The 72,089-nt window shown below is 41.7% G+C and overlaps 1 long non-coding RNA gene and 1 pseudogene across 1 annotated transcript; one reads left to right on the top strand and one right to left on the bottom strand.

The window, feature by feature from the left end:
* Nucleotides 1-35,460: 35,460 nt before the first annotated feature.
* LOC118663647 lies at nt 35,461-47,581 on the bottom strand. The gene is made up of 3 exons (XR_004970104.1): nt 45,656-47,581; nt 38,014-38,156; nt 35,461-35,625 (listed from the first exon to the last, which is right to left on the bottom strand). It is a non-coding gene; the product is annotated as an uncharacterized LOC118663647 (long non-coding RNA).
* An 8,244-nt stretch (nt 47,582-55,825) lies between these two features.
* LOC118662478 lies at nt 55,826-62,871 on the top strand (annotated as a pseudogene).
* The last annotated feature ends 9,218 nt before the right edge of the window (nt 62,872-72,089 follow it).

The raw sequence follows: 72,089 nt of genomic DNA, 5'->3' as shown, positions 1-72,089 counted from the left end.
GCCCTGACTGGGATTCAAACCAGCGATCTTTTGGTGCACAGGGTGATATTCAACCAACTGAGCCACACCAGCCAGGGATACTCTTAGGTTTTATCCAAGAGAAATAAAAATATGCCCACAAAAGTCTTATACAAGAATATGTATAGCAGCTTTTTTCATACTAGCTGAAACTTGGAAGCAATCCAAACATCCATCAACAGGAGATCTGAGAAAGAAATTTTTATATATTCATACAATAGAGCACTATTCTGCAGTAAAAAGAAACAAATTTGATATATGCAACTACACAGATGAATCTTAAAAAAACAAACAATACTGGTGAAAGAAGCTAAAAACCAAAAGCACACCCTAAATGATTCTATTTATATAAAACTCAAGAACACGCAAACTTCCACAGTAATAGAAAGCAAGAGTGATTGAGGACTGGAGGAGCTGACTAGAAACAGGAGGAAGTGGAGGGCTTTTCTGGGGTGATGAAACTGTTCCATAGCCTTATCGGGATGTATGTTACCCTTATTGACCCATGCACTTAATACCTATGCATTACATTCTTTGTAAACTACGCCTCAATTATAAGAAAAATTTACTTAAAAATAGAATGTTGGCATATCTGGAAAATCTATTCTACAACCCAAATGGGATTTTATACACTTAATGTAAACTCAACTTTGTGTTGTTAAATAAGTTCCTCATTAACCCAGTCCTCTGAGTGTCCCTGTCACCTTCACTTAAGCTAGCATCTCAACATCTTGGCCATAGATTCTAAAATCCTGGACCCGAGAGAACTGTGGGTGGTACCTGAGGCCTTTCTATCTGTGAACACCAGCAGAAAATCCACCTAATGAAATCAACTGCGGGGAAGAGGAGAGGATTTGTGTGTGAGCTGCATTTCAGGACCTACCAAATACCTCCAGAGCCTGGAGTGCTTCTGAAACACCCCCCGAATCCACAGCTCAAAACTGAAAGAGAGAAAGAGCTGGAGTTGACAGCAGTCAATAAATCATTAAACACTATCAGCATAGTTGTCTGCTTGGGATGAGCGCTAAACCTTGATTGAAATTTCTCCGATAAATCAAATAGAGCAAGATGACTTTGTAATTACCTATAAATAACATTTCCACCCTTATATCTTAGACAGAAAAGTAGAAGTTGAGACCTGCTGGCAATAGGACAAGCCTCAGGTGACAACGCAGCAAGCATGCTATGGTGCCAGCCTTTATTATGTAAGAGAAGTCCAGATTTGAAGAAAATCCCAATTAAAAAAAAAAAAAAATACACACACACACACACACACACACACACACAGGGTGAGGCAAAAACACGTTTATAGTTGTTTGAATTGAAATAATACAATAATTAATAAATAATAATACAAGAATAAACTCTGTGTTTCGCACACTCATAATTGTTAACCTAATTTTGCCCCAACCAGTGTGTGTGTATATCTATCTATCTATCTATCTATCTATCTATTTTTTGAGTATTGTCATTGGCAGAGAATATTCTCCCACAAGGCAAAACAGGATTGGTTTTGATGCCGTGGTTCTTAGGTGTTGCTTCTGGAAAGGTGAAAAGCACAGAGGACAGCAATAGAGAAAACCTAGAGAAGCACACACTCTCGGGAGCATGTAAGTCCCATCAACCATATTTTGTGAACAGGATAACTATGGTGATTTTTAATACTTATGCAAATACACTGAATATTTTAATTTGTGTGTCTTTGTCCACTCTAATCGCTCCTCAGTTTGAAAGAGAATGTTTGTGGGAGCCTCATTTCCTGCCAATGAGATAATATAGGCTTAAAATATCCTAATTGGAGTGAACTGCATGGGTCTCTAACTTCTTGGTCAGGACCCAACCACTTTCCATATTTTCAGGTAATAGCAAAAAAGATTTAGAATCGTAATTAAAAATATTCTTTCCCTTCACATTAGAACTAAAACCAGAATTCTAATAATGAATGAATTTATGATATACACTTTGCTTAAGAATATAGGCTAAATTATCTTTATGGGTTCAAGTAAGAAGCCCTAACCTATTTATAAAAAAAGGTTGTTGAAAATTAAGATGTCAACTATCTTTCTAGAAGGTCATTCTGGCAGATGGTGTTGGTGCCCCAGTAATGGTGACCTGCAGCAAGCAGCTGCCAGCTCCTTGTCTGAGGGCCTTCTCCCTGCCCCACCACAAAGGGCTGGAGAGTTTAATGCCTGAGAAACTGGACTCAGCCAATTACTCCAGTTTCTCACCACTTAGCTGTGTTCAACACAGTCCCCTAGAGATTCCCTGTGGTATTGTTCCATGGTTGTGCATAGTGAACCTGTCATTAATAAATACTAACTGGGCTTCCTTCCTTTCCCTGTCTCAGTTCTTCACTCTCAGTAGGTACTTCCTGCAATCACAACAAATCTACTTTATTTACACCCCAATCCTACTCTCATGACTGCTTCTAGGGGAATCCAAGCTTAGCCATAAACATGATAGCAGCCCAGATCTTTATAAAAGCTCTCTGTGATTCAGGAGAAGTAAAAAGAAGACTTCCCCACTGACCTCTAAGAAGTATAAACTGCTTCTGTGATAGACCAAAAAGGAGAAGTCTGGATTGACATTCTAATTACAAACCACAAGGAACTCTCTGGTAGTTTGATATGAAGTTCATAAAGATTGGGGAAATTATTTTCCCTCACCTACCAGTATGTGTGAAAAAATAAATCCCCATAGTGTTAACCCTACTTAGGAACATGTGTGTGGCATGCCAGCATGAAGTCAGTTGTTTGCCCCATGTCTCTCAGAGTAATCTTTAAATACCAAACCTCTGTTAGGATATATTTATCCCTTCCTCTCCCTGTTAGCCAGCCTATGAGCTCCACGTGCCCATTTAATATGTCAGTGTAGTCAGTGGATTCCTCTCTAACACCCTTCATCAGTACTGGTAAAAGTGTTTGAAAATTTTTGTGATGCCTGTGGTATTCATACTGGAAAGAATCATAGTAGGGTGGATAACGGGGTTCTAGAACTTTCTGTCTCCAAAGAAGAAAACAATAACTATTCAAGGCCCCAAGAGACAAGAACAATAGGCCTTCAGGCATTCTGGAGGAAACCCAGTTCTCAGTTTTCAGGCCTGGCCATGCTTGTGGGAAGGAAACTGGACTGGGAGTTAGTAGGTGTAGCTATTGTCCCCACTCAGCAAGTCAGGTGTATGACATTGCTAAGTCAACTTGATCTTTCCTTGGTTTGGGTTCCATCTTTTCTAAAATAAACTAAAGAATTCTTCAACTCTTCAATTCTGTTCTCTAACAGTGATGCTAATTCAAGTAAGTCATGGTAATTGTATGAAAATAAAAAAGGGCTGTGATTATCTTCTAGACTTGAATGTGTCCTAATTTATTAATATTGGTTTGGGAAATTGTGGTTTTTGTGATTCAAAGTCACCTTAACCTAAATTCTTTAAGAACTCACATTTCTAAATAGCCTTACTGGTAGAATTTTTAAAATACCTTTCTTTCAGCAAGATAAGTCCAGAACCCAGAAACAAAAAATGTAAAGGAACAAATGTTCAAGACTTTACAGAGGATAAAGGATAAAGGTAGAAATGATCATTTTGAAAAAGTGTTCTAATCACCATGTCAGCTGAAAATAGAAATAACTAACGTTATTTTGAGCCCCCAATCACAATGTGGCTATAAGAAATGTTGGGGGTAGAGGTGCAGCTTTGGGCTCATCCTTAATCTCTGACTTCCTCATTCTCAGTGGCTACACACACTAGTAGGCTTCATAAATGTATGTAAATTGCTCTTCAAATCAACCTCAAGATACATAACCTAGCCTTTTTCCCCACCCCTTGCTTCTCCAGTTTTCTGTACCCACAACTCCTCAATATAAAAATTTCTGAACATATAATTACCTCAACCTACAGAGGTAGATGTTACACCCCTGTCACAGATGAAGAAAGCAAGGTTCAGAAATATTAAATAACTGTGGTAGCTGAGACTCTAATCCATGTTAAAGTGACTCCAAAATACTGGGAATATTTATATCCTTTGTTGTTATTCGTTTTACTTTTTTTTACATATTGATAGATCCTCCCTTCCCCCAACTGGTGGGCGGAGTATGATGTAACCTGCAGCCCGGAAATACCTGAGTGCCTAACCATGTACCTTATATGGACTATCCATTGAACCACCAATCAGCACCTGCCAAATACCCTAACTAGTGGTGGGCAAACTGAGGCTCTTCCACAAAATACCGACTTCTGCGCATGGGCCACGAAGTTTCAATCGCACTGTATGTGTGTGCCCGCACGTGGTATTTTGTGGAAGAGCCACACTCGAGGGGCCAAAGAGCCACATTGGCTCATGAGCCCTGGTTTGCCGACCATGACCCTAAGCCCTTGTCCCTAGTACCTGAGTGCCTAACTATGTGCCTTATATGGACCATACATTAATCCACCAATCATAGTGAGCCGAGTACCCTAAGCCCCCATTCCTCCCCTCAAAAGGTGTGCTCACTTCTGTATGGGTTGCTGCTCTCCCCTTGTGAGACAGCCAGGCAGGTCTTTCTCCTAATAAAGCCTATAATACCTGGTTTTCAGCTCCTACTGGTCTTTCACATATATTATAGTACACATTGTAACATAAAAATAGAAAGATGTATACACTATAATTGTTTAACTTTAGGCTCTTGGCCTTTTGAAAGACATTTAAAATCTTTTATTTTTATAGTGATATATGTCTGTTTCTTACTAGCCAAAGTTATATAGCTATTTCTCCAGAATTTCTACTGATTTTTCTTCTTCACATTTGTATATTTGATAAACTTGTGGCTAATTTTTGTATGGTAATGAGATATGAATCTAGTTATTTTTCTTTTGTCTATAACCAATTATCATATAAAACATCTTTCCCTAGTAAATTAAAATTCCACCTTTGCTATATATCTAGTTCCCATTTGTACATGGTTCTACTTCTTGATTATTCTCTCTATTCATCTATTTGCCTCTTCTACTAGCAATAAGTTTCAATTATAGTGGCAATGGTAGATTGAAGAATGGCCTTCCAAGAAATAACCACATACCTTAACCACTGGAACTTGTAAATGTTACCTTTTTTTGGAAAAACGACCTTTGCAAATATGAGTCAGTTAAGAACTTGGGAAAAAGGAGATTATCTTGGATTGTCAGAGTGGACCCTACATGCCATCACAGTGTCCTTATAGAGAAGCCAGAGAAGGAAATTACAAAGACTGAAGAAGAGAAGGCACTGTGACCAGAGGTACAGACAGGAGTGGAATGTCCCTTTCTGTACTGGATGCTGGGGATGGCGCCTTACGATTTATTGAAAAACGGACTTTTCTGAGACTCGCACAGGAGGATGCGTGATTTCTATTTTCATGAAATTACATCCCTGGGTTCCCAAAGTCGCATTCCAGTCATAGAAGATGTGTAGCTGGGAATGTTTCAGTAAGCTAAAAACAAAGCCAGTGTCCAGAGCTTCCATTCCATGTTGCAGCTGGGTCTGGTTAGGCATTAGGCTAATTATAGTCCATTAGTCCATTGTATGGGGGTCCACATGGCCCTGGGCAATGTGGGTGAATTCTGGGGAGCAAAGAGAACACACCTCTACAACAAGAGTCCCGAGAGAGCCAAGAGCACCAAGAGAGTGAGTTCCTTTGGTTAGGGGATTAATGTAGCAAATTTCACACCCTTGCGGTGCCACACCCATTCTGGCCAATGACCAATTCTCTTATGTGGCTGACAGACAAGTAGCTTCTGACATCTCCTCAACTTTACTGGGACTGTGTCTATTCTCTCCCCAGTCCAGTCCCTTCCCACAGTAATCTGTAATGAATAGACCAGTGGCCCCCTGGGGAGTGTAAAGCTTTAGCTTCCTGGTGAAGCTGCCCAAATGGCATGCCTATAATGGCTGGCCTCCCTTTTGTTCCTTTCCTGTTATTAATAACTAGGATAATGACAACTGTGTCACAGCCACAAGTCAAAGAATACTGGCAGCCACCAGAAGCTGGAAGAGGTAAGGCACAGGTTCTCCCCAGAGCCTCCGGGGGTGGGGGGCAGCCACCTGATGACACCTTGATTTCAGAGTGTCATCTGAATTGCAAGTGGCTTCCAGAATTGTGAGAGAGATATTTCTGTGGTTTCAAGCCACCAAGTTTGTAGTGATTTGCTACATACAGAACTAATAGGAAATGAGCACAGAAACTTTTTTCATTTTTTCTTTTTTAATCCTCACCCAAGGATATTTTTTTCATTGTTCTTTAGTCATAGGGGGAGGGAGGGATGAGGGGAGAGAGAGAGAAACATCGATAGGTTGGCTCCAAAATGCATCCCTACTGGGAACCAGGATCATACCCACAACTGAGGTGCGTGCTCTTGACAGGAATCAAACCTGTGATTCTTCAGTTCACTAGCCAGTGCTCTAACCACTGAGAAACTGGCCAGGCTTCATTTCTAATAAATGCTAAGTCAAGTCCCTAATTATTACTATTTTTCAATATTTTCTCAGCTTTCTTAAACATTTAGTCTTATAATGGAACGCAATTACTTTGAACAGGTCCAACTGAAATTGGAATTGCATTAAATTTATATGTTAAATTGGGATAAATTGACATTTTTATGATATTCATCCTTCCATCCAGGAGTACATATTTTCTCATTTATTTTTCTTTTGTCTTACATCCTTAAGTAAGATTTTATAGTTTACTTCAGTTCAGACCTATATTTTTCTCATTTTACTTATTTCTAAACTTTTTCTCTTTTGTTACCACTATGAGTAATAATTTCTTCCTCTTTCTAATGATATTTAAGTTATAGTGAAAGGCTATTAATTTTGTATATTTATCAAATCCCTGTAACCTCCAAATTCCATGTTCTCTTAGAGATATCAATAGTTGTTTTAGTGTGGTTTCTTACGTTTTGTAAGAATAGAATAATTTAGTCTCTTTCTGTGTTGTATTTATGTGGATTATTCCCTTTAGTAGTTTTATTGCATAAATTAGCACTTGTGAAATATTGTTCAATTTTAATAGGAAAGAATTTATCCTTAATTTCTCATATTTTAATGTATTTAACTTCAGGGTTTTACCATTTATTTTTGTGTTTTCCATTAAGTAAATAGTCTTTATCATGACTAATTATTACTTTGTATTCAAATTTTATTTAGAATTTTTAAGTGGAATAGATGCTGAATTTTATAAAGTATTCCTTCAATATCTAATGGTGTCGTCATATGGCTTTCCCTCTCTTTAATTTATTGAAGTAAAGAACTGGTTGACAAATTTCAAAATTTGAAATCTCTTAGAATTCTCTGGATTCATACCATTTAGAAACAGCCTTCTTATTCTTCTATTTAACTGAAATCTCTTTGTAACACTTTACTTCAGAAAACCTGAATCTACAGTAACTGTTCAGAGACTCAATTTCTTTGACATGACCCTTTCCCCCTTCTATCCATCAACCACTTTCCCTAATCATTAAAGCCCTAGGACATCAGATTCTGGTCAGTATCAAACTGTCTTAAGAACAAAGCCTCAGGTCCTTGATCATAGAAACAGAGTTTCAGTCAGCCTGCATATAACACCCTTACTTCAGTTGTGTTTCAGCACCAGCCCTGTGAAAGCTGAAGGACCCTACCAAGGATAACACCCTCCCAAAAGCAGGCAGAACAATGCCATGGCTGATCTCAGGACCTCATGCAAGGATCAACTACTCCCTACCTTGGCCCCAACCAATCAGCAGTGCAGACAACTCCAACTCCTTTAACCACAGTGATTAGTAATTTCCCCCTATATAACACATCCCCTGGACGCCATCAGGGAGCCAGGTCTTTCAGCACTAGCTCACCTGTGACTCTGGGCTTGGAACCATTTTTTCTATTAATAAACACATTCTTTACTACTGTTTGATTGGGCTTTGATGCACACAGGTGAATGAACCCCTTTATCTGGTAACACTATCTCCATGAGTAAATTTATTCAGAGCTTTAGTTTTTCTATGAACCTTACCAGATATTAATATTTAGATTATATCAATTTAATAGAATGAATTGTATAACTTGCCATTATTTTCCTATAGTCCCTAATCATCTAAATTACCGGGAAATTTTCATCTCTTTAAAAGTTATATCAAATTTGACTATAAAACTATCTGGACCTGGTGATTTTTAAAATAGTGTATATTTAATTGTTTTGCCATCAATCTAGTGGTTATTGGCCTAACCAAATATTTCAATTCTTATTGGTCCTATTTTATTTTATTATAATTTTCCAGGTAGTAAACTTTGTTGCAATATACTTATATATATTATTCTCCAATAAAGTTTTAAATCCCTCATGGATCTGCAGTCTCTCTCCTTCCTTATGCAACATATTGTACACTTTTGCCTTTTTTCACCAATTTGACAAAGTACAATTATAATACAGCTGCTGATAAGTACCTTTCTGAAATTCAAATACCACATAAACAAAAAATAACTCAACATATTGAAGAATATAATCACTAAACTTAATTTAGTAGTAACATATTAGGATATGGGCACTACAAACAATGAATATAGACCCTTCTCTTTGTCACCGATCCTGCTTATCAATTTTTCTTATTCATCTCTTCAGTAAAATTGCTTTAGTTAGATGTTCTCTTGCTATAATTTTTTTTTCTAATTCTATTTTCTTTTAGCATTTAAAATTGCATCTTTCTTCATTTTTTTGTTCACTTTATTTGTCTTCCTAATTTCTTTGAAAATGAAGTTTGCTTACTTCTCATCCTTTATAAATAATAAAAGTAATGAAGACATATTTATGCACAATATACCTTTAACTACATACCAGAGTTTTTTGTACAGCCTTCTTTCTTTCAGTATTTTTTAAATACTTTGAATGGTGTGTAATTTCAGTTTAATTTCCTTATTGATCCAGTAATTACTTAGAAGAATACTTTTAATGCCTATGTAGTTAATGTTCTTCCTGGCCTTTTTATTATTAATTTCTAGCTTAATTACATCTAATCAGTGACTATGGTTATGAAATCTCTATTTAGGATGTTTTATTAAGATTTTTTTGTGGCTAAATGCATGATCAATACTAGTAGTTGCTCCATCAAATAGAAAAGAATGCATATTTTCTGTTTCTTGTTTACAAAGAGAGAAGGGTCTGTATTCATTGTTTGTTGTGTCCATATCTTAACTAAATTAAGTTTAATGATTATATCCTTTAATATATTGATTCTTATTTCTTGTTTATATGATATTTGAATTTCAGAAAGGTACTTATCAGCAGCTATATTATAATTCTACTTTGTCAAATTTTCCTTATATTTCTGGTGTGCTTTTTGTTTTGTATTTGGCAGTTGTGATGTTAGATGCACAATTTTAGCAAATATTGTATTTTTTTAGTTGAATAAAAGTTTTGCTATTATTATTATTCTTTTCCCTGTTTAATGTTTTGTCCTTGTAGTTTATTTTGTCTGAGATTAATATTCTCACCTTTATTTTTATTTGATTTTCTGATATATTTTTGATAAACTCTTTATTATCCATATTTTATTGACATTTGGTTTTATGTGTGGTAATTCTAAACAGATGTAGTTGATTATTTCGATTTGCACAATTTGATAACTTATTTACTCTGAAAGGAGAATTCAGCTGATTTATATGAGTAACTAATATCTAGTTTATTTGTCCAAATTATTTTTGCTCTTTTGTATTATATTCTTCTCCTTTTCCTTGTAGTTATCTATATATATAAAAGGCTAATATGCAAAGTGTCCTTATGGGAGTTAGGCCGGGAGACCAGTTCTATCACTCGCTATGACGTGCACTGACCACCAGGGGGTAGTGTGGAACAAAGGAAGTCCCTGGCCAGCAGCCGGAAGGCCTAGGGACCCTACCATGCATGAATTTCATGCACTGGGCCTCTAGTAAATATATAAAAGCAGGGGCCATTGACGGTCTCAACTTTCTGTACTTCATACATTCACCTATCTTGAGATCCATGTTGTGAATCAAGTCTTATTTATTAGACTGTGTTCTTGTATATTTTCCTTGAGATTCATAAAGTTTCATTTTCTAGATACATTATCTCTACACTACTCTCTGGAACTTGACAACTCCAAAAATAGATGACTGTTGCTGTCCCTGGCATATGATATCTTAGCTGGGTATAAGATTACAGAGCCTTAGTCCTTTCATCTAAATTGCTTATTAATGAGCAGTCCAGTACTGACCTCTCCAGGTGCATGTGCTAATTTTTTCCCCACACAAGGTCCAGTAATAGCCTAGATCACTGGTGCATCTCTTCTAGGTTTACAGGGTCATAGCTCAGAGTTCCTTCAAGCTCACAGCCCCCAAGTGGTAAATGCACCCCCTTTCCCAACACCTCTGCTGGATGGACCTCTTCAGGTAGCAATAAAACATACAGACTTCAATCTGGACCTCCACAAGAAGCCAGCCACCTCTGCCTTAGTTCCTAAGCTCTCCTTTCTCCTGGTTTTCCTGGAAAGCTCAGGAGCATGTGTGGCCTCAGATGATTCCTTCTGGCTCTCAGCCTATTTTGTTTCTACAGAAAGGAAGCAGAAGGGGTGGCCATGGGTACATATAGGACTTCTAATACATAGCCCAGGCTACCATTTTTTTCAGTACACTTCATATTCACATGACTTTTGTATACATTTTCTCATTTTGTCCTCACAACAACCTACTAAGTAGAGAATTAGGAGTACAACCCCATTTTACACAGGTAGGCATAAAGGAACAGGAAGTGGTTGACTTATCCAGGGTCACATTGTTTTCATTGTAATTAGCTAGCTATTACTATTAATAATAGGAAGAAAGTAAAGGGGAGGTCAGACATTATAAGCATGGTCATCTGGGAAGCTTTACCAGAAAGCTGCAGTATCGCACTCCCCACAGGGAACCACTGGCCCATTCCTGCAAATCACTAGGAGAAGGAGTCCAACAAGGGAGAAATGGAACATACACAGTGAAGTCGGGGTGACTTAGGGAGGTGCTTGGCTATCTATCTAACATGGAAAAAAGATAATTGGCTAGAGAGGGTGGAGCCACTGCAAGCGCATAAAACCCTGAAGAACTCTCCCAGTTAAAATCCCCAGAGACAAAAAATTCTCTCTCTCTCTCTCTCTCTCTCTCTCTCTCTCTCTCTCTCTCTCTCTCTCTCTCTCTCTCTCTGTCTCTCTCTCCCCACTTGCGTTCTGTTTCTCATTTGCTCCCTGTCCCGCACACATCGTGTATCCCTATCGCACATGGCCTTAAGTAGTCCACACACAATGGACTGCAACTGGGAACACAAGCTAACCCAGCCAGATGCTAGATTGGACTGGACTATAATATGTAGCAAAAACTCTGGGCAGTGGATTTGATCTTAGCTCTGCTGAAGACAAAATGGGACTTTTTCCATGAAAAGACAGAGGGAGAGGCAACCTTGGAAGGGAACTCCCTTAATATTACCTCTTCAATAAAGCTTTCCATGATACCTCATCCTTCCATGGGGGCCTCAGGAAATTCTTATTCCTGTGGCACTCCAAGAGCTCCACGCCCAGCAGTAACAAATGGAGATGCAAAGGGGACCCCACCAATAACAACATCGCTAGTGAGTCACCAGGACAGAAGAGAACAAGGGTCCATGTGTTCTGATATGCACTCCAGTAATTTCATTACCCTAAGAATTTTTCAAAAGTGCAGTTTGCTTTATTCAATTCCAAAACACATCAAACAGAATATACCACCAGTAAGAGGGTGATGGTGTGTGTGTGTGTGTGTGTGTGTGTGTGTGTGTGTGTGTGTAAATCTCTTCTGTTATCTTAGTAGCAAAAGAAGTAAATGGAATTCTCAGATATTCAATAGCTGTTCCTCATTTTATATATCCTGTTTCTATGTTCTATGTTCTATATTCTATATTCTATATTCTATATTCTATATTCTATATTCTATATTCTATATTCTATATTCTATATTCTATATTCTATATTCTATATTCCTAATCAGACAGGTATTCTGTTCTATATGCAAACCTGTGAGGAATTTAAGACCCTGAATGATTCTCTTGAATTATGGCCAACTTCTTCTGGATCAAAGAGAGCTGTGGAAAATTATGTCCTGAATCATTCATAATTATTATCCCATATAGTAAAAACCTAATATGAAAATTGTCCCCTCGAACGGGAGTTCAACCAACCAGGAGTTCAACCGCTCACTGTGATGCGTGCTGACTACCAGGAGGTGGCGCGGAACATGGTGGGCGGCAGTGATGTAGTGCTGGCAGCGGGTGGCAGTGGAGGCTCTGCCGGTCCCAATGGGCCCTGACAAGAGCAGGACCACAGTGGGATGGTGACGGTGACCAGTGGCAGCAGTGGGGGGCAGGGCCGGCGAGCAGGTGGCACCAGGCCAAAGCAGGTGCAAGTGGGAGCCCTGATCGCCCTACCAGTCACACTGTAGAAGGTTACCAGCGGCAGCAGCAGGGGGTGGGGTGAGCAAGCAATGTCAGGCCAAGGCAGGGTGCCAGACAAGGCTGCAGGACTGTGAGGATGGGGGCGTGAGCTAGGGCCCAATCTCCGCAGGCCACCCTGAGGGACTTCACCCATGCATGAATTTTGTGCACCAGGCCTCTAGTTAATAATATTTGTATAATGAGTTGCTCTTCTGTAACACTGGGAACACTGGGGCACAGGGAGGGAGAACTAGCATCATTTCTCAATGTAAGTTTTCAGCACAAACATTAAAAGTGCATTGAGTAATGGGGTACATACTAACTAAAATCTCTGTATGTGTAATCCTATATAGTAAAAGGCTACTATGCAAATAGACTGAACAGCGGAACAAAAAGAACAACTGAACAACCAGAACAACCAAACAACCAGTCACTATGATGTGCACTAGCCACCAGGGGGTGTGTGTGGAACATGGTGGGTGTTGGTCACTGTGGTATTGTGGAACAGGTGAGAGGGGGCGCCAGACCAAGGTGGGTGCCGGGCACTGTCATGGGGCAAGCCTCTGGTGGTTACTGAAATTTCTTTGCTCCCACACACCGCGTCCCACCTGGTGCTCACACCTGGCTGCCAGCACTGGCCCCACTTACACCTGCTGCTGGTGCAGGAGCCACCGTTTGCACCCACTGCCAGCACCAGCCCTGTTCACACCAGCACCGGAACCACCACGTGCACCTGCTGCTGGTGCCCAGCACTGGTCCTGATCGCTCTGTGCCATCAGCAGGTGCCAGCAGCACTGCCAGCCCTGATCACCCCAGAGGGCTTTGCCACCTCCCCCTGCTCCTAAGGGGCAATCGGGGCAGCAGCCACCACTCGCACCCGCTGATGGCACCTGCCCCAGCCCCCTCTCACACCCACTGCTGGTGCCGGCTCCAATCGCTCAACGCCATCAGCAGGTGCAAGCAGGGCCAGCACCATCAGCACATGGGAGTGGCAGTGGCAGGAGTGGGATGCTGGCAGACAGAGGACCAGGGCCATGGCGGGAGGGGCTGGGCAGGGGCGTGGATGATGGACCGAGACCCACCCCTGTGCCTACCACAGCCTTGCTGCCCACAGTTCCTTTCAAGTTGCATTAATTCGTGTACTGGGCCCCTAGTATTTTATAAAACCATTAGTGACCCAGTGCACGGATTTGTGCACATTGAAAGGAAATTAATTAGAAGGTGGCCGGCAGGGCAGGACTATGTGAGATGGGCTGGACATGCCCTGTAGTCAACCTTCTGTGGTCCCTCCCTGGCATCTGCAAAGTGAGTGGGGTCCCTCCGGCAGGTGGGGTCTCTCGGCTCAGCCTATGAGGATCAGGCCGAAATCGGCTCTCCGACATCCCCTGTGGGGTTCCAGAGTACGAGAAGGCACTTTGCAAAGTTGCTGTCATACAGGGTGTGGAACACAAATGCAAGTGTGCAGTAAATCAGATTCGGGGCCGACAGTGCCCCAGCAACAACATAACCCATGGCCGAAGGTGGAATCATGTGGCCCTGCGAGGAATCGGGCTCCCTTCTCTCTGGTTTTGGGGTGTGTCACCCAAGAACCACTGCTGCCAAGTCACTGCAGCTCAGCAGCTCATGTGTTGAGCGTCTGCCCCCTGTGGCCAGTGCACATCATAGCAACCGGTCAGATGGTTGGACACTTAGCATATTAGCCTTTTACATGTATAGATACTGTTGCTCCTTCTGCAGAAATATTGAGGAAATGGGTCTGAATCAGTGATTAGAGCAGTGCTTCTCAAACTGGGGGCTGATGAAACAGATTTCTGGAGCCCGCTCCCAGATTCTGATTCAGCAGCTCTGGGGCGGCCTGCGATTCCTATGAATTTCTATGAAATTCCCAGGTGGTGTCCATTGAGGCTGCTGCTAGGCTGACCATACCTGAAGGACCACTGGCTCCAAGAAGGTGCAGCTGGCCAGCCTGGAGTAAAATGGATAGCTGAGGATTGTCGGTCAAGGACCTTTCTATTCTTTTCTAGTCCCTCTCTCCCACCTCCAAGCCCTGAAATCTTTCTACTTTTTACTCTCCCTTAACAATTCCTGGCTGAATTGAGAATTGCTGACCGTTGCACCATTTTCCAGAATGCTTTTATTTTTAAAAAGGATTCACTTGAATACCAAAAGCCTCAAAAACTAAAACAAAATATCCTGGAGAAACTTTTGCATAAATGAAGAGTCTACCTGCTTTGCACCTTCTAAACTGTTCTATGAAGGTACCTGTATACCTCATGTGCAATCCAAGCTGTGTCATTTGTATTAGGAGGTTTGGCATACTGGAGACAGGCAAGAAAGGATGACCAGCACTTAATTATTTTCTTTATAGTTGGATCTTCCCGGACGTGTGCTCTCAGCTGTAGCATTAATAATGCATATTTTATAAAAGTAGAAAAGAGACTATCTTGGGTTAGGGATGGGAGTAAAGGTTGGGGAGGAAAGAAGAAAGTATTAATATGTGAAAGAATATTAAATACATTGCCTTCAAAATGGCCAAACTCAAAGAGACTCCACAAAGACCTGTGCAAACCTCAGCAGGAGATCTCTTTCGTTTTGTAGAGGGAAGGTTCTGGAACAGTTTAGATACATGGCATAATTTAGAGATGCCTCCATCTGAAAATAATCACAATTTTAAAAACCATGAGGAGTTAGACCTTGCCTTTATTTCTTTAGCTGGCAGAGATATCAAACATTAAGGTTAAAAGTTCCGTAATATGTGGCTGCATCATTTACTTTCAACTTACTCAGAGAAAAGCCAGGGGACCGCTCACTTACCTTGGAAGTGCACCTGGATTTGATTTTGAAAGCCAAGAGCTCTCAAAAAAAATCACGGGACAGAGTTCTGGGAGTTGATTGACCTCATTTATTCAAAGTCAATAGTCAAAATATTTTTCTTAGAGTATCATCCTAAGTGACAAGTATCACATGATCTCGCTCATACATGGAATCTAAGTAACAAAATAAACTGATGAATGGAGTGGATCCAGAGACATTGAAGCATGGAACAGAGAGGGGGATCTCAGAGGGAAGGCAGGGGAGGGTGGGTGGGTGGGTGGGAAGTAATCAACCAAGAACCTTGTAAGCATATGTGCATAGCCCATGGCCACAGATAATGGGGTGGTGAGGGCTTGGGGTGTGGGGTGGGAGGTGGGCTAGAGGGGGTCAATGGGGAAAAAGGGGACATGGACATATGTAATACTTTCAACAATAAAGAATTATTTTTAAAAAAAATATTTCTCTTTGTCAAATTCTCTTTCAAATTCTGTTGTTGGTTGCAAACCAACAACTGGGTAGATTTCACTCACCCACTGATCTCTGAACTCCTTGAAGGTGGTGGGTGTGGCTGACTAATGTCTTTCACCCCAGTCTCTGGCATAGCCCCTGGAACCTCAGGTGAATTTACACTTCTTGTGCTTCCTAGAGTCTAGATAGTATCCACATATTAAGTTATTTCTGACAAATGCGACCAAGAAGGAACGTACTTCCATTTTACCCAGAAATGAGAAAATGGAAATGCATTATATTAACAACCCTTATCTTTAGAGTGCCTGCCATGGGCCAGTCACTTTGCACGCATCATCTCATTCCGTTTTGACAATTCTGTGAAGCAGAAGTGTTGCTGCCACGTTACTGATACAGAAACTGAGGCTTGAGACCTGACTTGTCCTGAGTCACACAGTTAGAAAATGGGAGACCTAGAGTTTGTCAACAGAGCTTTCTGCTTTCGAGCTGTTTACTCTATCAACCTCCCCCTCTTGGTCCATGATGATGAAATAGCAGAAATAGCAGAAAAGCACTAAAGGGACATTATCAGGTACTCAAGAGTTTTAATACTATGCCTGTAATTAACAGCAACATAAGCCAATAGCATGGGGCAAGTTGCCCCCCCACCTAAACCTGAACCAGTTTATCCTACCAGCTCAGCCTTTATTCAACCCACATTTAGCAAGTACCTTCTCAATACATTGTATTGAAACTAGAGAAACCCCTACATCAAGCAGACACTTTGGCCCACCTTTCAGGAGCCCCCAGTTATCAAAGAAAAAACTCATAGGCAATTTATAAGCCCGAATGGTGTTTTTAAGTGCAATAGAGTGAAAGAACCCAGGTTTCAGAGCAACTGGCTTTGCAAATAAAAACAGAAAATGGCATATGTTCCAAACCCTTCAGAGTTCTCAAGTGATATTCACAGGAGGTCAATGAGCTCTGGACAAGTCAGAAGGAGCCACACCCCCTCTCCCTGCATCTCCAGCCCGCACACATTTTGGCTCATTCATACAAGCGTCATGCAGGCAAAGCTCTCTGACAAGGCAGAGATTTCTGCTCTTGGTGGTTTTTAATTCTCCAAACCTTTGTACACATTTACTCCTTTTGATGGCCATTCTGATTGATTTAAGCAGCCTTGCATTGCTCACAGATGACACATTGCTTTAGTCTGAATATTCGAGTGTTTACAGTCCCTCCCATGTGGGCCAGACATACAAAGGGGTAACCATTAGGAACAGACCACTCATCCTCAAGGGTAACTATATTTTCTCAGTTAAAAGGGAGGCCAGTAGTGTGCTGGAGTCAGCTTCTACAAGCTCATGAGAGCCAATTGTTCAATTTTCAGGAATTCTGTGAGTCAGTAGTTAAACACAGCCACATTAAAAATTAATTATATAGCCGAAACCGGTTTGGCTCAGTGGATAGAGCGTCGGCCTGCGGACTGAAGGGTCCCAGGTTCGATTCCGGTCAAGGGCATGTACCTGGGTTGCGGGCACATCCCCAGTGGGATATGTGCAGGAGGCAGCTGATCGATGTTTCTCTCTCATCGATGTTTCTAACTCTCTATCTCTCTCCCTTTCTCTCTGTAAAAAATCAATAAAATATATTTTTAAAAAATTAATTATATAAACTTAAAGTTAAATAAATAACAATAACAAAGACTCAAAACTCATCCCTCTCTAATTAGCTTATCACCTTTCACTATCATGCACCTGAAGTGACTTGCAGCAATTGTATCTGGCTAGTGGGAAACTTCCCAGCTCTGTGCACCTTAACATTAGGCTGATGACTTGAAATCGGCCACAGTGGGAGTATTTACACCATGATAGTCAGCAAATAATACGAACCAGGTCTTTTTGAACCCGGAGAGCTAGATGCTAAACGTTTACCAGCACGAAACTGGAGAAGAGGTTTCCCTCCCAGAGAATTGTAAGCAGTATACCTTTAACCACAGGTTAAACCAAAGCAAACACAGGCACACACACAGCTGTGAAAAGCCTGCGGGGAAGGCCAATGCACACAGACACCTTGAGGATGCCTGTGGGGTGGGATATAAGTCAGAGTAACCTTCTCAACCAGGCTGCCCAGAATGGCCTGCAGGCCCTATGGTTGGGTCCCCGTGAAGGAGAAGCAACTTGGTTCTCTGAGCTTTCCCAGATTGACAAAGACATACAACCCAGAACGGCTGGTGGCAGCCCCTCAACATTTGCCACCAGTAAAGTCCAGATGATCTTCAGGACAGAAATAAACTAGACTGTCCCTGAGCAGAAATAATCAGACACAGACTCAGTAAGTGTAAGACTTCCATCATCATAGAGTCACCTTGGAGCTGAGAAAGGTGGGCCTGGGTGCTAGGGTGCATGAGGTCAACTTTACTTTTTCGAATCACATGTAGACAATTAGATTTTAAGTGTTTGAGGGAATCACCTCCAGCACTGTTGTCCAACAGGTCCTTCTGCAAAGATGGAATAGTTCCACTGCCTTCAACAGCAGCCATTTACCGGGCTGTGGAACACTTGAAAGGTGATGAATCAAATTTAGGTACTGGATTCTAAGTGGGGCTTACCCTCAACTACTATAGATTTAACTTTACATGACCGTGTGCAGCTAGCGGCTCTCACATTGGACAATGCAGCTCTAGTGAATTTCAAGCTTGGAAACAGCCAGCATTTAGTCATGGTGAATATAAGTCATGAAGTTTGGATGCTAATTAACAGAGCATAGTACAGTTTCTTGGTGAGGCTGGGTTCATAAAAGTTATATTTGGCTCACTTGGCTATCCATCTATGACTAAGAATTCCAGAAGGGTCCACCTTCAATACTACATTTTTGTTAGATTTCTGAAAAATCCAGTCTTGTTACTTAAACATGTCACCTCAATCAACATCCCAGGAAATGGCCCTCCTGAGGTAGGCCAGCCACCTGGTAGGCTTGTCTCTCCTTGCTCTTGTCCCTTTGGATGCAATCTAGTCCCATTCCTGAGTCCATCTTGACCAAGACAGGCAGAAAATTACATTCTCCAACTTGTCAAATCACAGGATCCAACAGGTACTTACTCAATTCTGGCCTCCATCTGATCCCTGCTGTGTTTACACTAAGTGTGGGGCTAAGTGCTACCTAAGTCCGTGGGTTCTCCTGTCTTTTCTCTGCTGGGTGTGGAGCTTTAAGCAGCCACCTGTATTTTATGACCATGATGAGGCCTCACACTCAGCTTCTGACAGGGTCCTCCATCAACACAACACCTGGAGAATCGCAGCAGCATGGCCCACTCACCAGACCTAAACTCTCCAGGTACAGTGGGGCCTTGACTTACGAGTGTCCCAACTAATGAGTTTTTTGAGATACCAGCTGTCTCTCAGCCGATTTTTTTTGCATTGAGTTGATAGAGTAATTTGAGTTAACGAGCTCCTTAACGAGCTCAGTCTTGGAACCTCGTAAGTCAAGGCCCCACTGTACTCAGGCCACCCAACTTGTGTTTGGCATGCCCATTTGTGCAAAGTGTAACTGGGCTTGGGCCACCCCTCTGGAAGGAAAGAGGGGGCCCGTGTGGTGCCCTTCTGGCCAGTGTGATAGAGTTGGCTCCAGGGAGAGAATCCTCATGCTTATCTTGGAGAGACTTCCATGTTAACTTTCAAAATAACTCGGATAATTTTTGAGACTAAGTCAAGTTTTTTATTTCTAACAATGCATAATAACTGGGTTTGCAGAATAAAGAATGCTATATGTGTTTTCCTTTGGTTATTAAATGAGTGTTTGCAATTTTGTAACTTCTTTTTTTTTTAGAGATGGTATCTTCGTATCCTTGTTTATTTCTTTGTAGTCATATTTATTGAGGCATAAATTACAAATGATAAAATTCACCTTGTTTGGCATACAGTTCTATGAGCATTGATAAACACGTACAATCTTGTAACTACCACCACAATCAAAATATAAAACTGTTCCATCACAACAAAACACTCCCTCTGTAGTCAATCCCCCTATCCCCAGCATCCATCAACCTGCTTTCTGTTCCTGTTGCCCTGCCTTTTCCAGAATATCATCTAAATGGAAGCATACAGTATTCAGCTTTTTAGTCTGATGCCTTTCACTTAGAATAATACATTTAAGAGTGAAATTTTCAATTTTGCTTTGTCATAGTGTAGCTGACAGTTGCTACACTAGCAACTGTGACGAGTGTTATACTAGGGATGTCCAGAGAGCAATAAAGCATCCACCAATATTGGGAACAGGTCAGAGAAGTCTCCTCAGAGGAAGAAAAATTTGACTCAGGTCAAAAAGAAGTCAAGCACCCATCGCCAAGGTAGAGAGACAACCTTACAGGTAGAGAAGTCAATACCCAAAGATGAGGAGACATTGAAACAAGCAAACGAGCTTCTTACCTGAAGCAAAAGCTACTAAACAGCAAAGGTTCCTATACTTTAGTCAAGAGACCAAGGCAAACCTAACCTTGTAACTCTAAGACTCAAGTAAAAAGAATGCATGCGTCTAAAACCTGGCAACTCTGGCCCCAAGTGACAACAATGCTTCTAACTAGCTAAGCTTCTAACTTCATCCCACATCCCTCCATTTGATTCAACAGTGATAAAGAGGCAGACATCTTTCAAGTTGGAAATTCATCAGTTGAACAAACAAATTCTACAGCAAACTTCACTGTGGGTTGAGGATTTGGGGATTGAGAGAAGGGACTAGAGAAGCGTTCTGAGCTCCAGCTCTAAAAGCTTCCCCAAGACATAAATGGGAGAACATTATTTCTCATTGAAAGGGATTATATGTCCATTAGCTTTCCCATGGGAATAATAACATGATGAATTTGCAAAAAAACAAACAAACAAAAAATCTACAGAGTTTTGGCCAAGTGCTTCTAGATTTGGGAGCAGCTTTGTAGCCAACCAATTACTATATCTTAGACAAGTCTCCTGACTTTTCTGGTCCTATCGCCTTGTCTATTAAAAAGAAAAAAAAGCGGGGGGGACAGAATGAAGTTGGATCATGCCATTTCAGGAACTCCTTCTGGCTCTTCTATTTTATAAGTTGACGTCAAAACCATTGCACTTAGGGAAACTTGCAGCACACTCAGAAATGTGGCTGGGATAAAGGCTCCATTCACGGTACCAGGGTTCAGCGAGCACAATGAGGCTTTTTGTTGGGGTGGTGGGTGGAAGGGTAGAGAATCTGGGAGGTCTGGTGTTCACTCTCCCCACCACAGATCCCCAGTGAGTCACTAAAATGATGGTAGCCATGGTGAGAGTGAAAAGAAATAATAGAGCACCTATCAACTAATAATTTTCTTGTACCTCTACTGAGGCCATCAGAAGCAATTCTGGAGATGCCTGGAAAAATTCTCTCTTTATTAAAAGTCAAACTCAGGCACATCCATTCTCATCAGCTCAAATTTTGTTCTAGTCTGTTTACCAGTGGACTTCAGAAACACTGTTATACATGAGGCTAGAATCATGTGTCTCAGGCTCTAGAAGATACAGAGCTGTTCCCACAGAGGAGATCATTCTCCAGTTCTGCACTTTCTCCACTGCCTCTCTTCTGCCCCCTCCCTTGTCTCTCTTTGCGTCTGTCCCCTGCCCTACAGATACACCAGCACCAGGAGCAGTTCCTGGAGCACCACCCTCTCCTCTGGGGGGTAGGACAGGACCTCTTTCTTCCCGGCTCCTGTGGCACATGGTACTCTGGTGTGTCAGCAGATCTCCGGGAGGGTGGAGGCTAAATGTCCTAGCATGAGCCACAGATTCCAGGAATGTAAGAGCTAGAGGGGACTCCAGAGAAACTCAGTTCACTGGTGTTCAAATCTGTTTTTAAAGTAGAACGAAGTCTCTTCTCAAGTAAATCTTGCATGGAACAACAAAATAAAAAAGTGATTAAAGCTGTGGAAATGAGACACAGAGGTGGAAGGACAGGGGAGGAGTATGGGAATCTTAACATGCTAAGTCTCTCACAGGCACATTCAAACAAGCGTGTACACACACACACACACACACACACACACACGGGAAAATATAATTTAAAAAAATCTTCCCCAAACCTAGAAATCCTCTCCACAAAATCAGTAAAAAAAAGTAGAGAGAGCAGGCAGTTTCATCCCAGGCATCTTCTAAGACTGCGAAGACAGAAAGAAATCACACTCGCCCTTTTCTATAGCCAACCAGACAACCAAGCACAAGCTCTTACTCAAGATAAACAATAACCAGTCATCGGGTAAGAGGACCTGACAGCACTGCTGGTCACACATAGTCAGTCCCAACCTCCCTGGGTAGTCGGGTGACCCTCTGTGTCAGCTGGTTGACTTTTCCCAGAGGGAAAATAGTAACTCCTATCTTCAAGGCGGGAGCCCAGAGCCGTGCCCTCAGAAGTCAGACTCCTCCCCTCCCACAGAGCCTGCATCCCAAAGAAATGGTTTCCAGGTCCTTAAGAAAGACATTCTGCATCATAAAACTGACAAAGGCTTATTTAGTTTCTAAAGGTAAATGTCCTGACATTTTCTAAAGTAAATGTTCTGACAAAAACGGAGAGAAGGGAAATGTCTTCCCTTATTTTCAACAGAAGAATAAAGCCTACTTTTAATTCCTATCTGTCCCTATAACCCACATACCCACACTCACACACACAGCACTTATTTAAATCGTCAATAACCTTGAACTGAACTGAACTGCCTGACTCCTGCTCTTCTGAGACAACCCAGACTCATTCCCAGGGAGGACTTTATAGGCAGTCATAAGGTCAGGGTCGAGGCCCTGTTACAAACCCAGCCTGTCTAGCAGCTCTGCACCCAGCACTGGTTAAGAACTGGAGCAGTGATTCCCACACTGGTTATGCAATGGAACAATGTGATGCTAGGGCCCCACCCAGATCAGGAAATGGCCCCTGACCCATAGTATGGTTTAAAGAGGAAACAGGTGACTCTAATTTGCATCCAGGGTTCAGAACCACTTAGCTACAGAGTTGACCAGATGGTGGCCCTCGGTCCTGGTTTCACACTAGAATCTCTGGAGAGCTTATAAAATCCTCAGGCTTGTACTCCACACCTAACATATCACGGTGTCTGGGACTCAAGTACCCATATTTCTTAAAGTTTCCTGGATGAGTCCAGAATGTAGCCAAGGCCAGAAAATGACTGGGATGTAAGTTTGCCTGTTCGGAGCCTGGTTCCAGGGCTATGGATGCATGGGCAAGCCTCACCCCATGACTTACTTGGGGATCTCCACAGTACCTACTGACTAGTGTTGCACTTAACAAATGACATAAGTTTGAATCATGATTAGTGCAGTGCAAGTCATCCTATATAATAAAAGGGTAATATGCAAATTGACCCTAATGGCAGAACAACCAGAATGACCACTGGACCAGTCACTGACCACTTCTCAGTCCCTTCCCCTGGTTGTCAGGCACCGATCACCCGATGGCGAATGTGGAACCGGGGTTGGGTGGCAGCAGCGGGTGGGGCTGGCTTCGGGCATCTGGGGAAGAGGGCCCTGATCGCAGGCCAGGCCTAGGGACCATGCCCACATGAATTTCATGTGCCAGGCCTCTAGTTTGTTAATAATAAATAGTAGCCATTATTATTACAGGTCCATGTAACATTTTAATAAAATATGTAAACTCTAAATCAGTTAATTTTTGCTCCAAATATAAACTTTACTATCTAACTGGAACTTTCCTTTCTGTGTGCCACTGGGCTTTGTATGTTTCACTTCTGTGTTCTCCTTCTGTCCTTCCCTATCTTGGTCCCTTTTTGTCATCCAACTAAAGAAAATTATATTCCAGGTGGAAAGATCCCCTTCTCCCACATCTGGGCACCCACACACCCCAAGATGGTGGTGCTTGGCAACAGAGATCATGTTTTCTTAGTGAGGGTGAGAGTTACCCTGTCCTTTAGCACATACCGAATCACCTGACACACTCATGTAAACAAAGATTTGCTGGACTCCCTTTTATTGTCTGAGTTAGAAGGGCTGGAATGTGACCTGAGACTCTGCATTCTAATGTCAACATAAAAAATGTCCAAACCTATAGAGAATTTTTATGAGTTTATTTGAACAAATTGACAACAATGGCCAAGAAGCAAAAATCTCAACAGATTGAGAAAATGCTCCAGAGATGGGTAGTTTTGCTGCTTATTTTATATATTAGAATCAAAGCAGGAGGCATGAGGAAGGTTACGTGAAATTCATTCGTGGTAGATAGAGGGGGTGGGAGAAAATAAAGTGGAGAAATCTCTGGGATCAGATAAAAAGTAAAATGGAGAGATACAAACTTCTTTGACTTGGTGGGTACGGGAGAGTCGGTAGTTAACATTTACAGCACATAGAAATGGTCCGTAGGGAACAAGATAACAAGGAGGGATTCTGTGATCTCATGCTCTGGTGTCTGTGCTTTGTGTCTTGAGGAATCTGAAAAAGACGATTACTCTAACATTTCAAAAGTATGTTATCCTAGATGCTAAGAGACAATAGGCAGGCTCGCTTAAGATAAAAATTGACCTTTGTCTGGAAGCTACAGGCCTATGACATGACCCGCTTTTAGTTAAGAATTTTTAGGTTCAGACCATCCTATGTGGTTGCTCTAGGTCTCTGGCTGTGTAAGGCCCATCATGCAGGCCTCCCCTGAGCTTTTCTGGTTCAGTCTGTGGCCCCCTTTTTCATCCACACGAGTAAGTTCTCAGGTGGTGCTGATGCTGCTGGTCTACAGATCCCACTTTGAGGACCTCTAATCTATCCCATTCCTCTCTCTGTCATGCAAGCAAGAAAAGAACACTCGGAGCTCTTGAGAAGCACTTCATGGGGCTCCACTTCAGGCAGTTTTGAAAAGAAAACAATCCTCCAATATATTAAAAGAATAATATGCAAATTGTCCCCTCAACAGAGAGTTCAACTGGGAGTTCGACCAGGGGGCACAGCCCCTCCCCCTGCTGGCCTGCCCCCGATCGACCCACCCCCCACCTGGATCGGGGCGGGCTGGCAGGACCCCACCCATGCACAAATTCGGGCACTGGGCCTCTCATGTCTACGTAAACAGACTTGGTGGTTTGGAGAGAGGTCCTCGTCTGTGCACCACCCCCTCTGAAAAGGCTCTTTGTAGTCAGCTCAGGGAGAGAGGGCTGCTGGTGGGGGCTGGTTTCAGATAAAACTCTTGTTTTCATTTTGCTGTTGGTTTTCATCTCCACCCCCACATGTTTCTCACCACACCCTGAGCCGACTCTGTTTATTGCCCCCAAGAAATTGTCTATCACAAAACAGAGAAGAATGGGAGCACTTTAAAAATGTAAATTTATGGACGTATTTCCAATTCTGTGGTGCACTAGAAGATGGTAAATAAATAAGAGTCATTCCAAAAATACCAACAAATTTGAATTAACGTTAAGAATAAGAGTTTGCCTTTTATGAGAACTGGAGATCCCTGAGAAAACAACAAACACCAAGTCAAGGAAAAGTTCACTTTAAAAAATAAACAAAGGGAAGGCAAAGGCCAATGGGGGAGGGGAAAGTGGGGAAACCTAAGAGAATTGGAAAATGAAGAATGAAGAAAAAGTAGTTCTGATTCAAACCAAATGTAAGTAAGAAGCCTCCGTTATTTTTTTTATTATTTCAGAGAGAGGAAGGGAGAGGGAGATAGAGATAGAAACATCAGTGATGAGAGAGAATCATTGATCTGCTGCCTCCTGCACGCCCCTTACAAGGGATTGAGCCTGCAACCCAGGCATATGCCCTAACCAGAATTGAACCATGACCTCCTGGTTCACGGGTCACTGCTCAACCACTGAGCCACACCAGCCAGGCACCTCAGTTAATTTTATATACAACTAGATGCCCAGTGCACAAAATTCATGCACTGGGGGAGGGGGGTCCCTCAGCCTGGCCTACGCCCTCTCACAGTCCAGGAGCCTTCGGGGGGATGTCCCACTGCCATGGAATTGGGAGAGGCTCTGGCCACCATCACTGTGCTCTCCAGCTGTGAGCCCAGCTTCTGGCTGAGCAGTGTTCCCTCTATGGGAGTGCACTGACCACCAGGGGGCAATTCCTGCATTAAGCGTCTGCCCCCTGGTGGTCAGTGCATGTCATAGCGACTGGTTCTTCTGCCATAGGGCTGAAATTGGGTCTCTGACATCCCCCGAGAGGTCCCGGATTGTGAGAGGGCACAGGCCAGGCCAAGGGACCCCATTGGTGCATTATTGGGGCCAGGGAGGGACGCTTGAGGTTGGTCAACCAGGGAGAAACTGAAGGAGGGCTCCAGGGCATGTCCAGCCCATCTCACTCAGTCCTGATCGGCCAGACCCCAGCAGCAAGCTAACCTACTGGTCGAAGTGTCTTCCCCATGGTAGTCAGTGCACTTCATAGCATCTGGTCATCCAGTCAACTGTCTGCTCCCTGGTGGTCAATGCACATCATAGCATATCATTAGCATATTATGCTTTGATTGGCTGACCAGACAACCAGACACTTAGCATATTAGGGTTTTATTATATAGGATGTCTTTGGCATGATTTTTGCCAGGTCAACACTACCTTCTTTTATGATGGCGTCAGACCTCAGCTTCTGCTTCTCATGAACCACTTTAAGGCTCATCATAAAGTTGCTGGCTTAAGTAAATAAAAGTACAGGGTAACCAGTTAAATTTAAATTTCAGAGTGTTCAAATATCATAGAGTACATACTTACACTAAAAATGTTTTCATTGTTTATATAAATTAAAATTTAATCAAGCACTTGTATTTTATCTGGCAATCTACATCAACACCCGCTTTTAGTATACATTTTCTACTTAAACTCAGGCTTTGGGTTCAACCCTTATGTTTATTTGTGCCATGTAATAAGCCAACCACCTGTCATCTTTACTATAGTTTTGAGAAGATAGAAACTTTTATAATACAGAAGCCCATGTAACTTCACCTTCAACATGCAGTCTAGCTTTCCCCCAAATGCCCCTCGGCCATTCCCACAATTGAGATTCCACTTGACTCAACTTTCTCTGCCATCATTCTTTGTTTCTACTCCTCTCACATGTGAACTCCAATTCATTTCAAATGCCAAATATTTCTAAGACTTTTGCAATTTGGCTCTTCCTGGCCTTTCTCTGGGTCTCACTTTGCACCCCCAAATAGTATATCAAAGTATCATCTAGGGGCTTTAAAAATACAGTTGATCCTTGAACAATATGGGGTTAGGGCACTGACCCCCGTGCAGTCAAAACATATAACATTTAACTTTGACTCCCCCAAAACAACTAATAGTCTACTGTTGACTGGAAGCCTTACTGATAACATAAGCAGCTGATTAACACACATTTTGTTTGATATATATATATATATATATATATATATATATATATATACTCATACTGTATTCTTACAATAAAGTAAGGTAGAGAAAAGAAAATGTTATTAAGAAAGTCATAGGAAGAGAAAATACATTAATAGTACAATACATTTATTTTTAAAAAATCATGTTTAAGTGGACCTGTGCAGTTCAAACCATGTTGTTCAAGGGCCAACAATGTACAGATGCCTGCAGTCTCTCCCAAAGATTCTAATTTAATTGGCTTAGGGTGGGATCTACGCTTTGGTATTTTTAAAGTCCTCCAATGAATTCTAATGAGCAACAAGATTGAGAAATACTCACTTAGATCAGTGCTTCTCAAACATTATTTGCACAAGAACGGAGAAAATCGTATCAAAATGCGGGTTCTGGTTCAGAAGATTGGAGCTCAGGCGGGAGGACTTGCTTTGCCAACAAGCCCCAGGGAGATGCTGAGACTGCTGGTCAGAGGACATTTCCAGCAACAAAATCTTAGGGAATCAAGTGCCAGGTGTTAAGAGTCTCTTTTGAAGTGAGGGGTCATCACTGACAGATGGAGCAGACTTACAGATGCCATAATTTGCTAGAATGCCAGCTACCCGGGGTGAGAGGTTAGGTATTACAGCATGAAGATAGGACAGCATTTCTTAACCTCATTAGTTTCCTTGTTGGTTAGGACTTGTACTTAGCCCAGATGTTTAGATCCAAGCACTTCCTTAATAAAAAACCAGACCCAACACACACACACACACACATACACACACACATATGTATATATATTTGTGTATATATATATATATTCATTTGATCCAGAGCACTTCGTTATACCTACAGCTTAATTGCCTCACTTTCTTTGAAAAGCCTACGAGTTATGAGTCCTAGTCAATAGATGCAAACAGTGAAGCTTGAAGGTGATAATAGATCCAGGGAGGTTATTAAAGTGGTCTATGAATAACTTGTAATATCAATGTTTCTATTAAATCCAGAGGGTCTACTATGGTATTGTATATTTGAAAGTTCCTGAGAGCAGATCTTAAGCATTCTATACACACACACACACACACACACACACACACACACACACACACAGTAAACTATGTGAGGTGATGGATGGGTTCATTATAAAAAAACCCCACAAATCCAGATGTAGCCTCTAATTTATAACATAATTAATTATAAACCAGTGCTTCTCAAATGTTAATGTGCATACAAATCTCTGGGGTCATGATAAAATGCAGACTGATTCAACAGGTCCAGGTGGAATGAAGGTTGGGTGGAGTCCAGCTCCTGGGTGCTGCCTCTGCAGGGACCACACTTTGGGCACCCAGGGACTCAGTCTCCCCTCAGTGGACTCAGCTCTGACATTTAGTGGAGTCGGCTTTCTCAGCTGTAGAATTCTTCTCATTATTTTTATGTGTTACTAAGCACTGAGAAAAATGTAGTGGCTGTAAGAACAGACTGAAAGTACTGTGCTTTGGCCTTGTTTATGTTCATTAAAAAATTGGCAACAATGCTTTAGGAAAATATGAGGTGTTTTTTTCCCCTCATTGTACTCTAAGTTCTCTTCTTTTTTTGTAAATATATTTTTTATTTATTTCAGAGAGGAAGGGAGAGGGAGAGTGAAACATCAATGATGAGAGAGAATCATTGATTGGCTGCCTCCTGCACGCCCTGCACTGGAGATGAAGCATGCATACAACACAGGCATGTGCCCTGACTTGGAATTAACGGTGATCTTCTGGTTCATAGGTCAGTGCTCAACCACTGAGCCACACTGGCCAGGCACTCTCAGTTCTCTTCTGAAAAAATAGATGGAAGTGATATAAAGTCTCCACATTTCAGCCTTCTCTTTCATCTCAGATGCTTACCCACAGGACTTAAATGGCAACATTTGCATGCAAAGGAAAAGATTTACAAAATCAGTATTGATTCATGTCTATTGCTATGTTCACTTGAACACTAGTCTGTGGAAAACTCAGTTTTTACTTTGCAAAAATGGCCAATCCGTGTTTTGGTGGTGGTGATGGTGTGCTTTGTTCTTTTTCAAATTTTCTGTTGCTGCTATTCATTCTCACCTTTAAAATAAACACTTTTTTTTCTTGGCTTGTGTCTAGAAAATATGGCCAATTGTCCAAAGATGAACTCCAAGCTAAGGATGCAGACAGCTCTTAAAGTCAAAATCGAGATGCTTGGAAAAAGATTGGCTAGTTGATAGTGTCCTTAATATCATCCTCTTACAGTTCCCAAGAGGACTGACAGACATTTTCAAATGTCTCCACATGTCTCTTTGCTCTTGGTTTAAAGAAAAAAGAAAAGAATAAGAAACATCACCCTTCCACACACACATACACTCAATCATACCCGCACTCACTGCTATCTGAGCAGGTTGCCATTCTATGCTCTTTGAAAGTTACCCTACTTTTCAGCAATGACAAAGAGAATAATGGTACCGCCATTACCCTCATACAAACCACCACTTTAATATTTGTGCCAGATTTATTACATTAAGACCCCCAATTTTCCACTCCACTCTGTGCCTTTAGAAGTGATCTCCCACACAGATTCTGGACTAGACCAGGTGACTTATTTTGGTAAGAAGGAGAGTACAGGCTTGATACAAGCAAAAGCTTGTAAAAGCGTGGTATCTGCTTTCTCACTTGCTTCTCTGAGTACATGCGTTAATTGTCCTGCTAGAGGCTTATGAGAAACACATGGAGGACGTTAGAGTTATCTCAGCTGAGGCTGACTTACCCCAGCCATTCCCAGCTGATAACTGTTGACCTTAAAAATAAAAGTTACTTTACCAGCAAATATTGGTTCATTCGGGAATAGCAGAGAATTGTAAGGATTAGCAGGGGATTGCAATTTAGGACATGCAGGCTATGCAATACTGTAGGCAATTCTGGAGAACAAAGGAAGGAAATGTTCTTTTACAGAGGAAAGTGAAAGTTGAGAGGAGCTGTTATAAACAAAGAGTCCATTGGAAGGAACAGGCCTATTGATACGTAATGGCTTTTCATTGGCTGGGTTGTAACAACCTCTCATTGGCTGGGCTGTTGCTGGGGCAGCAGAAAATCTTCCTTCCTCCTGCTGGGGTAACAGAGTAGAAAACATCTTCCCGTTGGATATGCTAGTGACAGGTGAATCAAAAGTATACAATATCTCTAAAAGCATTTCCTACTCAGGGTTACAAAAGCCTTTCAAACACTGTGTGAGCCAAAAACAAGCAAACAAACAAACAAACAAAAAACACAACAACCAACCAAACAAACAAAAGCACACCACCCATCAGCTACCTGAAAGCAGCCTGTGGGTCCCAGCATTTAAAGTCTGATTTCTAGTCTAGTGCCTAGATTCAGTGACGTAAATCCTTGGTCAGGTTCCCACAAGTAGTTAAGGATCATTCCAGGACTTGAACCAGACCTCTTCCTGGCACAGCTAAAAGGTGGTGATTTTATTACCATTTTACTGCTGCAATCACAGAGTTTCAGTAACTACTCCAAGGTCACAAAGCTAGTTACTGGACAATGTAGGATTCACACTCAGACCTGTCTGGTGATCACACTTACTATGCTGCCCCTCTGTAAACTAATCATGAACATTCCAAATGTCCTAGACCGGAGGCCAGCAAACTACGGCCCACAGGCCAAATCCATCCTGGCCACCTGCTTCGGTAAATAAAGTTTTAGTGAAACACAGCCACACTCATATTGCCTATGGCTGCTTTCACACTACAGTCGCAGAGCTGAGTAATTGTGACACAGACCAACAACAAAGCTAAGGGTATTTACTGTTGCTGCCATTTATGGAAAAAGCTTGCCAACCCCTGGCCTGGAGGCTTCCTTCTTCTACTACTAATCACAAGGTCTTCAAGATAGACAGGGTCTCCATGGATGCTACCTCTAGTTCAGGCTCACAATAGCTCTAGGAACATGACCGGCTCAAGGTCCAAAGTGGGCAAAGATGAGAAGAACAGTAGAAGATCCTAAAGTTTCACAATCATGAAGTCTGCAGTGTGAAGAAACCCATTCTCTAACAGCAAAATAAACAGCAGCTATAGATAGCATCGATGTAAACACACCTGCCTACTCCTTGGCACTTGGAGCCTTTGTTTTGCATCTCATTCAAACACGGGCAGAATCCATCAGCAGGAATCCTAAAAGTTTCCAGTCTTTAGTCAAACAAATGATGAGGAAACCTGTCAGTCTTACTGAACAGTGAAGCCCCAGTTTTTATTAGAAAAGGAGACAAAATATTGTGATGTGAGCTTGTATTAGTGGAGAGGAAAAAGGCTTTTAAGTAAGATGGTGACGTGTAAAAGCCATATTCCACAGTAAGACAAAGAGCAAAATCACAGTACTGCTCATTCCTGACAGAAATTAGAGGAGCTGGAAGACTGCTTACCAGGCTCCACATCCTTCTCCACCCAAAGTGGCAAACTCCTGGGAAGGTGTGGATTCCATTGGTTCATTTGCAAGCATCTTCCAACCAGGACAGAAAATGAATTTCATCTGCAAGGAAGAAGTAATCTGAATCCTTATGTAAATTTCCTATTTTCTCTTCCACTTTGTATTCCCTCCACGTCCCAGATTGCCCGAGGGTTTGTCACACCCTGAGCCCAACATTTGGCTGCCTTGAGGATTACCTAGGTAGCAATTTAAAATGACTGCGCCCTACGCCCCACCCCAAAGCTGCTGACTCAGAACTTGCAAAGGGTGAAACGTGACACTTGGTAGTTTGCAAACATCCTTCAGGTAATCTTAGTCCATAGTCAGGTTTTATAATCACTCTGAAAATGATTCCCCAAGCTCACAAATGACTTTAGTGCAAACCCCCCTACTTTGCCTACTTGAAATTAAGAAATAAAGGGGAGCATGCAATGAGAATGTGGTTCTCCCTTGAATTAATAAACAGAAAACTTTTGAGATCCTACCTAATGCAGTAGTAAATGATCCTTATCCATTACTTGTTAGCTGATAGACTTTAGAAAACATTTAATCTCTCTAGGCTTTATCCCTCAGCTGTTAATGGGCAAGTTTAGTTCAAGTGGGTCAAAAACTCTTGAGTTTTATATATATTGTCATACACCCATTCATGGAATAAATTCTGCACTATTTTTTATTTCTCTCCCAGCTCTTCCCCAAAGCCCCACCACTTTAAAATATTCCTTTAAAGATGGATGAGTTATCTCTTTGACTCTCATCCCTATAACTCACCTAGTACCTAACGCAGGCACCAAGAAGGTAAAAGAGGGAAGAGAGGCGAGTAGGTAGGAGGCAGAAAAATGGTCACTTCTGATTCCAGTGATTTCCTCCAGATCCTCTGTCCACATGGGTCAGCAACTCAGAGTTCTATGTTTTACGCCGCACAGGTACAAAGCACACAAAAGGTATGCAGAGAAGACTTGTAGATAATGTTCATTTAGCTACAACTAGTGAGCAACTGTATTCAACTATGTCAGAGAATAGCCAAAACCTAAAAATGGTCTCTGTGGAGGCTAACCTTAGCATATTGGACAAGGAGAGCTGGATCCTTCTGGGGGAGTTCATCTGGCCTCCTAGGGAACGCGAGAGCCAGACAGAAGGCAAGTGTAGGGGGACGGGAGTTCTTTCCAAATTACAGAGGATCCAAAAGGCACTTTGTGATTGGCACAGAGGGGGATTGAAAAGTCACCCATTGGTATTGGTCGTTATCCCTGTACAATGTCAGATACATGACACCATCTGCATCTCCCATTTAATACTGGAGTGTAGTTCTCAGCCTGGTTCAGTGTGAGGTATTGAAGCCTCAGGCAGGCTTTAGATTATGCAGGGGTCAAGCCTTTCTCCGTGTGGGCAAGGTTTGAGCAGAAATTTCCTTTATTCACTACAAAACTGAAATAAATAAGATCTATATTTATTGCTTTATTACCTGCTTTTTGCACCTGATAATGGACTAGAAACAGCTTCTATCAAAATATATTACTCTTTAACATTATTTTTAATGACTCCAAAGTATTCCATTATATGAGTGTGCTATCACTTTCACATATTCTGTTGTTGATATCTAGGTTGTTTTCATTTTTCTGATATTATAAATGGAGCTCCAGTGCAAAGTCTCAGAGCCAAACACTGCACAGAATCTCATTTGTTTTCTTTTGGTGCATTTCTAGAAATGCAAGCACTAAACCAAAAATTATCGGCATCTTCAAAACTATATATATACTGCCAAAATTGTCCTCTAGTAACAGATTACCATTTGATACTTCCACCAAAAAAAGGCATGTGCTACATCTTTCATGTGTAAGATCACAGGCAAGGATAAGCAGAGAGTTGAGGACTCACTAAGCTTCTGATTCTTCTCCAGCAGGGAATAGCTGACTACTGGACAGCCTGCTTCTGTTTTAGGCAGACTTGCTTACTGTCTCAACTGGGACTCCTGGAGAAGCGGACCTTGAGACAAGGATTTAATTATAAGTGGCTCATTTGGGAGGTGATCCCAGGAAATACTAATTGCAGGTTGGTGATTAAGGGGAGAGGAGAGAATATGTAAGACAGGGTATGGAAAGGAGTAAATTAAGGGTATGCTGTTGAGCAAGTTACCCCTGTGAGCAGCTGGAGATTGATCTTACTGGGTTAATCTGGAAACAGTGTAGGAGACACTCATCAGTTAGCTTCTTGAAGGATGAGAGAACTGGAGTGGCTCTCCACCAACTCTCACCAGTCATTGGTTGAAAGCTGCTCTGGGGGCAGAGGAGGAAAGATGATTCTTCATCACCTCTAGCCTGCAGTGAGCATGGCCAGGCAATGGGGTGAAGAGCTAGCTAACTCTGCAATAGTAAGAGCCATCAGGGCTGCAGTACATTATGGGAGATGCATGCATGGGAGGGCCAAATGGGGCAATGATATACTGCTCATTTCCCTGTCACTTTTCAGCCCCTACACAACATGGCAAAGGTGTTTTAGAAAGCTACCATGAGTGTCCAGACTATAGTGCAATGTCATGGATGAGAAGCCATCATGCCATCTATTGGAGTACTAGAGGCCCGGTGCATGAAAATTCATGCAGTGTGTGTGGGGGGAGGCGAGGGTCCCCTCAACCCAGCCTGCCCTCTATCACAGGCCAGGAACCCTCAGGGGATGTCCTACTGGCAGCAGTCTGGCCTCCCTCTGCAGGAGACAACCAGGCAGATCAGGTGAAGGCGCTGCCCCCATCACCCTGCTGCTGCTGCCACTGCCAGCCCCCACAGCTGCTGGCCCCTGCAGCTGCCAGCCCCCAGCCCTCCCAGCCCTAGACCCTCGCTTCTTAGCACTGGCCCTGCCCCTTGCCCAATGGTGGATGGGTGGGATCTGGGGCCAGGCCGGCTCGGGGAGGTGCTGTGGGAGGTTGAGGCACAACAGGTCGCACCCAGTCCAGCCTCGGCAGAGGCGTGGCTCCAGGACCAGGATTGAACTGCTGCCTCTGTGGCTGCCTCTGTGGAAGGGGCAGCAACTGGGAGCGGGACTGTGCCACCGGCCCTCGGCCCTCGTCCAGAAGATATCTGGTCTATCTGGTCTAATTAGCATATAACCCTTTTATTAGTATAGATAATATGCATAAAATGTACAAGTTTAGGATTTTCCCTTCTAGCTGTGATAGAGTAACAAGGACCAGCTATGCATACACCCCCAACCATAACTAAAAAAACTGGACCAAATATGTGAAACAATGGTTTTCAAAGATTGGACAACAAAAAGAGCAGGACAGTGGTCCCTAATAGAAGGAAAACAGACTAGTTGAACCTATGATTTCCCCAGATTACTATTTGGAGAGAATTTTCAGGCTTCAGCACAGGGAGAGGGACCTGCAGAGTCAGTGGGGGAGGGGAAGCCAAGGAAGATAGAGTTTACAGGGCAGAATTCCAGAGAAGTGGAGGGAAAGGGAAGGGGAGGGAAGAGGAGGGGAGGGGAAGGGAGGGGAGGGGAGGGGAGGGGAGGGGAAGGGAGGGAGGGAGGGGAGGGGAGGGGAGGGGAGGGGAGGTAAAGAGAGGCAGAAGTGAAGGGAGCTTCAGAGTTCTCCACAGAATTCTCACTGTGTCTTTCGCTAAATACTGATCAACCTACTCCTGTGAAGAAACCATCCAAAGCCAGAGAAAGAACCCCTGCAAAGGAGCAGGTGAAATACTACTCAAAGCTTATTAAGAATTGAAAATAATTACTATTTCCAACAGCAAAATGGAGACACCTCACAATATATATTTGGTTGAGTGCTGAGTTCTCAATCTAAATATTTCCGTTGCTTCGCTTAGAAGTCATCCCCCCGAACCTCTGGTTTTAGGCATTTCTTGATCTGTGTCCTGCCAGTACATATTAGACCCATCTTTCCTTATGTTTCACATAAATGAAATCATGCACTAAGAACTCCTTTTATTTAAGTGCATCCCACTTTATTGCTGAGTAGTATTCAGTTGTATGGATGTGTCGTTATTAGTTTATCCATCACCAGTTGATAAACACCCAGGTTGTTCCAAGTTTTGAGTAAATATGAAGATACTCTGAACATTCACATACAGTCTTTGGTCTCAACGAGTTTCACTTTTCTTGGGTAGATACCTAGGAATGAAATGGGTGAGTCATCTGGTAAGTGCATATTTAACATTATAAGAAATTGTCAAGCTGTTTTCAAAGTGGCTGTCTCATTTTACATCCCACCAGCACATATGAGAGTTCCAGTGGTTCCACATCATTGCCAGCACTTGGCATTGTCAGTCTTTCATCTCTACTTTTTTAAATTTATACATTCTGATCATTATGTAATACTATCTCATGGATTTAATTTGCATTTTCGTGGTGATTAATGGTGTTGAGCATTTTTGTATTCTTATTGGCCATTTATATATATTTGTAGTGTCTCTTCAAATATGTTACCCATTTCTAACTTACATTCTTTCATCTTATTGAGCTGGGAGAATTTTTTATATATTCTAGATACAAGTCCTTTGTTAGGGATGCTTAACAAATAGTTTCTTTTCTTTTGTGACTTGACTTTTCATTTTCTTAATGGTATCTTTCAAATAACAGACATTTTGTTTTGCTTTGATATTTACAATTTCTTTTCACTCTCAAAACAGTTACCTAGATGAGCCTGGTATTGTTTGAACACCTTAGAGATAAGAAACCTTATAGGTTCATTACCTTGCTCAAAGTCCCATAGCTGGTCAGAGATGACATCAATAGCAGACCATCAGTTTCACGATTCCAGATCAGTACAGAATCTCAGTGGGCTGGCTTAGGAGCAATTCAGGGGTTTACCCTCTTGCACAACATCTGAGAGAGACCTGCTCTATGTGGAGAGTCTGCTCCCCTGGCAGATGGAGGATTTCAAGGCTTTAGTTTAAATTTGTATTCCAGATGTGGCTGTGTCTTCCACCCATGAAGGGACACGTGGAGAAAGAGCAGGAGCTACCAGCAGCTTCAGACTCCTTCAAGCCGAAAGCTATTTATTAAACCTGACAGATGAAGGGAGAGCAAGATCGCATGCCCTCTTGTCGCCTCTGACCTCCCATCAACTTCTGTTCCTTCTTGGACTTTTAAAAAATCACTTTTTAATGATGCCCATAATTCATGAAAGGAAACAATAAAATCAAAACAGATTACCACTGGCTTATAAACGCCAGTGCCATTAATTATTAACGGACCAAGAGGGAAGTCAGGCATGATCCCAAAGGTGAGAGAGATAAAGGCCACAGTGGTGGTGAGGAGGGCTGATTGGAAACCTTTGTGCCCAAGATTTCTAATTTGTACCTTGCATACTAAATTGAATCTCATTCCTTTTCTCAAAGAGCAAGCAGAAGTTTAGCTAAAATGGGGGCCTTGGCAAACAGGGAAGGAAAAGCCCCATACTGCAGAGAGAAAAATCCTGAAGCCCAAAGCAGGGCCTGCCTTTGTTACAGGAGAGCGATGCACAACCTGTTCCTTTCTACTCCCAGTCCTGCTCCCTAACTGTGCCTCTTCCTTATGTGACACTTGACATCAAGGGAGATGACGTTTTCCAATATAAAGGGAGTTGTTACTTGCAAAGCCTAAGAATTCCTCCCCACGTTTACTGTTCCTAAATTCATCACCACTTCTCCAATGCAGACTCACCCCCTGCTCCACTAGGAGGAGCCTGTGAGGGTGGGGCCCTGGAACAGTGATTTACCTACAGAACTTCAGTGTCCTCAGTCCCTCCCAGCACCTGGAACTTCTCTAAGAAGAGATATATTCCTGAGGGTCATAGAGGCGGCTCCACATTCAGAAAATTCCAACTGTATCTGAGCTCGTGGGAACTTGGGACAGTGACTTCTCTAAGGCTCTTTCTTTATCTGTAAAATGGGGCAAATGATATTATCTGCCTCATCAGGTGGTTCTGAGAATTAAATGATGATGCACTAAAGAGCTGAACACAAGTAGAGAGTTGTTAGTTGAGGGTGGCAGGGAACCCGATGAGAGGCTGGGAAGGAAGACAGACATCCGAAAAGCTTGGTGAGGTCTGTGACTAAAGCACGATCCACTACAGCCTCCTATGCAATGTTGCGTGGAACTGTGGTCTTGGAGCAGAGAATAAAACCTGGGTTAAACAGACCATCCTCCCACGGAGAGAACTGGACCTGTTGCTCACGTAAACGGGCGAAGGGAGGGCTGTGAGGCGGCGCTGAGCTCACATTGCCAACTGGAGGGAAAGGAGTTGACTCAGGCAGGGAGCTCTAAGCTACACAGGAGACACCGATCAGTTTCTTCACCGGAACCCCCGGTTCAGCCAAATCCTGCAATTTATCGTCTTATTTTAAACAAAGGGACTTATTTGAATGGTGTTTCTATTATTTTCCCTTTCAGCATTTGATTTACACCATAATTCTGGAGAAGAACATGCTATTGAACTTAAGGCAGAAATTTCAGAGAAGTAAGACATGAGTAGCCCTTTTAGTCAGAGAGCAAGGAAAGGTCTTTTGGAGAAAATACCTGTTTGCCTCAGAGGCTAATGTTCTTCCCCATCAGCTTCTCGGTCCCTCTCCAGCAACATCAGATTCCTCCTCACCACCTCATATGTCTCCTGCTGCGGCGGTGAGCACGAGATGCTGGCATTCTGCTTAGATGTGTTTCAACTGTATAAAGAATTTAGAAGGTTGGTCTGTAACCCAGACATGATTTACCACTCTCCTGTTCTTCACTTCCAGCCCAAAGGCAAGATAAACCCCAGGACTTTCCAACAGGGTCTAGCTCTCAGGGGCAGAACATTGAGATGTCCGAAGGCCTTCCTGGCAGCGTGGAACCAGGCTTTCACTTCCACTTCCATTTAAAAGTCAAAATGTATTAGATTTCTTGGCGTGGGCTCTATTTTTATTTTTAAAAGTACACAAATATTCAATCGCACTTTTTTTTCCTTATTCCTTTCATGCAGAGTTTATATTTCAAGAATAGAAGACAATTGCAACTAATCGATAATAAATAGACACAAGTGTCAATTTGGGGCCAGACATTCCCCACCCTGACTGAGCTTTGGTGGGAGGTCTGGCATCAGTGTGAAAAATGCTTACTTTCTGGGGGGAGGGCGGGGAGGTCTGTGCTGGGCTTTGGATCTCAGTGATTTCCACAGTAACTCCAAGATGCATTGTGCCTTCTATTTTTGGATTCACACTGGGAAGCCAATTAAATTAAAAGGCTATTCATTTCACTCTATTTGTCTCCAGGCTGCACAAATAGAAATGCAAACAACTTCTATTGAGTGAGTTTTCTGCCTCAAAGAGAATGAGATTGTAGCACCAAGCCCTGTGTAGTTCAGACTCCATTCTGCACTAAGGGCAATAAACACAAACCCCAACCCATGACTCCACTCTGAGGCTTCTTTTACAAACTGGATTTGAAGTTGTCCTAAATGAGGGCATAGTCAGCTTCCATGGACGCTCAGAAGTCTTAGTGCAGTTGTTGAAAATGGGCCTGTGTTTACTGAAGTGCACACAACTGAAAGAAGAAACTTTTTTCCAGCTTCCCTCCAAAGAGTGGAGAAAGGACGGAGCCTAAATGTGGGCACACTGCTTCCTTGGTGTTGCTTCTAGTCAGAGCAGGTCATGGCTCGCAGAGAAGAGAGCTGCCAGCAACTCCTGTGCTCCAACATCTAGTTCCAAATCCTACCAAATGGAGACAGTGTGCCGTTCCAATAGCTCAAACCAAAAGTCCAGAAATGAGCTGTGCTGGATGGACTCTTTGGCCTGACTTTTATCATGTGGCCAATGGTGATCAGATCAGAGGCTAAAGCACAGTTGACTTACCCCACCTGGGGCCCCTGTGAAGTGGTGAGTGACGATCAGCCTGATGGGTCATTAAGAGTTCTTGAGAAAGGATAAATGGGGCCCTGGCTGCTGCACTCAGTAGTTAGAGCATTGGTCAGCTGACTGAAGGGCCATGGGTTCGATTCCTGGTCAAGGGCACATATCTGGGTTGCGGGTTTCAGCCCCTACCCCTCAGTCAGGTCCCATGCAGGAGGCAACCAAACAACGTGTCTCTCTCACATCATTTCCCTCTCTCTCTCCTTCCCTTTCTCCACTCTCCCTAGAAATCAATGGGAAAGTATCCTCAGGTGAGGATTAACAACAACAAAAAAGGGTAAATGGGGACTGGACACTGGAGAACTGACCCCACATGTGTACTACATGAGTAGAAAGGACCTTTAAAAAGTAGGTTAACTGGTAGCTTGCCCAAGAAAAGAACTAGAAGCAACTTAAATTTGCAAAAATTTTCCTTTGAAACACATGTGGCTTTTGGGACATAGGAAGACTGTCCTCCAGTCTCCTTCTATAAAATGGATTTCAATTTTGGACAAATGATCTTCCTTAGAAGGAATAGGACTTTAAAACTAGCCTATGGTCTATAAAATGACAGCCTGCAACCTGCCATTTGTAGATCATTTCACAGCCTGGCCAGTCCAAATTGAAATTTGTCCATGAACAATGGCAGATGGAATGTTAGGCTGCCTCTAATGGCGGGGCTACCAGCGTCTTAGTGATAGAGAGCATGTGGGTGATGATGGCTATCGTGGCCTTCACTACTGCTTATTGAGACCTGTCAGGAAGGATGTAATAAGCAGACAAAATTTGAGACAACAAATATGTCTCAATGTTTATGAAAGCCCCAAACTATTTCCCAGAAAAAGTAGCCATTTAGAGCAAATTGAAAAAATCATGACTTTATCTTCACTATCAAAAAAAAAAAATCCCAATCTGAGAATAAGTCAGTCTTTGAAATTCATATTCATTTTTAAATGATTGGAAGGGAGGAAGGGAAAAAGGGGCAGAAGACAAAAAAAAAAGGAAGGAGAAAGGGAGGGAGAGAGAGAGGGGAGAAGGAAAGGTTGATACACAGAGCTCAGATGTAAAGAACAGTTTGACCATCTCAGTAACCTGCCTCTCAAATTTTAAACTACACTATTTTCTTTTCTTTCCCCATAAAATAGAACAAGTACAAAACTGAGACCTAATTTTCTATCAGGTAAAATCTCCTCTGAAAACTCTTGTTGTTCAGCCCCAAATAGTTAATGGAATCAAAATGAGTGGCCAGTTATTTTATTCTATTGTATTTATACTGTTCCCTATAAAAAGCAAAGCCATAAAACAAATGCAAGCAAACATGGACCAGAATGTTCATAGCAGGTCTGTTCATGAAAGCCCCAAACTGGAAAGAACCCAAATCTTCAGCAAGAATAGAATAGATAAATAAAAAGTGGCATATTCATACAATAGGAGTATTAATAATGAGAATAAACAAACTACAACTAGATGCAACAATATGCAAAAATCTCACAAGCATGATGTTTAACAAAAGAAACCAGATGTGATGGGATACTTGTTATATGGCTCCATTTATACTTACATTCAAAAACAGACAACTAATTGATGGTGATGAAAGCCACATTAGTGGTTAACACTGGGGAGAAGGGACATGTGGGAACCCCTAGGGTTCTATTTCTTGATTTGAACTATGGAAACACTTTGTGAAAATTCAAGTATGGCTTGTGCTTTTTCTGCATGTATGTTTTAATAAAAGATTCATATGATATGGGCAAATTTGGCGGGGGTGATGGAAATTTGCTATATTTCAACTGTGACAGTCATTACACAGTCATACTCATCAAACTGTAAACTTAAAATTGCTAAATTTTATTATATGCAAACTATACTTAATAAAACCAATTTTTAAATAAGTTTAAAGAGTTTAGAAAAAATCATTCTCTCTACACACCAAAAAAGTGAGACTAATTCAGAACAGAAAACAACTGTATGTATTTATTTCTGAGCTTTATTTTGCAGAAGAAACAAATAAATCAATGACTTAAATGTTTAAATATGTATAAATTATTAGACTTTAAATCCTCAAAGGCAGAGATTCTTATTATACATGAATCTTAGTACTAGCCAATTAGAAAACTGAGGCTAGGGATTATCGTTGCAATTCTAATTGAGAATCCTCTAAATTTCTCCCAGTGTCACTAACATGCCTGTATCAGCACATGATGGTGGCTGTGCACAATAATGTTGCCAAACAAGAAACCACAAAAACTCACATATTGCTCACACATCTGGAGTCAGCTGTGGGAGTGGAGTGGGGGTGACTGGGGGTCTCTGCTGATCTTCCATGGCCTGCTACCATGCCTGGGGTTACGCTAGCTACTGGGTGACATAAGTTGGTCTTAACTGGAATGACTGGGTCAACTGTGGTTGGGATCCTACAAGATGGTCCCCAGTGATACTCGCTTCCTGGTATCCATGCCCTTGTACAGTCCCCTCTATGTTAAATAGAGTTGTCCTGTGTAACCAATAGGATATTCCAAAGACTACACAGTCATTCCAAAGCTTGGTCACAAAAGACATTGGAGCTTCTGCCTTGCTCCATTTGGACCGCCCAGCTAAGTGGAAGCCAGACATCACATAGTGAAGATGCATAATCAGCTCTGTGGAGAGATTCACATGGTGAAGAACCAAGGCCTCAACATCCAGCAGCAACTTGCCAGACACACACAGGAGCCATCCTGAAAGTAGGCTCTCTAGCCCCAGCCAAATGACCAGAACCCTGAGCCAGAACCCTGAGCCAGAACCAGCTAGCTAAGCCACTCTTGAACTCCTAAATCACAGACACTCAGTAAAGTAACAAATGCTTATTGTCTTACGCTGCTAAGTTTTGGGATGATTTGTCATGCATTGATAGGTAACTAATACACTTGACTCTATACCATTTAGCTCTCATCAGGGTGACAGCAGAGACACAGGAGAGCAAGTGAAGGCATGCAAGCACTTTTCCAATCTCTTCCTTGCAGCATGTCTCCTCAGATCCCTTTGACCAAATTAATTCAAATTTCTCAGCTCAGACAGGTAGACCAGGGCAGCTCACCTACTGTGAGATGGCACTGGATATTTATATGGTAAAGAACATGGCTTGTGGTTTTAAAATGTGTCCCCAAATTATTTGATACTATCCCATTTAAAAAGAAGGACTTATTTCCCCTCCTCTGAATGTGGGCTTGACTTAGTAACTCACTCCTAATGAATAGAACTTGATAGAAGTGATGGTATGTGACTGTCTGGGTTGTCATAACAAGAATAGCGCTCTCTCTCTCTCTCTCTCTCTCTCTCTTTCTCTCTCTCCCTCTCCCTACTTCTCGCTCTCTCACTGATTTATGGCTCTGGGGGAAGCCACCCAATTAGGAGGACAGTCCAGCAGGCATGTAGGGAAATCCACATGGTAAAGAACTGAGGCCAACTACCAACAATCAGCACCAACTTGTCACCATGTTGGAGGTGGATTGTCCAGCTTCAGTCAAACCTTCAGATGACTGATACCCCAGCCCAGATCTCAAGGGCAACTGAGACCCTAAGCTAAGCTCCTCCTGAATATTCCTGACCCACAGAAACTGTGAGAGATATTGAAGTATTATTGTTGTTGTAAGCCACTAGGTTATGATATAGTCAAGATCCTTAGTTACACACAATAGCACCCTCTCTAGCTAGTTTAACTAGAAAAGAAACCTATTAACACTAGATTGCCCAAGGAAGTCATTTTGACTGCTTTTTAATTTCAATTAGAAAAACAATTATGTATATAAGGACACAATGTCTTAGAATTTTGTGACTTTTTGTACAACATATAAATGCGTTTATTAATAATTGTAGTTACCTCCCCCTCCTTCATTTCCAGTATATATATAAGTGTTATACCTATATTGCCCAAAAGCAGTCATTTTGACTGCTTGGGGAAATTTTAAATAATCAAATGACTCTTATTATTGAATTGAGTAAATTTCCTATATGACCAGTTCGGCTCTGTATTGAAATAACAGTTTTCATTTTTTTTCGATTACCGTCACATGATAACATACAAGTACATGATAAATTGTCGATACTTGATAAGTTGCAGTTGCTCAATAAGGTAAACTAGTACTTGGTATTCGAATCTTTATGCAATGATACTTGTTCTAATAGGCTGTTTATTGTATTTCTTTTGCTCCCTAAATTCATGAAAGAAATGTCAAAGAGAAGGGAGTTACTGGAAAAGCTAACGAACATAAGTGAAGAGTGCTCCGATATAGAATCAGATGCAGCAAATTCTGAAGTATCACCTGAAAATGAAGCGGATTATATTCAAAGTGAAACATCTGACACTGAAGATAGCGATGAAGAGCCGATCACCAATGATGAAAAGGAAAGTGCCATCAATATGCCCAGGAAAAGGTGTAGGGTGCTAAGTAGTTCAGACTCTGATGAAGAAACTGAACACACCGTTCAGGAGACCGAAACAGCTGCCGATGGTACTGTGTGGTCAAAATTTGACGAAGGTGGTATTCCTGGAAGGTTACCATGTACTTGTATTTTCAAGGGTGTGAAAGGGCCAACAGGCTACGCAAAAAGGAACATTATGGCAGATAATCTTATCAGTGCATTCTCGTTGATAATAGATAACTATATTATCAAACATATAAAGAAGTGCACAGAAGAAGAAGGCCGCCGAATTTTGAGGAACGATTGGACAACAACATTACCGGAAATACGTGCATTTATTGGGATTTTATATGCTCGTGGAGCCTACGAGGCAAAAAATTTAAAACTCAGTTATTTATGGTCAGCAAAGTGGGGTCCCGAATTCTTCAGGAAAACTATGGCCAGAGAAAAGTTCAAGCAAATCCTACGATTTATTCCTTTTAACAGAAGAACCGAAAGAAGTAGGCACCTACAACAAATAAGTTTGCCTTGGTTTCGGAAGTATGGGACAAGTTCATTGAAAAGAGTCAAGCTTGCTATCAACCAGGGCAAAATATAACAGTTGACGAGCAATTATTTCCGTCAAAAGCCAGGTGCAGGTTTACACAGTATATGCCTAATAAACCCAACAAATTTGGCATCAAATTCTGGCTTGCATCAGATGTTAGTAGCAAATATGTTTTGAATGGTTTTCCTTATTTGGGGAAAGATGAACAGCAACCATCGTCAATGCTTCTCAGTGAACACATTGTTCTGAAACTTGTCGAGCCATACACAGGCTGTGGAAGAAATGTCACGACCGATAACTTTTTCACCAGCATGTCACTCGCGACAAAATTATTGGCCAAACAAACACCTCTAGTTGGAACTATTAGAGGAAACAAAAGAGAACTGCCCAAAGCAGCCAAACAAACGAAGGACAACATGCCTCGTTTTTCCACGCTGCTATATAAATCAGAGAATTGCGTTCTTACAGTGTATAAAAGCAAACCAAATAAAAGAGTAGCTGTTCTAAGTTCTAGGCATAAATTTGTGAAAATTGATAAGAATAATAAAAAAATGTTACCGGAATCTATTCAATTTTATAACAGCACAAAATTTGGAGTTGATATGGCGGATCAAATGGCCAGAAAATACACAGTAAAAGCTAGTTCTCGTAGATGGCCCCTCCAAATATTTTTCAATATTTTAGATTTGGCTGCTATAAATGCTTGGATCCTTTACAAAGAAACGACAGGAATACAACTACAACGAAAAGAGTTCTTGTTTCAATTAGCAGAACAGCTTTCCACCGAATACAGAGCTGCAAGACAGAAAAATTCATCAGAACATGAAGACCCACAAAGATCAACTACAACATCATCAAATGCAACCCATTCTAAGAAACGCAAAATTTGTCAAGTACGACTTTGCCACAACAACAAAACAAATAATATATGTGAAAAATGTCAAAAGTATATTTGCGGAAGATGTACACATAAAAAGATTTCCACTTTCATTTGCATGAAATGTACAAATAATAATGCATAAATTATTTTTTTTCCAAGTGAGGTACATTTTTTTGTTAATATTTACTAATACCTTGTTATATAACTGTAAATACTATACAAAATATTAAAAATTAATTTTAAACAAATTTCTTTACACATTAGTTATTCTTTCACAATGCAGTCATTTTGACTGCTTTTGGGCAATATAGGTATATACTAAATTTCAGTCTTTCTAGTGTTAAAGAGTTTGAAGAATCTCCAAGAGATCCAGAACATCAGGCCTAGAGGCTACAAAGGCAACAGCAATGTCCAAAACACAGGGAAATTCTGCTCCAGGCCCCAATTCCTGCTGAAGCTGGATTAAGATACCTCAGCTTGCATCACTGAAGTTGGTAGCCAGATGCCTGTATATCCACCATTAATATCCTAGAAAGCTTCACCACTCCCTGGAATCTGTGAAGTGCCAGCTTCATCTGGCTGCTCTCTTCCAATCAGAAGTCTTGCACAGGTGCAGATGATTGGTGGACTCTATCTGCAAGGGAGGATGGGAAAAATGAAATATGGGTTGTATATATGGGGAAGTATTATTCACTAGATAGATAATATTCTAGTAATTGGAAAGGTGTTCAAATGGTGTGAGGAGCTAGGAAAATTGACAAATGCTCACTTCTTCCCATATAAAATCAGTGTTACATTACTAAAATACAGATAATTAGAGAAATTGACATCTTCTTTTTACTTGGAACTTAAATTGGTAAATTAATTTAATCTCCAGTATCACTTCTAATCAATTGCTAATGACTGCCTAGATTTATGTGCTACAATGAACTCTAGGCTCAGTTGGAAAAAGATCTGGGATCAAGTTACAATGATGATATGTGTGCTGCATATTTGGGTTAAATAATAGGTACCTACAAAAATAAATGGCCTCAATCTTTGTGTTTTCTCTCTTTTCCTGAAAGAAGGGTATGAAGCTCCCCCCATGACATTTTATAATTTAGGTTAAACTGTTCCCACTGACCAAATCCTCTTTTAGTCATCTATCTGAAATGGCACACAAGCCATCCATGTCCCCAGTGCACCACTCCGTACTTGGTAGAACCCAGATATATAAAACAATTCTCTGGCCGAACATGGTTTCCTGTTCTGTCTCTTCCTCAATTCACTCACCTTCATATCATCCCCTGAGGGACCCCTCAAATAACCCCAAATTCCACAACACACACTTTGAATATCATGGACCTATGCCATTGGCATATCCTCCAGCTTCCCTCCCATTGCTCTTTTGTTCCTGCTCATTTCCTCTTTGCTTTTCCTCAAATTCAGTCAATCAGTATGAATAAATCGGGCACAAACAGTCCCTACACTTTGGCCTTTCCATTTCCCCTTTTTGGATGATGTAATTTCCCCCGTGTGAGTCAATAATGTTTACAGCCCGAGAACTTGGCATGCTTTGTTGTCTTTCAGTCACAGGAGGGACACAGACCAACTTCAGGATAGGCTATGATAGATAAGTCTACATTAAGTTGCATCATCTTCTTCCTTGTGCTAATAACAAAAGACTTCCCTATCTGAAGACAGAATATCACACCTGTTGTGTCATGGTTTCAGGGGTGCACACTCCTCACCTTTCCTCATTTCTCCTTAGCCACTGTTGCTCAGTGTGCCTGCAGCAGTCTCATTATTATGTTAGGAAACAGGATATTTGCACATACATACCATAGAGCAGTGCTTTTCAGACTTTACGTGCTTACAAACCACCTGGACATCTGTTTAAATGCAGATTTCTGTTTCAGCAGGTTGACCAAGATCTTCCACTCCCATCAATCTCCCAAGTGATGCTGATGCTTCTGGTCTAGGGGCTACTATTTACCTAGCAAAATTCTAGAAGACCCAGTCTCATCCACAATGGAGGCACTTACCTCTTTTCCTAGAACTCTAATTATTCACATTTTCTTCTTACTTCTGTCCTTCGGATCACATTCCTTCACCATCGATCCCCTAGACATGGGTGTCCATTCCTTCTATACTTGTGATCACACTAATTGTACTCATTCAATGAGCCAATCATCATCAAGCACCTACCATGAGCCAGACACCATGCTGGGCACTAGGGATACATCCAGGAACAAGATTATGCCTGTTCACATGGAACCTATAGTCTAAAGAGGAAGACATTAGTTTCTTCTTGTCTGATCACTGTGGCTAGGACTTCCAGTACTATCTATTATATATAAAAGCCTAAGCGACCATCCGACTGTTCGACCACCTGACCAGTAGCTATGATGCACAATGACCACCAAGGGACAGACACTCCAACCAGTAGCTATGATGTGCACTGACCACCAGGGTGCAGATGCTCAACACAGGAGCCTGCTGAGCTGCAGTGACTTGGCAGCTGCGGTTCTTGGGTGATGCACCCAGAACTAGAGAGGAGGGAGCCCAATTCCAGGGTACATCACCTGAGAACCACCCTCTCGCAATCTGGGACCTCTCAGGGGATGTTGGAGAGCTGGTTTCAATCTGATCCCCACAGGCCAGGCTGAGGAACCTCACTGGTGCATGAATCCGTTCACCGGGCCTCTAGTGTTGAATAAGAGTGGTGAAAGCAGACATCCAGTCTTGTTCCTGTTCTTAATGGAAACACTTTTAGTTTTTGCCCATTTTGTATGATGATGTCAGTGGGTTTGTTAAATATGGCCTTTATTATGTTGAGATATGATCACTCTATTCACACTTTGCTGAGAGTTTTTATCGTAAATGGGTGCTGGATTTTGTTGAATGTTTTTTCTGCATCTATTGATATGATCATGTGATTTTTATCTTTCATTTTGTTTATGTGATGTATCACACTTATTGTTTTGCAAATATTGTACCAGCCTTGCATCCCCTGAATAAATCCTACTTGGTCATGGGATATGCTCTTTTCAGTGTACTGCTGGATCAGATTTGCTAATATTTTGTTGAGAATTTTAGCATTTATGTTCATTAGAGATATTGGCCTGTAATTTTCTTTCTTTGTAGTGTCTTTGTCTCTTTTGGAACTAGGATAGAGCTTGGAAGTGTACCTTCCTCTTGAATTTTTCAGAATAATTTTAGGAGGATGTGTGTTCTATTTTGAATGTTTGGTAAAATTCTCCTGTAAATCCATCCAGTCCTAGAGTTTTATTTGCTGGGATTTTTTTTTAACTGCTTCAATTTCTTTAGTTGTTATTAGCCTATTTAGGTTTTCTGATTCTTTCTGATTCAGTTTTGGAAGATTATATGTTTCTAGAAATTTGTCCATTTTGTCCAGGTTGTCCAGTTTGATGGCATATAGTTGTTCATAGTATTTTCTTACAATTCTTTGTATTTCTGTGGTGTCAGTTGTTATATTGCCTCTTTCATTTCTGATTTTATTTATTTGGGTCCTCTCTCTTCGTTTCTTGATGAGTCTGGCTTAGAGTTCATCAATCTTGTTTATCTTTTCAAAGAACTAGCTCTTATTTTCATCAATTTTTTTCTATTGTTTTTTTTTTTAGTCTCTATGTCATTTATTTCCACTCTGATCTTTATTATTTCCTTCCTTCTACTTCCTTTGGGCTTTTCTTGCTGTTCTCTTTCTAATTCTCTTAATTGTATTAGATAGTATTAGATAGTTTATTAGAGTTTTTTTATTTTTATTCTTTTTTCTTGAGGTAGGCTATAAATGCTATGAATTTCCCTCTCAGGAATGCTTTCACTGTGTCCCATAGATTTTGGATTGTTGTATGTTCAATTTCATTTGTTTCCAGAAAGTTTTTTATTTCTTCTTTGATCTCATTGGTAACCCATTTATTGTTTAATAACATATTATTTATTCTCCATGTATTTGAATGTTTATGAGATTTTTTTAATTATAGTTAATTTCTAGTTTTATGCCACTGTCATCCGAGAAGATGCTTGATATGATATCGATCTTCTTGAACTTGTACAGTGTTATTTTGTGTCCTAACATATGGTCTACCTTTGAAAATGTTCTGTGTGCATTTGAGAAGAATGTATATTCTGCCTCTTAGAGATTAAGTGTTCTATGAATATCAATTAGATCCATTTGATCTAGTGTATCATTTAAGGCTGCTGTTTCCTTGTTGATTTTTTCTCTGCATGTTCACTGTGGCATGGAAGTCCTAGCCACAGTGATCAAACAAAAAAAGATAAAAGGCATCCAAATTGAAAAGGAGGTTGTAAAATTATCAGAATTTTCAGATGACATGATATTTTACATAGAAAACCCTAAAGACTCCACCAGGAAATTATTAGACATAATAAATGAATTTGGCAAGGTAGCAGGATACAAAATCAACATCCAGAAATAAATGGCATATTTATACACCAATAATTAACTCTCAGAAAAAGAAACTTTACAAAAAATCCCATTTACCATTGCAACGCAACAACAACAAAAAATAAGATACCTAGGAATAAACTTAACCAAAGACGTAAAAGATCTGTACTCAGAAAACTAAAGGACATTAAAAAACAAAATGGAGGAAGGCACAAACAAGTAGAAGCATATAACGTGTTCATGGATTGGAAGAATTAACATAATTAAAATATCCATACTACCCAAAGCAATCTATAGATTCAACCCAATTCTTATTAAAATATCAATGGCATACTTCACTAGCCTAGAACAAATACTCCTAAAATTTATATAGAATGAAAAAGGACCCTGAATAAACACAACAATCTTGAGAAAAAAGAACAAAGTTGAAGGGGTCACAATACTGGTTATCAAACTATACTACAAAGCCATTATAATCAAAAGAGTCTAGTACTGGCACAAGAACAGGCATATAGACAAATGAAATAGAACAGAGACCCCAGAAATAGACCCATACCATTCAGGTTGATTAATATTTGACAAAGGAAGAAAGAACATACAATGGAGTAAAGACAGTCTCGTTAACAAATGGTGTTGGGAAAATTGGACGGGTATACGCAAAAAGATGAAACTAGATCACCATTTACACCATACACAAGAATAAACTCAAAATGGATAAAAGACTTAAACATAAGTCGTGAAACCATAAAAAAAATCCTAGAAGAAACCATAGGCAGAAAAATCTCAGACATCTCACATAACAGAATTTTTGCCAATACATCTTCTAGGTCAAGAGAAACAAAGGGAAAAGTAAATAAATGAGACTACGTCAAACTAAAAAGCCCTACACAGCAAAAGAAACCATCATCAAAATGAAAAGAGAACCCACTATATGGGAGAACATATTTGCCAATGATAGGGGTTAATTTCAAAAATATATAATGAGAAAAATATTTAACAAATAATTATTCAAAAATAATTTGTAGCCCAGCCGACATGGCTCATTGATTGAACCAGGCGGGGGTCATAGTTTGATTCCCAGTCAGGGCACATGCCTCGGTTGCAGGCTCGATCCCCAGTGTGGGGTATTCAGGGGAGAGCTGATCAATGATTTTCTCTCATTGTTGATGTTTCTATCTCTCTCTTCCTCTTCCTTCCTTTGTGAAATGGTAAAAATTAAAAAAAAAAAATTGTAACCGTAAGGAGTGCTATGAATGAAAATTAAAGGATGCTTTGAGAAAAAATAATGAGGAAAAAACTAACCAAGACTCCTGAGTCCTTGGGATTTCCACTTCACACGAGTTCCTTGGTTTTGTACAAACTGAGCCTTCTCTCTGGTGAGGCAGAGTATAAGAAGTTTCCCTCATGCCTTCGACCTTCCTCTTGACCATGGGTACCAGTGTGCAGTTGGTGTTTCATGGACACACTCACCTTTGGCAGGAAGATGAGCATGGCACAGAGCTTATGGTTGGCAGGCACATCCTGAGCTTCCATAACTCCAAATTATTATTGGATTGCCTCATGTCATGACTGACCCTTGGCTCCCCTTGGTAATGGATCTGGCCATCTGCAAAAGCAAGCTGTTCCCTCCCAAATTCTGGTCAACACTTTCCCTTCCCTCAAAAATGACAGCAAATATAATACCCTGAGTTCTTCCCTCTCATGACCTCTTTTGCTGATCTATTACCTAGAACTACACTGGCTATTGCCAGAAAATTACACCAACTAAAACCAAAGTCTTTAATATTCATTGATTAAGAATTATAAGGTCCAAATCTTGGTGCCATATTAGGGATTTGGGGCTCCTTAGGTTCAGAAGACTTCTCCAGTTGCAATAGTTGTTCTTTCCAATATCACAAAAAAAAAAGACATCGAGACTGCAGAACCATTGTAACCTGTAAAAGATAAGGTCTACCAGGGCTTCTGCTCCAAGTTCATTCCTGTATGGTGTTACATTCAAGGAAATAATAATCCATCAGCCAAACCACATCTATAATGCAAGTTGAATTTTTCCAGAAATCTATTGAAAGGGGATTCCATTAGTCCATTTTAACTTTTAAGATAACTTTAATTCCTGTTTGCTAATATTTGTTCTTTTCTACTTTTTTGTCCTTTTCAATATTTCACATCTATAGTAGCTTCCCCAATGACTTCTCTCTTCTCCTCTTAAAACTATCCTAATTCTCCATCCAACCAGACCCATTGCACTTCAGAACTTCATCACCAACCTTCTCCCTCCCTGGATTTGTTCTTCCAAAGTCCTGAGATAAGAGCTTTTCTCTCTCTCCAGTTTGGACCAGCTCAGTAGGAACTGGCCCTCTGAGTCCTGTCACTCTGGCCAATGGCTTGATTCAGGAAAAAGAGCGGACAGGTGTACATTCTCCCACATTGTCTGTTCTTGGTTTCATTACTACCACATCTTTAACCAGGAATTAATTCATTCTTTTTTCAAAGAGAAGAACCAGGGCAGTTATTACTAACATACTAGTGTTTGTTGATTAAGAAAATAGAAAATGGCAAAAAGCTAATGCAAAATTAGTAAACTTTTTATTCAACTGACTAGCATATACTAGTACATTCAATTAAAAACATGTGTGTATGTAAATACATCTGCATATATACCCCAAAACACATATATAGGGTTTCCCAAAAATTGTATACTCACACTTTAAATAATTATAAAAGCAATGTTTCTTCAAAATACATTTCATTTTCAAAATTGAGCTATCAGCTGTTCAAGTGTGAATACATTTTTCAGACATCTTGTATACAGTCATGTGCTACACAACAATATTTCAGTCAATGATGAATCTCATATACAAGAATGGCATACAATCTAGCCGTGGTATGTAGTAGGCTATACCATCTTGGTTTATGTAAGTGCACTCTACGATGTTTGCATAGGGATGAAACTGCCTTACGATGCATTTCTCAGAATGTATCTCTATCATTAGGCAGTACATGAATACACACACACACACACACACGCAGATCTCGATTCCCTGTAAAAGATGCCTAGCTCCTCCAAGCTTGGCAAGAGTGTGAATCCTCCCATGCCCCCTTCACCATAATCCCTTCTCCACAGCCCACAGGCTGGAACCCATAAATGTCTGTCAGTCAATTAACTTAGTTAATACTTATCACATACCACCAACATTTTTTATACTTTAGCTTAAAGTATTACTTTTCATGAAACCTCCAAAGTGTTTGAAGTTAGGAGTAAATAAAACTCACCTTGGTCCTAAGTATGTCACAATTTGAGGACTCTTGGACAGAGTCTAATCATGTGTCTTTGATACGTATCTGACTTTTTGCTCTGTGGAAAGCCCCATAAATCCTTACACGGGGAGTCAGCTTTGAGCCATTACTTGTGAATGCTAATTGTACACAACGTGAGTGGAGAATGTGGTTGATACTGGCTTCCCAACCTGCAGCTTTGTTGCATAATCCCTGGTTTGCCAGCTGGGACTTTGATGGGGCATTTTACAGTGCTGCCTTTGCTACCCTACTGAAACATTATAATCACATAAAATGTCACACTGTAGGATTGTAAGTAATGCAGAGTCTGCTCTTGGCATCTGTGCCTTAATCACCTCGTTTCATCGCTTCACTGCCCACTTAAGAGTCCTTGGAAGGCTTCCTTCCACATGAATAGGGGTGTGGAGTTAAATCAGGCACGCCTGGCAAAGACACCCTCATTTCCAATTCCAGTTCCAATTCCAGTTCAACAGCTCAGCAAAGGTGGTGTTGAGAAGCTCCCTCAACTTCCCTGTGATCTTATTTAATCAGCATTTCCGCAGCCTCCAGAGCAGTCACTTCCCTCTTTCAGGTGTGGGACACTCCGGAAGGCACACAGTGGCCACTTATCATGCTCTCAGTTCCACCAAGCAGAACCTTGACCTCAGCCTAGTTCCCACCTTGGAGAAATATTAAGGATGTGTCTGGGCGAAATATCTGAGTTGATGTAATTCTTGTCCCTACCTGGTTCCATCGTGTCTATAGACAAAATGAAGTCCCTGGTGTCTCTCGCGGTTCTCATGCTGACTATGATGCCAATGCAGACACAGTGTAGACTTTCCCCCATTGTCAGAAGCCAACTACTAGCTAATTTCACCCAACATTCTGGTGAATGGAACAGAGATTTGTAGCATGAGCACAAAATAGCCCATTGGTGGAGTGAGGAAGAACTAGGGGAAACTTTGAGGACCAACTTCTGCAGAAAATAGTAAATGGACTAACTCAAAGGCCTAATGTCACTGGATTTAGCTCCTAGCTCTGCCTGTTCCTTCTCCTGCCAGAGGCATCTGGTGGCCTTTTTGGGGTGCTCTCACAATGTCAGGCAGTAAGGTGGCTGTGTAGCTGGCATGAAGAGCCAAGCATGCACTGCTGATGTGAATAATGATGCAACCAGGATCCACTTTATTCAAAATAGACCATGGCTTCTTTATATGAATGCCTTTGATTTTGGCAAATGCATAAAAAGGCAAAAGTCAACGAACAAGGGCAGGAGGGGAGGGAATGCAAGTCCTTCCCTTGTTCATTGAGCCTGTATTCTTCCAGGCTGTCAAACACTCAAGTGCTAAATAACACAGCACATTGTCCATAGTCTCCAAATCTGCTATACATTCTAACCATCTGGGAACTTTCAAATATCTCAATGCCCAACTCTCAGCCCACCCTAAATACAGCCAAATGGTTGACGGAGGGAGCAAGTCATCAGTAGTTTTATGAAGATCCACACACGGGTGAACCTAGAGCATATTATCCCAAGTGAAATAAGTCAAATGAGGATGACAAATATCATGATTTTACCTGGAAATTAAAAAATGTGGAATTTAAAAAACAAAACAAAACAAAAACCTAAGTGAACAAACAAAACAGAATCAAGTTCATAGAGAACAAATTGATGGTTGCCAGATGGGAGGGAGGTTGGGAAAATGGGTAAAAAAGACAAAAGGGTTAAGTAATACAAAATAGCCAGTTATAAAAATTGTCACAGGGATGTAAAGTACAGCAAGGGAATATGGTCAATAATATTGTAATAACTATGTATGATGTCAAATGGGTACTAGACTTATCAGAGTGATCAATTCATAAGTCATATAAATGTCTAATCACCATGTTGTACGCCTGAAACTAATAAAATATTGTATGTCAACTTAAAAAAATTTAAACAAAGAAAGATCCCAAAAGTATTCCAATGTGTAGCAGTTTGGGAACAGCCAACAAAGGGTTTATGAACATAGACCCTGGGATTGGACCTGGGTTTGAATCTTGACTCCACGATTCACCAGCTCTGTCACTTTGGACAAGCTATGTCTGGGCTTCAACATTCTCATTTACAAAATGTAGTATCTCACAAATAGCACTAGTACTGTATCTCACAGGGTTTCTATGAGAATTAAATAATGTATTATTTGCAAAGTGCTTAGATCCATTCCTGGAAATATACTGAGAGCTATAAAAGCTTGTTAAGAAGAAAAATACCCATGCCAAACTCCTTCTTATGTCAAGGCCTGTGCTCTTGCTGTTATTTCTGTCTGGACTTCATCCTCTTAACTGTCATGGCCAATAGGTAGCCCACCTACCTTAGTTACACTTCATCTTAGTGGGCTCTTTTATTCTCAGATGGAGTGTATTTTAGTTGTCTCCTCCTAGAATGTAAACCCAGCAAAGAGCAGGATCTGTTTTATCTCTAGAGTAGAGATTGAGTAAATGAGTGAGTGAAGAAATGGGAGCATGGGGTGATCTCATTCCTTGGTAATGTGAAGGGCAGCTATTAAAGGAAAGACATCCAGGCTTTTGGACAGAGACCCTTCCACGGGCCCCCAAATGTTCATGATTCAGATACAACCTTTGGGGTTACTGTGGGCGGGTCACCGTGGCTGGGAAGAGGTAAATATGGTAAACCTTGTGCAATAAGAACCTTGCCTGTAAACAAGAGACACGGCCTCTCCCTGAAAATCTAGACCTGATAAGATTGTGCGCCAGATAATTACCTCATTTGAATTTTCTCATTTCATTTCAGTAAATGGTTCATACCTATTTTATTTCATTTAAAGCTTACCCATTTTCATTTTTATAAATTGCTGTACCCTCCAGGGTCTCCAGTTCTCACTCACTATATGGGTATGAGAGACTAATTTTCAAGAGTTTAAAACCAAATGAAATACAGGAGGACCTAAACAAAGGTGATGAAGAGATTTTTAACTTCTAGAGATAGCATTGTGGACATCAGTAATAAGATTCCGTAAGTATCGCGGCAGTCTTTCTGTGTCTCATTTATGATTTGATATTTCTACTTTTGTTAATCATCCTGTAGGTATGTTCCATTTCATGGAACATGATAAACCCTAATCTGGAACCTCATGTCATCCTGAAGGTGATCTGAGTTACAAAGTCACCTCCCTTTACAGTGGGATGCACTGTGGACTCTGGTAAACTCGAGCCCCTGTTCCTGTACATTTCAGATCATAACTACAAAGTCTCTGACTACGAAGTTGGTATCAGAGAACCTAAATCAGCTGAAGTTCCACTGAATGTGACAAAGATTCTCTGAGTGTATGTCTGCGATTTCAACTGAAATTACTGAAGTATCAATTTATGGTCATGTTTTAGGAACAAGAATATAACTTAATTTGAACTTTTATCTAGAATTCCTCACAATAAGAGGCAACGTAGTCCATATAGGCTGGTTCTTTCTCAAGGGTTTGTGACAGGCTTGACTGAATTAAACAGAAGAAACTCCACAGAGGGTCCACAGGTCTCAGTACAGGCTTTTCTAGCCCTGCCCTTCTATACCTCCTCCACCTACAGTGCCCAGAACAATGGTCTCTCCACCTTCAGGCTCAAGAACCCAGAGACTCCTGAACCTCAGTTATCAAAGCAAGGTTCCAGGAAGCTCAGAGTTTGTTTCTAAGTCAAGCTCCTCATGAATAACATTCAATGGTAGCTGCAAACCAAAATGTGTTCTGGATGGATGCATCAAAACTTCGAAGTTTTCTATTAACCAGTATTTTGCTGTAGATGATTACATCAGCAATATCATCCTTTCCTTCATTATTGTCCACTGGAGGTATGGGATTCTGTCCCCATAAGGCCACCAAGAGATGTTGTTATTGATCTAAAAGTTGAGCCATGGTTACAGATTAGGTTTTGATCTTTCAGCTGTTTTCTGCTCTGCAAAAATATTAAAGACTTTGCCTACATTTCCAGATTATGTGTGCTCACCACTGAACTATCTCTCCCTTTGGCCCTTTTCCCTTCCCCCACATGGCTGCTATGCATTTCAGTCTTGGACATTTAGATCAATGCTTCTAAAAATTTAATATGGCCGAAACTGGTTTGGCTCAGTGGATAGAGCGTCGGCCTGCGGACTGAAGGGTCCCAGGTTCGATTCCGGTCAGGGGCATGTACCTGGGTTGCGGGCACATCCCCAGTAGGAGATGTGCAGGAGGCAGCTGATCGATGTTTCTCTCTCATTGATATTTCTAACTATCTCTCTCCCTTCCTCTCTGTAAAAAATCAATAAAATATATTTAAAAAAATAAAAATAAAAATTTAATATGTATACAAATTACCTGGGGATGTTTCAAAATGTACATTCTGATTTAGTAGGTCTCAGACATGCCCAAGACTCTGCATTTCTAACAGGTGTCCAGGAGACTCACTGCTGCTGGCCTACAACCACACATTGAGTAGCAAAAATCTACAATTTTTGTATTTTCCCTCGCCAAAGCCATCAAAATCGCTTCTGTTGAAAGTGACTCTTGACCATGAAGGTTCAACTGAGAGAGTTGTCTTGGTGTGCTTCCATCTTCAGGAGTATTGCCATTTTACATAACCAATAATTATTTGCCAAAGGATTAAAGGTCTTCTTGTGGAATGCTGGTGCTGGAGATGGTTTGAGTTGGGCCCAAAGGACATCCTTCTCAGATTGTCTAAAATCCTGACTATTGTCTATGCAGGCATACCTCAGACATACTGCAGGTTCAGTTCCAGAGCACTGCAATAAAGAAGTATCACAGTAAAGCAAGTGGTAATTGTTTTTGCTGGTGGAGGGTCTTGCCTTCAGTTTGTAAAAAATCCCACATCTGGGAAGGACAATAAAGCAAAGTGCAATAAATGAGCTACGTCTGTAATGTGAGGCCCCACTTGCATAGAGCAAAGCCTAGGCATGAAGCCAGTGCCAGGCACATACATGTGTGTGGCTACAGCAAACACAAAGGGAGGTAAGGACCCCAATGTGATGGGACACAAGGTCTCTCGCCCTCCACACAACTATCTGCCTCTGTGCTGCTGGTTTCTTCTACATCAGGACCACAGCGCAAGAAGATAGGCATTGCCACCTCTTCTGCAGGCTCAGCTGACCATACGTTCTGCTGGAAGATTCGTTCCTTATAGAAATGTCACCAGCAGAAAAGGCAGCAGGTGGAGGGTGGTTTAAACCAACTCTTGCTTTGTCATCTGGAGCAGCTGATGGGGGTGGGAGAAGAACAGGAGTGAAGCTCCCTTAACTGTTTTTCTCTCCTTTGTTCTTCTTAGGATTATTTTATTTATAGCTAGGAAAAAAATAATTACCCACAGCTGTGTTTCTCAATTGCAGGGCACTTAAGGCAGCATTTCCACCCACCAGGTCACTCCTCCCTGCGGATTCTCCTGGGAGGAGCCGCCGGGTCCCCTTCTCTGCAGCCCTGTGACCTCCTGGCATCATCAAGTCTTGAGAGGACTGAGGTTGTCAGCCAGTGACCTTCCGCACAGACCTTCTCTATGACTTGTCTGGGATCATTAGCTTAATTTCTTTATCTCATTCCAGTATGAGATGAATAGATTTGAAGATGAATAGCTCCCCTCTGGGTCCTTCTTAGAGTTAGGAGAATTATGATTAATTTAGCAGATTGCTTAGTAGCTAGAGCTCCAAACTGACTCAGGTCAAAATCCTAGTTTACCTTCTTTAACTGCTATTTCCTGATCTGTAGAGTGTGCATGATGATAGCACCAGCCCCACTGATGCAAGATTAAATGAATGCATGCAAAGTATTTACTCACATGTTTGAGCAGAAGTATTCAACAAATGGTAGCAATTACTAGATGGGTGCTGGTGAGGGAGGATTAGCAGGAACCATACAATTAAAGCTGGAAGCATCCCTGCAGGTCACCTAGGCCAGTGTATTGCAAGGTTTATCGGGTATGAGGATCACCTGAGCACAGATTGCTGGGCTCCACCCAAGATGACAGAATTCAGTAGGTCAAGGTTAGAGCCCATTAATTTGCATATGTAACAAGCTCTTAGGTGATGCTTTTAGTACCAAGTAGCTAAACTAACCCATTTCTGACACAGTGTCCCTAGGCCCACCACTCCTACTCATGTAAAATGTTTTGTAAGCTCTGTTGGACAACTGTTATGATGGTGGATAAAAGGAAATGAATCCATGATGGTGCTAGATAATGAATCTTGAACTTTAAATGTATTACTTTATCCTCACAACAATTTATGGAGTTACTTACAGTTGTTTCTATTTTTATTATTTTGTTTTGCTTTCTTTCTAAAATGACAAAACTGAGGCTAAAGATAACTTAGGTGCCTAGTCACTTGCACACAGTAAGACACTGAAGAGCCAGAATTTGAACCAAGTCTCTGAGACCTAAGTACTTGTGTCAGTGATGTTCAGTTTGTATCTGGGAACTCCTACCTCACAACGCATTTAATTGTTGGGTAACTCTTAAAGGTTGGAATATGTTTTTGTTTTTATACTGAGCTATAATCTGCCTCTATGGAGTCACTGGCTTTAGTTATGGTTTCTGAATCTTCAGTAGAATTGAAAAGGATTTAATAACATTTGAGTAGACAGAAGACAATCATTTCCGTTGTTGCAAATTTAGTAATGGTTAAGTGAATAGCTCCCAAAATGGGGTTCCTTAGTTCAAATCCTGACTCTCATACTTAGGGTCTTGTGTGACTTTGGGTAAGTTTCTAACTTCTCTGTGCCTCCATTTTTTTAATCTTAATTTTCTTAGTATTAGTACCTTCATCACCATGTTGAGAGAGAAAAAAACAACAGTTTAATGTATGTACAGAATCACAGGACAATTTTAGCTTTCATGATTTCAATCCCTAAAATCCCTGTAAAGTCTTCATAAAGTCCATTCTGCCTGAGGTCTTAAAAGTTGGAGAAACAGATATTTTTCTCCTCCTTGTGATATGACTACATTTAGCAGTGGCTTCTTTACAGTGTTTGCTGGTGATTAGAGGTGCAGGATACAAAGAATATCAAGAGCAGCTGTGTTTTTCATCAGCGACTGGCCCCTGAGTTAAACCAACCAAGTTGTTATATAGCTACTCTATTTTCTTATAGAAGTGATTCTGCTTCTTGTATTTTACTGGAGAGAGATGGAGCCTTCAAGGTGCTAAAGGCAACTGCCCACGCATGTCCCAGCCAGAGCTCCTAAAACTGCAAAGGAACCAAAGGATGGGAAGATAAAAATACCTAACAACCCAAGGCTGGAGATTTTTAGTGCTTCTCAAAAATAATTCTTTAAGTTAAAGAAGTAATATAAATGATGAGGCAAAGGAACACAAATATTATTTATACCTCCTGCCTTAGATTGATAAAAACGAAAACAACAACAACAAACACACAGCCTGAATTCGCCTCCCTTTCTTATATGTCTGTCCTTGGGAATGTGACTTTTCAGCCCCTCCCATCTAAGGGTGGAGTCTATTTCCTTAACTCTTGAATCTGGGTTTGGCCATGTGACTTGTTTTGGCTCAGACTTCAGCAGACGTGTTACCTTGCTAGTACCAAGCCTGAGCTGAAGAAGTCTTGCATTCTTATTGGAACTTGGCCAACACCCCATGAGTAAATTCACACTAGCTGGCTAGACAGTGACACACATGGCCCAGTCACTCCATTGCCCCACATAAGTGAGTGAGGCCATGCAAGACCAGCCAGCCCCCATCTGTCTATAACAGTGGTTCTCAACCTTCCTAATGCCGCGACCCTTTAATACAGCTCCTCATGTTGCGGTGACCCCCAACCATAAAATTATTTTCGTTGCTACTTCATAACTGTAATTTTGCTACTGCTATGAATCGTAATGTAAATATCTGATATGCAGGATGTATTTCCATTGTTACAAATTGAACATAATTAAAGCATAGTGATTAATCACAAAAAAAAATATGTAATTATATATGTGTTTTCCGATGGTCTTAGGCAACCCCTGTGAAAGGGTCATTCGGCCCCAAAGGGGTCGTGACCCACAGGTTGAGAACCTCTGGTCTATATAACATTATTAAAGACTCATAGGCAAGCCGAGGCAAGATTAGCCTGGTCTGCTCTAGAACAGCAGAACCACCTAGCTGACCCACAGACTCATAATAACTAATCACGTTCATTGTTTTTCCCCTCTGAGATTTGAGATTTTTTTCACATTGATAGCTAACTGATCCATCCCTTGATGAGTTAATAGGGATAAAATAACAACAACCATATTAAAATCAATAATACTACTTATATAGTTCAAACTGAAGAAAACTGTTAATTCAGCCATTTTTGACTTACAAAACTAGCAATTTCATGTCAACCAACCTAACATTATTAAGTACTTTTCACATGTCAGGCACTATTTTATATGGATTGTCTTATTTAATCTTTACAAGTGCTCTATAAAATAGACACTGTCATCTTCATTTTACCAATGAGGAAATACAGATTTTAAAAGTATCCGTTGAAGGAGTAAATAAAAGGAAGGGAAATATTTCTCAAAGTCACATGACCAATACATGGTAGGATAGGAATTTGAGCTTAAATTGGCTCGATCCTTCTGCTACTGTACTTTCTACAACGGGAAGCAGACAGTAATGACATTTAACAAGTATTCACTAGGCATCATGTTGTTCTATGACCTTTACATGCCTTATCTCATTTAATCGTCACATATAACCCCATGAGGTTGATGTGATTTATGCATGGGGAAGCCAAAGAACTCAAATGCTCAGTAATTTAACCAAGACAATACAGAAAGTAAATTTCCAGGCCGGAATTTGAACCCAGGCAATACTCCAGAAACCATAATCAATTATACATGGCACCTTCCAAAGAACTGAGAAAAAAGAAATGGAAGGAGAGAATGGAGTTTCCATATACAGAATCCTAGTGAATGTTTTGTATCTCTAAGTGTCTCAATTAACCCAGATTCATTGTGTAAAAAACAAAACAAAAAGCAAACAAAATAATAACACACCCTGGTTTTGTAAAGGCTCTTCCTTCCAAAAAGGGCATCTCTGTCCACATTATTACATGTCAACTTTGGGGAAACCAGGTTAACCTCCTTATGGAGACATGGCAGGTGACCGTTCTGCGAGGTCCTTGGAGAAACCCCACATTCTCTACAGCAGCTGACCACTGAAGCCTGAGATTTCCACTATTGGTGTCACGCCTCTGAATTAAGGCATCATCACCTGCAAGCCCTTGTAAAAATGCAAAGGTGTTGCCTGTGAAGATTAATATTATGCAAACTTAAATTAGGGTACACAAACCTAGGGGCAAACAGAAACAATATATAAAGAAAACAATGGAAGTGAGCCTGGTGTCGTATGAGAGGGGTTGGTGGGGACTGTGACAAATCCAAGCATACATTTCCCCCTCTAAATGGGGATTCTGGTACTAATGTCAAGGCAATTGGCGTCATTGACAATGACAGATGTTGTTACTTACAAAAGAAGACAACAGGGCTCTTTCTGATCTGCCATCTGCAGTGGAGTCGCCGCCAAGAGGCAGATTAACGTGAAAACCCTCACAGGGAAGATCATCCCTTTGGAGGTTGAACCCTCAGATACGATAGAAAACGGAAAGGCCAAGATCCAGGATAAGGAAGGAATTCCTCCTGATCAGCAGACTGATCTTTGCTGGCAAGCAACTGGAAGATGGACGTACTTTGTCTGACTACAACATTCAAAAGGAATCCACTCTTCATCTGTGTTGAGACTTTGTGGTGGCATTAAGAAAAGGAAGAAGTCTTACACCACTCCCAAGAAGAACAAGCATAAGAGAAAGAAGGTGAAGCTGGCTGTCCTGAAATACTACAGTGTGGATGAGAATGGCAAAGTCAGTCGCCTTCATCAGGAGTGCCCTTCAGAAGAACGTGGTGCTGGAGTGTTTATGGCCAGCCACTTTGACAGACATTATTGTGGCAATGTTGTCTGGCCTATTGCTTTAACAAACCAGAATATAAGTAATTATATTTGGGTTAATAAAAGACATGAACTAACATTTAATTGTTGAATATTATTCCAGTGAATTTTTTAAGCACCAAAAGTTGATGGATCAAATTGATAAACTATACTTTGGCAGAAGAATTTCATTATATTTAATATCAGCTGTCTAGATATTAAACCAGTTTGTGTTTCTGTCAAGAAAAAAAAAGAAAGACAACACAACTAGATATTTGGGGATAACTTTCCCTGTACAATATTACCAAGAAAAATAAAACTGGTCTGTGGGCTAGAATTGACGTGTAGGCAGCTAGTTTGAAACCCTGTGCTTAGATCAGTGTATCACTTCCTTAAAGCAGAGCTACTTCCAAGTGAGGTCTCTGCACCAGGGACATCAACATCACCTGGCAGCTGGTTAGAAATGCAAAACCTTGGGCCCCACCCCAGATGTTCTGAACCCAAACATCTGTGAGTATGACCCCAGTTTCTGGGTTTAACAAGCCCTTCAGGTGATTCTCTTACACACCAAGATATGAGTAGTCCATATGCAAGAAGAACCGGATATGCATCTGTGTGTGCAAGGAGTCAAGGACAGGGTCTGTAGCTGACAGAACAGAAACTCTCCAGTCCTCAGGGTCAGGGAGAAGGAAGAGAAGGGTGCTGAGGAGACCTGAGAAGGCATCTGGAAGCTCTGCAAATAGGACTGTCACATGTGGAGCCCAAAGGGGCCTTGACCAGACTCTCAGTTGCTTCTCCTTTAAAGCCAAGATACCAGACTTCTGAGCCTGGTAGCTCCTCCCCTCCAACTCACAGGAAAGTGACACTGTGTTCCCATATTCACAGAGCATTGTCAGCACTAGATCTGTTCTGAAGCGGGTATCCAAAGTTGTCACTGTTCTCAACTAATTAGTCAAAGGCCTCCATCTGCCTAGAGGCTCACCACACTTTTCGTGTTATTTGTTTTTATGCAAATGTGGTGATTCAGGGGAGCAATGAAGTCAAGCAGAGTGTTAGGTACCTCACTTCAGCCAAAGTAGGATACATCCTTAATACTCACACAATCCACAAAATCTCCAGCAAGGTCATGCTAAACTAAACTTTTGTATTTGGACTCTTCTGACACTTCAAAATAATTTTAATTGAAGTCATTGGAGATGTCCAAGATATGTACAAGCTATTGACCTAACCTCCTCATACAGGGATCTTCACTGTATAAGAAGCTGGTCACCAAGCCAGTCATTCAAAGCACAGTTCAATTAATTTATCCTTCATTCTTCTTTTATTCCCCTTCATTTTTTGGCTTAGTCATGTAATTTTATTTTATTCCTTCCTTTTTACATAATTTTATGCTCTCTTTTTAAAGAAACTGGGTTATCTTTCAAGAACAAATTCCACTGTAGCAGTAACCTAGAAGATGATAAAGCTGCAGATTAAAACCCAGTAGCAGTGCAAAATGCCGAGGATGATTTGAAAGAAAGGGTCATTGTCCAGTATCAATTCAGTAATAACTAGAGAGAGATTATTCTCATTCCTCCTTCCAGGCAGAACTCTCTGGTGTTTCATGAAGTTCAGTGCCACCTTCAGATTCTACCTACAGATGTTTGTTGGGTTAGCAATTAGACTCAGGATTTAGATAACCCTTCCCCTGTATTTGGTAGCTTTTGCTGTGTACAAAGCATGCCGACACTCAATGGTTTAAATAACAACCACTTATTTAGCTAACAGTTCTGTTAGCTGCTGATTTGGGCGGGGCTCCATCATGTGACTCCATCATGTGGTCAGCTGGTGGGTTGCCCAGGGACTCATGGGTCTAGGATGGCCTCACTTTCTGAGGACCATCGCTGACTACATGGACCATAGCTTTGGGGGAGACTCACAAAGGTGGTGTAAGAGATCTCACTGATGTCCTGACCAAATTCCCAAGAATGCCTTCTGCTGGTTGCTGGTGCCAGTCCCCAACATTAGCAGCACTTTGCTGCTAAGGAGTGGTCCCTGTGACCTTTTCCAGGGGGTTCCCCTGGGGTACCTGAAGCTTCCTCACCAGCAAGGAGAGCTGGAAGGTGATGAGCAATATGCCCCCCTGGCTGGCCTCTAGCCAAGAATATAAAAACCCATCTCCTTTATTTCAATGGAGATGAACTCTGGGACATAACTAACAGTCCGGAACATCCACAGGATCAGGCTGAAGCTGGGAATTTGCCTGACGCTGCACCTTCGCTTGGCCTCTCCCCAACCCAGTCCTGCTGTCCTAATGCCTTCCTGGGAGCACCTCCTGAAGAGATCATTGGCTCATGAACCTCCTCCCAGGGTCTGTTTCCAGAGATCCCAGCTAAGAAAGATGGTAACCCAACTGTCTTCAAGCTGAACACAGCAATCTTGTTCAATCGTGGATCTGTAGGATAGGTTTCTTCACATGAAAATAGAATTTCCTAGCCAAAAAGAGCTTAAACACACACACACACACACACACACACACACACACACACACACACACATCTCTTATTGCCTAGCCTTTTTCTAGAGATGAAAAGATAAATACACAAAGAAGTGAAGCAACTCATTGGAAGTCACACAGTCCCAGGGTTCAGAACAAACTCAGGGCTCCTTCCATCCGGGTCACATTCAATTCTGTCACTAAATTGGGGACTCCCACTGGATTCCCCTGGGAGTGCACAGCCCTGAGAGCGTGCACTGCTCTGCTCTTCTGGCCCTTCCTTCTCTTTCTCCTTCATTCATCCTGACCCCCCTGCTCCATCCTTTCTTCTTCTTCTTCTTCTTCTTCTTCTTCTTCTTCTTCTTCTTCTTCTTCTTCTCTCTCTCTCTCTCTCTCTCTCTCTCTCTCTCTCTCTCTCTCTTTTCATGTTCCTTCTCTTTCTTCTGTATTCTTCTATTTCACTCCCCTCCTCCCCTTCCTCTTCTTTCTCCTTCTCTCCCTCTCTTCAGCTCATCCTCTTCATCATCACCACCATCTTCTCCAAGCTCCCTTTCCTCTGAAGAATTTCCCTTCTACTAATTTCCAGTTTAATTTCACAAGTAAAGACTTGTGAATCAGCGCTTTGGTGCAACACATAAACCCGCACTGACAGTTGTGGGGTGTAGGTTCCCAACATTAGCTGTTGCAAGAGGTTGCCTCCAGCAGGAACGCCATTGTGGAGATTCACAGGAACCGGACCCACAGAAGCACCAGCCCTTCTCCACCAGAGGAATGTTATTAATGTTGCAGTTCACAGATCTGCAAGGCTTGATTTATCGAGCGGGAGATTGATGTGAAAATACTGTCAAGCCTCTGGAACTAGGAAGATATTTAGATCACTACACTCACGTACATCATAGTTATGAAAGGAAAAGAAAGGAGGTGGGTTATAAATTAGAAAAACCTGGAAGAAAAAACTCCATCCTCCCCAAGCTCAACCTTTTATAAATTTCTTTCCAAAAAGGCTGAGCTCAACTGTAAATACCTTTGTTTGTTGAGGGTGCCTTCACTTCTGGCTGCCAACGAGCCTGTGGCAAAGAGGCAGCTGTCAGACATTCCGCGCGGGCCCCTCCAGATTTGCCCACACCCACGTTTCTGCCCCTCGATGAGACCCCACGTAAGGGCAACTGCCAAGTTCAACACTTACACTAAGTGAGGGTTGAAGAAAGCCAGAGAAATAACTATGCCTCCATCTTTCTGTAGATAAAACTGAGAGACAAGGATTATACAAAGAATCCAAGAATTAAACTAAGGGCCAGCCCTGGTCTGAGGGTCAAATATACTAAAACTTTCTTTTGTGACTTCAGGTGTCAGTGTAACCTTCGGGCCTCAGTGTGGTTGATTATCAAAGTGGAAACAATTATTCTTGATTCCCCACATCCACACCCTTCACATGTGATTCTACTAGGTCTCCTACCAAGAGAAACACTCTTTTTCCAGGCCCCTTACTCTGGGCTGGCCTTGGGATTTGCTTTAGCCAATAGAAGCAGGCAGAGTGACATGAGCCAGTTCTGAGATTAAGCCTCAGGAGCTTGCACATTTTGGCTCCCTTTCTTAAAACCCTGCCCAACCATTATGTGGGGAAAAAAGCTCAGGCAAGCCTCTGAGAGAATGAAAGACCACAAAGAGTTGAGATGAGCTGTCCAGGCTGACACCATCCTATACCAGCCAGTTCCCAGCTGAGCGGGAGCTGCCCACAAATGCACAAATTTAGCCTAGGAGACAATACAACTGTCCAGCTCTGCCCATGCCAAGTGCGTGACGCATGGTATCATAAACTGAATAAGTGATTGTCATTCTGAGCCACTGTCCGAGGGTGGTTTGTTATGCCACCAAATTTAACTGCCTCACTTGGCTTCTTCAAAGGGTTGGAAGATAAAGACCACATTTTGTAGGTGCTTTTTGAAATACCAAGTCCACAAAAGCTGAGCTGTCCGAAAGGGTACCCACTCGCCACAATTTCAACATAATGAGTTGAAATTAAGTAAAAGTGAAAATTCAGTTCCTTAGTCCCACTAGCCACATTTCAAGTGCTCAGTAGTCACATGTGGCTAATGGCCACTGTATAGGACAGAGGTACAGAAAGGCACCGGGGATGGTGCTGGCCTGGAGTCTGGGTGAAGCAAGCATCAGGGCTGAAACGACTAGGAAAGTCAGACCTCCTGACCCACCACGGCTGCCCTCACCTCCCAGCACACTCTACGCCACAGCGACCGACCTCATCTCTCCTTGGAATTTTCAAATCTATATTTCAAGTCTTCTCCTTTCCCTAAAATAGCTACATCATCAAGGAGTCTGAATTGGCCGCAAACAAGTTCAGTCTTTTAGTAGGAGAGCGGGCAGGGAGGCTTTTAACAAGGTAGGAAAGTCTTCAGATGGATGGAGGCCTCCCCTCCTTCGGGGGACTGCCCCAGTTTTTGTTTTAAGCATCTCTTTTCCATGTTGATTAGGTTGATAGCTGACTTTATCTGCATTCAACTCTTAAAGAGTCTTGACGATTGATTTTTTTTTTCTCTGTGTATGGACGTAGGAGGTTTCCTCCCAATTCTCTTTCTACTCTTTTCCCCTCTCCAATGCCCAGGGCTTTCACTGACTTCAAAGAACTAGAAAAGACTCAGAGGAAAATGGGTATCTAACCTAATTAAGCATATAGATTGAGACTTTTCCTCTTGCTTGATAAAATATTCCGTTTTCCTCCCAAGCCTCATTGTGCTTTCCTAGATGAAGGAAACTTGGAGAGCCACCCTCCTCCTGCCCCTGGGAGAAGTATTGTCCCTGCAAGGAGCCCCAGGCAGAGGCAGAGTTGGGTCCCGGGGGACAGCTGAGGCATGAGGGGACTATTTACAGTGATGGGTCAGAACTGCACTGCCTGGGCTTGAATCCCAGTTCAGCCACCTCCTACCTCCTGCAGCTCCTTGGTCTAATTACTCAATCTCCTGTGCCTCAAGTATCACATTCACAAGGTGATGCAAATACAAGGGAAGCCCTGAGAATAGTGCCTGTGCCTGTGCCTGTGCCTGTGCCTGGAATGGAACAAGAGCTCATAGTAGCCAAAGGGACTTTTTCGTGCCCTGTCCAGGTCCTCTGAGGGCCCAGGTACTGGTTCTGGTCACCCTCCCACCAGGTCCTGGTGCCTTGCTGCTAACAGCTTGCACCTGAAACCTTCCCTGAGCTACTGGAGCCACTTTACCTGCATAGGCAGGGAGCCCACCTGCCGGGCATCATCCCAAGTACTAGTAGACAGTTTGAGGTCAGCAGTCACAAAGCCTGGCTCCCTTGCCTTTGGGCAGACACACATTGCATGTAACACATTCCAGAGCTGCCTCGGGGTCAGGCTGAGGCTGGGCTGTGCCTGGAACTGCAGCCTTGCTTGGTTGGCTTCCTCTCCTCGTCTTTCCTGCTTCCTCTGCCCCCAGGTTCCTCCTGAGAGCACGTCCTCAATAAACCGCTCACAGGCAAATCTTTATCTCAGGCTCTGCTTCTACAGAACCAGACCCAGGAGAGTAACTATTATAATGATAATAATTACTATTATTATCACTATCTGTATTGTTGCAGTCACGCCATTAAAAAGTGATTTTGATTCCTAAATGAGGTGATGGTCATGATTTCCAAGTTGATAGAATTCACCACTTTTCAAAGCATCTTCCCTTTACCAGCTCATTGTTATGACTAGATGCTAATGGAAACAATAGATTAAATACAAAATCCAGTCCAACCTCTCTTCTCTTGCCTCCTCTGGCTCCTTCCAGCACAACTAGGAACTGCTGTGCAATGATAAACACATATCCGTCCATATAACTAATCTTGATCCTCCCCAACCCTCCTCCAAGCAGCTGTCTCCCAGGCCCCAGGCTGAATACAGTCTATCATGGTTCACCCTTAGCAAGAGAAACCCTTGAAAAAAAGAGCTTACAGACTCTGTAGCAATAGTTTTCAATCATAAGCCCACCTCAGCATTCTTGGAGGGCTTGTTGAAACACAGATTCCTGGGCTTTAGTCCCAGGGGTTCTGGTTCAATAGGTCTAGGGTGGGACTCATGACTTGCCATACCTAACAAACACCTAGGTGGTAGGTACTACCACTGTGCAATGCAGACCCAATCAGAGCAGCATGGGTCTGGCAGATCCCTGGGGAGGAGCGCAGCTGGAGTGGGGGGCCAGAGAGGAACTGTCTCTGAGGTGCAGGGTCTAACGCAGGGCCTGCTTGCCTGGCTCTTGGGTGGTAATGGTCTCGGCCATGCAAGAACACCCACAGGGACCTATGAAAGGCCGAGTCCGCAATGTGGCAAGAACACGGTATATCAGTTTACTATTGCTGCTATTACAAATGACCACAAACTTGGCAGTTTAAAGCAGCACTAATTTATATTATAGTCCTGAAGGTCCCAAATCTGAAATGGGTCTTATGGTGTTAAAGTCAAACGTTGTGCTCCTTCTGGAGGCTCCAGGGGAGAATCTGCTACTTGCATTTTCCAGATTCTACAGGCTGCCCACACTCCTTGGTTTCTGGGCACATCAGCCGACCTTTGCTTTCACCATCACATCTCCTTCTCTGACTCTGACATTCCTCCCTCCTTCCTACCTCTAAGTATAGGCTTCCAACTTTGTATAGCAACCATGTAAACAAGCCTAGGCTAGCCTGCTGGAGGATGAGACATCACATGGAGCAGAGATGAGCCATGCAGCTGAAGGCACCCTAGATCAGATGGCTCCAGATGACCTTCTAGATGTTTACAAAGATTTGTGTAAGCCTAGCCAGAGTTATGGGAAATCACAAATACCTGTTGTATTAAGCCACTACGTTCTGTGGTGGCCTGTGAGGTATAAGGAATAACAGACACCCACCCTGAATGGAGGGACTTGTAGGCAGGTTGGTTGCCTTCCACTGGTTTAGCCTACACGTGTCTCTTATTTGGCTGCCACACAATACCTTCAAAATCAGGAAAAAATTACTTTTAATGTCAGACTTCCACTTGTTTTGAAGTAAGAGAATATCTGACCAGAAGGGAGCATTTGGAGGCCTCTGGGTTACTAAGGACAGTCTCTAACTTGATCTGGGTGCTGGCTGCAGTGGGTGTGTTTAGTTTGCAAAAATTCATCAAGCTGTGCACTTACAATTTTACCCTGTTACATAGATACTGGTATGTTACTTTCTAATTAAGAATACAAATACAATGAAACAACTTAAAATAGGGCTCTTGTTCAGTCTGGACCTATGACATGAGTTTGATGAATTTAACTAACTCCCTTCTCCAAAGCCTGACATGGAGAGGTAAGCACTCACCAATTAGCCACAGTTCTCTCTTTATCCCCACTGACCTACACTTGACTATATATATATATATATATATATATATATATATATATATATATATATATATTAGCTGCCTATTTCCTATAGGCATCTGAGTTTGCTAATATTAGATGAGGTCTCCTGTTAAAGCAAGTTATAGAAGCACCTGCTACTGAAATGATCATCTGTTCACCCATCTCTAAGTTTCTGGCATCTTCTTTTTAAAAAATATTATGGTAGTAACAATTATTTCCCTCTTTCCTAGTGTCCAGTTGAAAGGCAGCTGCCTAATGAGGAATTTTATCTCCCAGCCTCCCTTACATCCCCGTGTGGCCATCTGACCAGTGGAATGGGAGTGGAAGTGGTGAGTGTCCATTCTATTCTAGGATTGGAGTTAAGAAGCAGTTGGGCCTGATCTACAAAGACACCAAGGCCCAAGTTATATAAGCTGGATAGAGCCTGGGTGCATAAATTAGCATGTGTTAGAAAGCCCTATGCTGATTGGAACACCCAAATAGGACTCTTAGTTGAGTAAGCAATAACATTCTATTCTGAAATATATTTGTTTCTGTTGCTCAAGTTACCCTGATTAATACGCTATTTCATCCCATGGTTATTCATGTGTTCACTCATTCAATAAATATTCATAAAATCTTCTCATATGCAAGGCACTGTGCCAGCCTTCTATCTTCAAGGATCTTATACGCTGGGTTACCAATAAGGACAGGCTACTAATATTTGTTTGCCTTACTCTGCAGCAGACCACGTATAAGTTCCTTTATAGACATAGTAACATGTGATCTTCACACTTTTTCTACAAGTAGATAGTCACTACCTTATAGATAAGGAACCCTGGCTTACAAAGTCTGTGAGACAGAATTTGCAAACTTAAACATCTGTGCTTTTCCCAATACATTACACTGCTTCATAGAAGGGGGATAAGAGGCACACACGAGAACTGTCAGGCATGTTATTGAGGATTAAATGGCACGAGAGAGCAATGTTGGAATGCTGGGGTGGTTCAGAGATCACTATTTTGATATTCACACTTTCCCCAGGAGATGCTACCCACCGATTCATCTTTTTTTTGTCTGTGTTCTGGCTGGGCACCATCCTTGACTTCTCTGACGGCGATACTTTGGGGACCAGGAAGGTTCAGAAAAGTAGTCACTGAAGTGCAATATGGCAAAAAAAAGCACCAAGAGTAAGGATGCAGTCATTCAGTGGCTGCTGTGTCAGTTGTGCTGGGTGACTGCTCTCTGTGCTGTTTTTAAAACTCTCTTTCTGCTTCTATGAAATCATCTTGGTAAAGTCTGGCTGGGTGAGATGGAAATATATAAAACCACTGAAAGCAGAAAGCAACCTTATGAGTTATTCTCATTCATTCTTTCAACAAATAATAATGCAATACCTCCTCCGTTCCTGGTGACAGGCCCAGTTTTCTCTCTATCACAATTAATTGGAGGCACATTCT

This window comes from Myotis myotis, unplaced genomic scaffold, assembly GCF_014108235.1.
Source record: "Myotis myotis isolate mMyoMyo1 unplaced genomic scaffold, mMyoMyo1.p scaffold_m19_p_9, whole genome shotgun sequence".
NCBI classification, from domain to species: Eukaryota; Metazoa; Chordata; class Mammalia; order Chiroptera; family Vespertilionidae; genus Myotis; species Myotis myotis.
This window is presented reverse-complemented; position numbering and strand designations above follow the sequence as displayed.